Here is a 51,227-nt window from a genome sequence, read left to right as displayed (position 1 = left end):
TGTTGAGTAGAATTCCAAGCTTTCGAAGTATAGCGGACTAATTGCTCATTAGAGATTTCGTTGTTTTAAAATACCTCCTAAGCTTAATTCAAAAGCATCACATTCTATAATTTTGAAAGCATTAGGATTAGCTAGATTTAAACAAGGTAATTCTTTAGCTTTAATTTTTATTTTCCTTATAGCTTGAGTATGTTCCTTTGTCCACTTGGGAGGATTCCTTTTAAGCCGTTCATATAATGGTTTAGCATCTATAGCCAAATTTTCATAAAAGTCTACTATGTAATTTAAACATTCAAAAAATCTTTGTAATTCAGTTGTCTAAAATAATATCAGGAAATTTATCAGCAAATTGAATAGATCTTTCGATTTGTATAATTGTACCATAATGAATATGATGGCCTAAAAATCTTACTTTTGTTTGAAAAAGATTTATTTTTTTAGCAGATACTACTAAACCTGCATGTTTGATTGCTTGTACAAACGTATGAATATGTTTAAAATGTTGTTCGATAGTATCCGAGAAGACTAAAACATCATCAATGTATACTATCATAAATTTATAATATGGATTAAATACTTCATTCATTATTTTTTGAAATTCTGATAGAGCATTTTTAATCCGAATGGCATTACGTTCCATTCATATTGTCCAAATGGAACATTAAATGCAGTTTTATATTTATCTTCTTCTTTTATTTGTATTTGCCAATAACCAGATTTTAAATCAAATTTAAAAAAGATTGTAGCAGTAGCAAGTCTATCGAGTAAGTCTTTTTTATTAGGTATTGGATACCTAATCCATTGTAAAACTTTATTCAAGGGTTTATAATTTATTACTAATCTTGGTACGCCTCTTTCTTTTTCCGTATTTTTATTGACATAAAAAGCAACACAGCTCCAAGGAGATGCAATTATTTTTATTAGATTTTTTCTTTGTAATTCATCAATTTTTTTTTACAAAATTCTAATAAGGTTGTATTCATTTGTACTGGTCTAGCTTTGGTAGGATTTTTGTTTCATCAAATCCTTTTTCGTAAGGTAATCCTACGATATGTTTCTTTCTTGTCCAAAATGCATTGGGAAGGTCACTACAAATTTCTGTTTCTATTTGAGTCCGAAGATTATTAATTTTTGTTATTATCTCAGGGTTTTCTAAGTCTTCTTCTATTTGTTTATATTTTATTTCTATTTTAAGGGAACATAGAAACTTTTCTTTATTATCTATTTTGCCTTTGACTCTATTTATTTCTTTAAGTTTTGGTTTTTCTAAAAATTCAAACTTAATTGTTTGTCCTACTCTAGATGTTTCTATTCCTGTATTGTTAATTTTTATGGGATATAGTAAGGTTAGGAATGGAATTCCAAGTATGACTGCCTGACTTAAGTTTTTTACCATAATAAAAGGTGTTGGAAAACAATGTCCGTTATTGCATACCGTGGCATTTGATAATTTGTATTTAATAAATAATCTACTACCATCAGCAGTATTAAGTATTTGAGTAGTTTTATCAAAATATTTTGATGGAACTAAACCTTCATTAATACAATTTAAATTTGCACCTCAATCTACTAAAGCTAATGTTTGAAAATTATATTCTACTTCAATGACAATTTTTACTAATATAAACAATTTTTGGGAAATAATTTTATTTACTAAGTTTACAGATATATTTTCTTCAACTTCTTTGGTTCCGGAGGTTTCTGGTTCTATATAACTAGGATCTGCTAGTTGATCAAATTCGATTTCATCTGTATCAATTACAGTTCCTGATATGTCATTTTGTAATTCTAATATTTTGATTCTAGTTTTTAATTGTCCTACTTCTGTTTTTATTTCATTTACTTCTTTTTTTAATTCAGATATTGTGGGTTCTCTTTGAAGTATATCTTTTTTATTAATTCGTTTGAGTATTTCAACAAAATTGTAATCCTTTGGTGGTTTGAGTAATGAAACTGGTTTATTTTTTGCTTTTGTTAATGTGATAAATTGGGTAATAATTTCTTCGGGATCATTTATTTTTTCTATAAGGTCTAATATTAATGTATCTTCTTTGAATAGCATATTACAACATTCTTCTATGTTCTGTTCAGATTCAGATTGTTCTGTTGAGGACATGAAATAATCTTCATCTTCTATTTGTCCTACCATTGTAGTATCAGTGGAAGATTCAGAAGAATCATCATCATATATTTGTATTATATCATATAGTTTATTTCTAATGGATTCTTCTAATTGTTTCTTTAATTTCATGTCTGTACATAAAGCTGATCCTTCTGCACATATTTCTACAGATAATTCTCCTAATGTATAAACAGAATATGGTATTATTCCTCCATTTTTATTTTTTAATCGAGTTTTTACCTTTTCTGCAAATAAATATGGTAATCCAGCAAAAAAATTTCTTTCCAATGGTCCTGCTGGCTATCTTCTCGACTTAATAGTCTGGAAAAGAAAACATCTTTATACCATTTATAATGAGATAGGGTTGGACATCTTAAATTAGATAACAAATCTTCAGATCGGGCTTCAAGTAAGGTTGTACTCCCCACAAAATGAAGTGTGATGGTGTAAATGAGAGTGTTAACATTATCACTTTCGGAATATAGAACGTCATGATTATTTTCATTTTTAACAGTCCATTGGCGAGTATTATTCAAATTTTGTTGTTTTGTATTTTCAGGTAAGTGGAAATCCCACCAACCTCGAAGCCATCCTGTGAAACCACAAACAATGGCTTTGGTGACCTCTTGATCATAGTTGCCTACCATTTTGCATGCAGAGGCATACATGGTCATATGTTTCATAGTGTCTAATATTTGTTGTTCAGATAATCCATCTATATTCCAATTTACTATTGATCTTCCTGAATAGGAAATATTCTGGGCTACCAAATCTTCTTCGAATTGTATATCAACAGGGGTAGGTATATGATGATAGGGCCTAGCTGTTAAAGGTTTCCATGATTTTCCATATACTATTCTTTGAATATTATTACTATCTTGTTCAAGACTATTTTCCGTAAAGGCTTCTTCCATATTTTCTAATGTGTTAGCAATTATGGGTGTCTCTTCTTGTAAGGTTAATGTTGATGATTCAGGGATTTTTGTAGAAATTTTCTCTTTTTTTTTGTCCTGAATTTTTAAAGTTTTTTCTTTAATTTCTAATTTAGATAATTTTGATATTAATTGGTCCATTAGGGTCTTATTATCTTCTCCAAAATTAAATCTTTCTTTATCAAGTGATGGAGGTGGTTTAAATAAAACATTTTTTATTTCTTTTATAGGTACAAGTCTTAACATAGTTTCAATTCTGGATGCCTGCCTTCCTAAAGATTGCATATATAAATTTGTATAGTTATTTTGTTCTATTACATGTGGAATTAATTCAGCTTTATGTATTATTTCTCCTGTAGTAATTTTATATGGTGTAGCTTTTGTTTCTAATTTTAATTCTGATTTTGATCCTTTTATAACAATACTTTTTTCAGAAGGGTGAATACTTGTCATTGTATTTCCGTCAGTTGTTTCATATGAAGCATATTGACTTTATATTGTATTTATTTCAAAATTAGGAATATGTATTTTTCTTTCTCTACATATTTCTTTTAACCATACAAAAAATCTGTTGTTATATCGTTCTCTTTTTCGTACTTTATTGTACTTTATATGAAATAATTCTACTAATCTAGGTTGAAAATGTTTTTTATACCAAGTTCTTATTTCCCTATTTTTTTCAGATAAGTAATCTTGTTCTATAAATTGTTTGCCAAGTCTTTTTTCTTCTGTAAGAGTTAAGACTTGAAAATCCATTTCTGAGTCAGTTATTTCTGGTTCAGATTTTTGTATGGACCTATATTGTGGGATGACAATATTTTCTCTTGTCCTATATAGACTTTCTAATTTTGGATTTACAGAAGAAGTAGAACTTCTTGGTAATTCTATTATAGGTCTCGTAGATGATTTTATTTCAGAATCATCTTTACTGTTATTTCTTCTATTGTTGGTAAATTGAATTTCTATTTTACCATTAGGATTTTCTAGTATTCTTTCTGAACTATTGTTTATTATTGGGGCTTGGTTTTGATGATTTTCATTGTAGATTGACCATATTCAGGTAGAGTAATTTCTGACCATTTTATGATTTTTGGTATGATAGTATTAGAATTTTCAATATTGGTTTGGAAAAATATTGTTTTTCCTCTTGTATCATGTTGTAAAACATTGGGGCATAATGTGGTCATGACTTTGTAATATATTCTATATACTATGGCTAAATTCTGAGATTCTGGGACCATATCGAATCCTTGGGTTTTTAGGTTTAGGGTTAATACCTTAAGAATATTTGGATCTTTTAATGATATAGAATAATTTGGGAAGCAATTAAAGTATACTGGACCACTACATAGATTAGATTCTACCATGTCTAATAAGGAATCATTAAACTTATTATGTTTAGTATCTCTTAAAATATATATATATATAAAATTTTTGGTTGTATTTTGGTCAATTTATATTTAGTGAATTATTTATTTCATATTTTTATTAGGTGCATCTCACAAAGATGTACACATGCTCCAAATTTTAAATTATTCTAATTAATAAAAAACTAAAAATTGAAACATTATCGGAAAACTGTGACAGTGCGATGAAGTTTGAATGGTGATGAGAGTAGGCAAAATTATTGGGTGTGGTTTCTATAAGGTTGCAACCTTAAACAAGCTAATCAAGGTGCACCTTCAAATTTTATCATAACATGTAATTTTGATGTAAAACATTCTTAGGATTATCTCAAAATCTATATTTATATCTAACAATAAAATTTTAAATTCCAAAAATAGTTAAAATCAAGTTGATCCATAAACATATAAAAATCTTGAAAATGGGCGGTTTAGATAATGTGTGGCAAGATGCAATATTTTAGAGACTCAAAATCTTTTTTTTTTTTTCATATTCATACATCTCAATGTTGAGATGATCAATTAGAAAGTTTTTCAACATTAAAACAACATTTTTCAATGGATTTTTGAGGTGTGTATAAGCTTTTTCCATATATATAGGTGCGGTTTGTATAGAGCCTACCTTCAATAGTGTCGAGAAATATGATTTCAATACTGGAAACCTTTATGATAGCTCTGAAATATATTTTTATCTTTATTTATTAAGTGTATAGTTTCAAAATAGTATCGCTCAAGAGATCTATGTAAACTTGAAAATCTTGAAAATTGATGGTTCAAATATTCATTATAACATACACTATTTCCAAAACTGGAAATCCTTTTTTTTCTCATCTCAATGTATCTTGATGTTGAGATCATCAATTCGAGGAAATTTGGTCATGAAAACAACCTCTTCTAGTGAAAATTTTAAGATAGGTTCAAATTTAATTGTTTAGAGCCTCGGCTCTATATAAACTTTTTCATATATATATATATATATTCTCTTCTCCCTTTTAGCTTATCTAATGTTGTCTTTAGTCGCCCTAAATCCCCACCCTATAAATCTCTACTTAGATTTTTATTTTACTTTATTTATTTTTATTTTTTCAGATCACCAGTCCAATCCAGATCACCGATTTGGCCAATCCAGGTCAAAACTGAAGATAGACAAACCATCCCACTGAGTTGTTTTCTTTAAACACGTTCCCACCGATTATAATAAAAAAATGAAATGGCAACTCAATGTAGAAGAACTAACACCAAGGGAAAACCTTTTGTCACTTTTCTCGCTCTAGACAACAGAAAAGAGGATAGATTTATGGTTTCTAGTCCCTTTCTTGTACCAAAACCATGGACATCATTTTTTCCACTAAAAGGGTGAAATAGTGTGATTCAAAATTTTAAGTATTAAGACTTGTGAACCACGATTACTCCCAAAAGAACCTACCTAGTAAAACAACATCGAACCAAATAAAAATAGGGGTGAATCCATAATCACGATTATCAAGATAAAAAAGGAAAAGAATCCATAATCATTGACATCGAAAAGCCTTAGTAGCAAAAAAACAAAGAAAAGTGGCTTGTAAATTAAGTGATAAACTCACTTAGAAAATCAGACTCTAAATAAACAGTTGCCTATACTCCCATAAACACATGACCGTAACTGCAAATGCACGGCTGCTGAGAGAGAAGATGGTGCCTTACTTCACAAGAAAAATATAATATAACATACTCCATTTCATTTGATTTAAAATGTTCCCAAGGAAGGTTATTCCCCATTTTCTTTTCTGCCATTAAGAAAACAGCGCGGATGAACATTACTTCGTTTTTTTCCTTTTTGTGTTGGGCAAAATTACGTACAGATCATATTTTTTCCCCGTCTGACCTGTATTTTTGCTAAATTTATGCAGAAATCAAACACCCCCCACCCCACCCCCTCATCTGCAATTTCTAACATAGAACAGGCTTCTTCGACATCTCTAACCTATGACCGTTAGGAAATTCACGCTTTTCTATTTTATATTTATTATTAAGAATTCAATATTTATATTTTGAAATTTTTAAAATAATTATGCCAAAATATTTCAAAATAAATACTTTGGATTTTTAAAATTGAATTCAAAATAAATCATCTATTTATTTTTTAATATTTTGTCATCATTCTTCTAAAAATAAAATTTCAAAAGTCATAAATAAATAGATAATTTATTTTTAGAAAAATGATACAAAAATATTAGAAAATAAATAAAGATTTTTTTTTTTTATGAATTTATTTTAAAAATAAAAAATAAATAATCTATTTATTTTTTAATATTTGTAATAACACTTTTTAAAATACAAAAAAGAAGAATTTTTCAAAATATAATACAAGATAAATAGAAAATAAAATTTTTTAAACTCAATAAAAAAAAAGAGGAAACTGATGAATTTCCTACCAATCTAATGTTGAAAATTTATCCAACTATAGGGGAATGGCTGCCAAGGGTAGTCTCCGCGTAAATTTGGACAAAATATGGATCAGAACGTAATACTAGGGGAAATTCAACCCGTACATAAGTTTGCCTCGTTTTCTGTTTTTTTAGAGTTAACCATTAGTTTATATATATATATATATATATATATATATAGAGGGGGAGAGAGAGAGAGGACAGAGGAGGTAAAAGTTTATATAAGGTCGCAACCTTAAAATGTAGAATCACAAATGCATCTCAAAAATCTATCGGAAATATTGTTTTAATGTTGAAAAAACCCTCTAATCGATCATCTCGACATTGAGATGTACGAATAAGAAACACAAAAGTTTTTGAGTCTCAGAAATAGTGCATCTTGCAACACATTATGTAGACCGTCCATTTTTAAGATTTTCATATATTTATAGATCTACTTGATTTTAACCATTTTTGGAATTTAAATTTTTTTAAGGTATGAAAATAGATTTTAAGATAATGCTAAGAATTTTTAACAAAATTTTAATTGGATTGTTTAATTTTAAAATTAAACAATTTTCAAATTTTAAAGTACATTTTAGTTGGATTGTTTGAGGTTGCAACTTTATAGAAACCGCACCCTTCTATATATATATATATATATATATATATATATATATATATATATATATATATATATATATATATATATATATATAACACTACGCAACGTCTACAGCCGAAATTGAACAGTGATTTCGCCTATGCTCATCACTGTCCAAAGTTGTCCGGTACTATTTCAATTTGTATTTTTTTTTACAAGTCAGAATGATTTAAAATTTGGAGCGTGTGTTCATAAAACATAGGCAAATCTAATAAAAATATATAAATAAATATTCTCAAAATATAAATTGACCAAAATACCTTTGAAATGTTTCGAGGGTATTTTGGTCAATTTGTTTTTTACGAATTATGTTTTTATTAGATGCGCCAGACTAAGATGTACAGTGATTTCATCTATGCGAATTATTTTTATATTTTAGGAGTCTTCCCAACGTCTATAATCGAAAATTAACAGCGATTTCGTCTATGTTCATCACCGTCCAAAGTTCATCGCACGATCACGATTGTTTGGTAGTGTTTCAATTTTTATTTTATTTTTCTATAAATCATAATTATCTAAAATTTGGAACGTATGTATATCCTAATCTAACGCACTTAATAAAAATATAAAAAAAAAAATTCACAAAAACATTAACCAAAATACCTCCAAAACATTTTGGAGGTATTTTGGTCAATTATTTTCATATAAAATATTTTTTTTGATATTTTTCGTAGATTCACCTATTTGTTATGAATACACGCTCCAAATTTCAGGTCATTCTGATTTGTAAATAAAAAATAAAAAATAAAATCTATCGGACAATCGTGACCGTGTGATGAACTTTGGATGGTGATGAGGATAGACGAAATCATGTTCATTTTTACTTATAAGTGTTTTGTAGTATTTTATATATATATATATATATATATATATATATATATATATATATATATATATATATTATTGTATTGCCCTGCCTATATTTAGTAGAACATGGATGACATTGTTGGCGTCCCAAAAGAGCAATAATCATATCGATTTTGAGTAGTGTGCATGTACTTTATAATAAAACAAATTTCGGTTGTATTGTAATATAATGCAAGAATCTTTAAAAATCATGTTAAGGCTATTTATTTGTTTTAAATTTTAAAGTATACACTCTCTTCAATCTAATGAACAACCACAACAAAATGATAATAATAATTAATAATTGAAAACACAACTTCGAAAGTATTTTTTTAGCGTAATTAACATAGGCCGTCCATTTTGATAAAATGCTTAGATTTAAACTTTAGAAAGATTTTTTTCTTTTGCAATTTTTTAGATAGGTTTATTATCATTAGATAAACAATGTTAAAAATGAAAAAAGTAATTTTAAGTTTGTAAAAGCTAAGATCTTGAAATTCCCCAAATGAATGGTCTAAATTCGTTGTTAGAAGAGATCCATTCTGACCATATCTAGAATTCAAATTGAACTTTTCTTTTAGAGGGATTGATTATTGAAATAAAGAAAGTTTGTATACAAAATTTTGAGTCATACAAACACCACAAACATAATTTCTTAAAAATGTGGTTGTATCATACGACCGTTGCATTATATCATTGCCCTACACTTTTAGTAGAGACGTTATCGAAATAGTGTTATTCAATAAGTTTTGCGCGCTTAAATTCCGTTATTGAATTCGCTACAGCATGAGGCGCGTCGTGCCATCGAGCACATGATGAAAGAGGGAGAGACGAGGTGATTTCAATATGCGAAAGAAACAGTGAGAACAGCGTGCAAAACGAAAGTGATAGAGAGAAAGGGGCTGCAATAGTGGCTGCAGTTGATTTGGACATGCGTAAGAGAATACCGGGTTTACCGACATGCGTAAACAAGAATCATAATGAGCGAAGTAGAGAGAGGGACGACACGTACAGACAGAAAGAAATGAGTAATTGAGGAGAGAGAAAGAGGCCTAACTGATTCGGTCATGATTGCGTTAATCGAATATTGATTACTGCATGTACTACTTACACATACTACTTGTAGCATATTATCATCATCAATACTCATTTCGCAGCTCAACCGGCCGGGGGGGGACACTAATAATGAGAGAAAGACACAAAGGTACCGCAACCCCTGCTTTTTCTCTTCCCTTCAATGTTCCCTACCCAACTAATCACCAATCCCCGAAAAAATGGAAAAAAAAAAAAGAACGAGGATATAAAAAAAATAAGAAAACCCTACTTTACCCCCGCCTCCACGATGAATTATTGCCAACCCCAACAATATTATATATACACAAACTCGTCCCCCTCCCACATGCCAGCAAGCGCACTTCGCCCCAGCATACATATTAGACAAAAGTAGTATAAACAGGAAGAGAGAGAGTAATCAAGTTTAATTTTTGTGAGAGAGAGAGAGAGTAAACATCTTTGTAGGCTTTATGGTTTGATTAGGAGGAGGGGCGTGCGCCAAAAGTTTCATTGGGGGAGAGGGCGTGTCGGAAATGGCAGCGGTGGCCGTAGGGGCACTTGTCGCCGGTGAGAATCATGCGGCAGATCTCAGTCTTGTAGCGAGGATGGCGTATCACGGGGCGGAGCTCTTCAATGCCGTGAGCGAATTGGCAGCGGTCTCCATAGGGGCAGGCACCGGTCTCCTGCCACTTGTTGCAAAGCTCCGTCTTAAACATGCCCTGGTTGTACACCTCCACTTCGACCTCAACCCCTTCCTCCTCGCCTGTTGCTCCCTTCTCCTTAACGCATACCCTCTGTGGCACCATTAGCCATGAAAAGTTAATAATGTACACCAAGAGAGAGAGAGACAGGTTCTGCAATGGAGGAAGAGAGATACGAAACTCCTCTGGCTTTAAAATAGAGAGAGAGAGAGAGAGAGAGGGAGACTTTCTCCATTGGGAGAAGAGAGATGAGACTTACTTGCAAGTTTCAAAATCCAGACGAAAAATGGTTGGTTGTGCTATTGAGTAATTTCGAAATTCTTTGTACACAACATATTTAGAGGAAACTTTGTCAGTTTGGGATAAACCGAGGGCAGCCAGTCTTATCCTTGCTCAAGAATGACGAATGTGGATGATTGTGACGCGTGTGTCCTGTGCACTTATTGCAGTAACAGATGCAAGAAGCCTAGAGTGGAGCCTCCACGTGTTTTGCTAAAGAGGCTTTATATCGAAATTGCCCTCATAAAGCACCTCCACGTCAAAATGCCAGGTTTAGTTAGACAGAGAAAAAGATGCAGATGCCAAGTACACGGACCTTTAAAGAAGTTAGGCTTAATTTAGTTTGGGTCTAGACTCTAGACTTGACACCTGACCGAGTGTAAACTGTAAAGTATTCGAGTTTCTCTTTCTTATAATTATTGATTTAGGATAGCAACAAAATGACTCCAAATATCTTCATATATTGCGTTTAAAAGGGGTAAATTTTCGTAACAAAGGGTCTACGGCTTATTGAGACTAAATTTAATAACAAAAACAATCAAAACTTTAATTATTTGGACTGTGGTGTGAACGGCTAAGATAGGAGGTAAAGTTTGACGATTTAATCCTACACCGTTCATCCAAGACTACATTAACTAACTAAACTAACACTAGCCTGCCCTAACATCGAGACACCATGCCCTCGCCAATGCAGGAATCTCGCGTGGCTCGTGCCGCACACACGCCCTGCCAAAGAAATTCGAATCGTCGAGAAACGCGGAGAAAAAGACACGCAGCACATCGTACTAGGCGGCATCCACACTCGATCCCCTAACGAAGGGCCAAGGTGAAGCAATGTACGTCTCCACGTCCGTACAAAGCTCCATCTCCTCCATCTGTCCTGGTAACGGACGGTAGTCAAACAGAGGGAGAGAGAGAGGCTCAAATATAACCCATGTTCCTAAAAGGTTTAAGGAAAACAAACAGGGGCATGCCCAGAGAGAGAGGAGAGAGACGTATGCCCACATCCACACAAAAACAGAACGAAAAGAAAAATGGCGGCCGGGAGAGAGAGAGAGCTTACGGTTTCAGCAACAGGGGTGGCGACCCTGAATCGATTGGGCTTATTGGGGCTCCTCACTCCTCCATTGACCTGATTCACCTTCAAATACCCACTGGACCTAATTGATATACTCTTCGGCACCCCTCTCTTCTCAATCCCGCCATTTCCGTTGCCCTCAAAGCTCAGCACACTCGTGGGACTCGTCTCATCAGCCTCGTCGGTTGCCACGGGCACAGAACCAACGCGCGTTCCACCACCGTCACCCACTCCCAAACGTCTGAAGTCACCTACCATAGACAACGCCGAGAGACCACAAGAGAGGTGCTCTGACTCAGTCCTCGAGCCCAGAGCCAATAGGCTTAGCCTCCTGGCTAGGTCAGCATTAGCTGCTTTGAGCCTTGCGTTTTCAGCCCTAAGCCTCGCGTAATCAGACCTGAGATGATCCGTCGAGCCCACTTGTCTGGTGGGCTCGGTCGTGCGGCCAAGAGAGATGCCATAGCGCTCGGCTATGTCTCTTATGGTTCGAGCACGGCTCGACCCAGCTTGCTCATCGAGCCATGAAGTGGAGCTGGCCAGTGGGTGCGTGGGTGAAGTCGAGTGATGATTCATCAGGGCGAGTTCGTCATCAAGAGAGTAGGGGTCGAACATGGTTGGCTCGTTGTTATTAGTGTTGAAGTGGTGCGGTGTCGGGGAGGGTGTCCGCCTGTCGAGATGAAAGGGGTTGGACACGGAAAGGGAGGGTTCGAAGGTTGAGTTGCTTGCGTACATTGTGTATGGAGCCAGTTCAAAGCCCTGCAAGTTAACAGAGGAGCAGCGAGACGGTTACGCTAAAGCCCAGAGATGGATAGAGTGCTTTAGTTTCTGGATCATTAGGAGAGAGAATGTATATACCAAAAACAGAGGAGAGAGAATGTTCTTGTGCTATCAAGTGAGATAAATTGTGTTTGTTAGAAAAAGGAGGAGAGAGAATGTGTGCCATCATGTGCTTGTGCTCAGCATTGAGTAACTGCGTAAATCATAAAGAACCTAATGATTTGAAGTTCCTACGATTGAAATTTTGCTTTTTTAAATGAAAAGTTGGAGAGCTGGAATTTCAGGCGAACTAAGGAAAATATGGCCCACCTTCTTTGTAATTTAGTGTTCAATGTACTAGGAGCTTTTATTCATCAATGTACTCAGGAAATTTTATACTTGATAAAAAAGTAGAGAATTATCAGTAACCTGGTAATTTTGAAACTGATGTCTTGAAATCAACTTCAACTCCTAGGACATTTCCATTTTTGCATATTAATTGAGATTTTCCTTTCGACACCGAAAACTATAAACTGAAAATTATACCATGTAAACAACGACAGATAATTGGGAAGAAGACTAGTCTTGGTTTCTTGCAAAACAATTTAACGAAAATTTTAAAACAAGCAAGCTAAAGATCATCATATTCAAAAAAAAAAAAAAAAATGAACAAATAAAAGCAAGCCAAAGATCAAAATGTAAGAGTAGAAGCCTCGGCTTATCATGAATTTTCCCTGAAAATGGAAAAAATTCAGAAATGACAAAGCTGCCTTTACCAAATTACCTACTCCATCATAATACTGAAGCAAAGCTTGAACCAGAGAAACGTTCACAAAAAAAAAAAAAAGCTTGAACCAGCGAAGACTAACAAAGGAATGTCAATCTCAAGCTTTAACCTGAAAGAATATCAAATAAATGTTGATCCCATAAATGAAACGGATGAACGTATCCCACTTACAGTATTAAACCAAAAAATTACACAGATGAAGTGACGATCTTAAGCTCGAGAAGTTACTGAGATGAATCAGAAAGCAAGAATAGCTCTCATAGCCAGCAAAGGAAACGAAGCAAGCAAACTAGATGTTTTGATTAAATCAAATTTCAGAAGTCAAAGAGAAATGAAAAATGCCTCCTAAAAATCACATGCATTCAAGAAGTGGATGATCAATTCAATGTATCTGGAGATTCTGGATTCTTCCATTGTAAACAAGCACAATGTATGTTCAAGAGAAAAGCATTAGTTCTGAAGTTTCCACTGGAACATCTTTAAAGCCAGACTAAAGGAAACTCAGGGACAAAAAATTATCAATCTTCTACTATAAACCACAGCTGATGTGATAAAACTCTAATCAGGGGAGCGTGAAACTTCATTAACTCAAGCCAAGGTACAAAATTGAACCTCTCTCGGTTAATGCAGAGTCAAAGGTTCAATTGAAAGCTGCAACTGCTAAAGAAGCTCTACAAGATCCCAAAATAAAAATGTTGAAATCCGGTAAAATAAAAGAGATTCAGAACAGATAAGTAGAATTAAGCCTGGATCACAAAGCAAATCTAAAAAATGTTAAGTTTCAGTAGCAGATGAAGATGAACAAGCAGCATATGAATGTAGCAGAGTAAATCGGAAAAATCACAAAGCTGTAAACAATCGAATAAAGCAATGAGAAATGCAGCATAAAAAACACCTAAAAGCAAAGAGATCATCTGTATTAACCAGAAAAAAGTTGAAATCGCTCAGTAAACCTGCAAAATGCAGAGCTCGCTCCAAAAGGCTCTATCAGAGCTAAAAATTGTACTATGAAGCTCCAAATGAGCAGATAAAATGGATCAAATCACAAAGCTGTAAACACTGGAACAAAGTAGTAACAAATGCAGCAATAAAACACCTAAAATCAACGAGAAAATACAGAAATCCCATGAAGCGAAAAGATAATCGTTTCTATTAACCATAAAAAAGTTGAAATCGCTTAGTAAACCTGCAAAATGCAGAGCTCCAAAAGTCTTTATCTGAACTGAAAAATGTACTCTGAACTTCCAAGATAAAATCCCAAGAACAAAGTGAAATTACGAGAAATGCAGTCTTTGCAAGTGAAAACATGTGTGGATTGCAGAGCAAACCTGAGAAATATGCAGTACTTTCCGTTTCTGTGCTCTGATGAAATCAAGAGAGAAAAGTTAGAGAGAGAGAGAGAGAGAGAGAGAGAGAGAGAGAAAGGAGGCTCCAAGAGAAGGGGCGGGAAGATCGTATATATACGATGGAGGGACATGTTTGGCTTAAAGGGCACCGGACTCCAAACCGTTATCAAATGCAACAGAATGAGGTGCCTCCATAGGTTTAGTGTACAAAGGGCTATCCCACGTGGCAAACGGCCTCACTCTTCTATCGTAACCTATTGCCCTTCCGTACCGTTCCCATACCTGAATCGTCAGAGTCTACAATTTTCCCGTCGAGTTTCGCACGTGTAAAATGAGTTGGCAGTTAAGGCCATGTGCTAATTACACGTGGAATTTCGTGAAGATGAATGGGGACCACCGTATTCTTGGCGTATTTCTTTACGTATTTTCGTATAGAACTTTTCTGTATTTCTATTGTGTATTTGGTCTGTTATTTCTTAGGAAAAGGACGGGCCCACATGGTGGCTTAAGAGCTGATTCGATCTTCTATCTATCTGAGGAATCAACGGTCCATATTGAGAGATACGTGCCTCTTAAACTCCCTGAGCGTTCATTTCATTTCACAAGGGCAACAAGGAATTTAATTGCAATTTCAGTGTGATTCCATTTACAACTCATACTTCGATAGTAGTACGTTAACCCATTTGAGCCGTTCATTCCATTTCGCAAGGGCCAACAAGGCATTTAGTCGCAACTCTTTACCTATTCGATTTAGTTGAATTAGGCTGACATATGATGGTCTTGAAAATAACAAAATTTAAATATCCTTCTTCTTTTTTTAGAGATATTTCAAAAATATCTCTAAAAAATTTCTGATTTTTCCCCTTAATCTACATTTCTTGAAAATGCAATTTATTTGGTATTTCAAATACAAATTTATTTTGGGCTTAATTTTTCAACAAATTTCAGTACTATGCGTGCCAAAGATGTTTAATTTTGCAATATACACAATTTTTCGGTACTAAGAATAGTATGCATTGATGTTTAGTTTTGCAATAAATACAATTTCACCCCACAGTGCCGAGATGGCATGTATTGTAAAATTTCGGTAGTCATGTATCTAAGTTGTATGTATTGAAAAATTAAACACCTTCGGTACCCAAAGAGTACTTCAAAGATTAAAACCGCAAAATAAATTCGGTACTCCAAGTACAGAACAAAGGTGTATTTTGGAAAAAATAAAAAATAAGAAGAAAAACATCCTCCTAAAATAAATACTTCCGGTGTGATTTGTGTAAGGGTGAGGCTCTAACAATCAAAGTAAAGTGGACCTTCAAATAGTATAAAAGAATCTTGTGATGGTTTGAAAATTTATTTTCATATCTAATTATAAAATTAAAAACTTCTAAAGTAATGTAGATTGAGTAGATCTATGAACACTAAAAAATATTGAAAATCCACGGCCTGACAATGCATTATAAGATGCACTATTTATAAGACTTGAAGTCTATTTTTTTTCTCATGTACATACATCTTGAGGTCAAGATAATCTAGTTCAGGATTTTTGGGCTTCAAAACAACCTTACATAAACTTTTTCCTTTTAAATAGGGTGCAGTCGGCATACGGATGCATCCGTAGCTATAGAGGTAAGGTGCGTCTTTAAATTTCATCATGGTATATAATTTTGATGTAAAATGTTCTTAGGATTATCTCAAAATCTATTTCTATATCTAATTATCAATTCTGAATTTAAAAAATGGTTAAAATCAATTAGATCTATAAACAAATGAAAATCTTGAAAATGGACGGTATAGATAATATGTTGTAAAATGCACTATTTTTTAGACTTAAAATCTTTTTATTTTTCATAGTCCTACATCTCGATATCGAGATGATCAATCAAAGGATTTTCAACATTAAAACTACCTTTTCGATAGATTTTTTAGGTGCACCCATAGTTCTACATTATAAGATTACAACCTTAAATAAATTTTTTCCTTTTAAATATATCCAAAAAAAGAATATATTTACATTACCTACTCATATAATATTGTTGCTCAACCTAAGTGGACCTTTTGATTAAGGGGTGGGAAACTTGGGGTTTTTGAGAGGGAGGCTTGCAAGGAAAACGCCACCACGATGACCACATGAGATGGTGTGTGGTTTGGGTTTGAAGATGAATGATTGCTTTTGCTTTGCTTTGAAGAGTAGGGAGTCATGGGGCTGGTGGTGGTGGTTCCTCTCTCTCTCTTCCCTTTCTCTCTCCTCTCTCTCTATTATCTATCTCTCTTTTTTTTCTCTCTCTTCGCTCTCCTTTTTATCTCTCCTCTCTCTTACCTTTTTTTCCTTTTCTTTCTCTTCTCTTTCTCTCTCCTCTCTCTTCCCTTTATCTCTCTTCTCTTTCTCTCTCCTCTATCTCTCTCTAATCTTTCTCTCTCTCTAAGTTTCCATTATTAAACAGAACATCATTAGACGCCAAACGTTTCTAAGTTGTACCTAAAACTGTTATCATGCTTTCTTATCAAACCAACAATCTCTCAACCTCTCCCCTTCAATGTTGTACCCTTTACTATGTCCACATCCAAACTCCAACACAATAATGCAAAGAGAAAATGGACGGCCTAGATCTGTTGTTAGATGTTTTGACCCCAGTTTCTTTTGTCGTGAACGTTGGATTGATAGTTTTTCATGTGAAATAAACTCTCTAACGAACTGCTGCTTGACTTGGGACGTTGGAGCATAATGGTCACTTTCATGGGTGGTCCATTTATTTTATTTTATTTTTGCCTACTCTCGCTGCGCTATAGGTTGTTAGTAAATGGGGGAAATCGGCCCAACTGAAAAATATGGCCTGAATATATTTTTTATTTCAAAAGATTGTAAAAGTACGGACCACTAAAAATTGGATGCACTTAAAATCATGAACGATTCGGATCAAATAAACAAAGCGAAGAAATGGGACACGCAATGTTAGAAAAATTAGTGATCCATATCGGAATCGGTTGATCTCGGTCCAGATTGAGAATCAGTGAAGTCAATCCATATCCCATAAAATATCGAGATTCTGCTGGTTCCTCCCATGAAATGGCCATTCCGGTTGATACCCATCAAAATCACCCCACCTTTTTTTTAAATTTCTTTTTATTTTTTTAATGATCGCAACCGGCTGGTCTTGACTGATTCCATGCAAAACTGGCCCCACTTAGTTTTTTTTATTTTTTACTTTTAATTTAAATTTTGTGATACCAATCTGCATCTTCAATCCACCGAACCGTATAAGATATCCAGAGAGGCGATCCGAATCACCGATCCGTTTATTTTAAAACCTTTGATATATGTATAGATGATAAAATTATAATTCACTATCATGGCATGGATACAATAAAATTAATTGGTCAGTATTTTGTCTCAAAAGTACATGAAACGTACTGGACGCTGTTTAAAAGGTTTTCTTGAGAAAAGGTAAAATGGGCATTTATATCGTTTTCATAAGCGGTATAAAATTTTATGTTCTTTGAATGGCTAATTTTAATAAATTTCAGAAAATCAGAACTTTCTATAAAAATTTATGTTTTAATCATTCTTGCGCATGTCCTATTCTTTTGGACTTTAGGTTTATTTTCATTTGAATCTCCATGTCTTATCGTCTCAGTCCCTCCATTTGTTTGGCGTTGTTTCATTTTATGGTATGAGAAAAGCCTCGGAGAAATTTGTTGCATTATCAATACGAGAATATCGCTTTGCATTTTAAATCGAGTCCTTCATATTTTTCTTTAAAAACGAATCGAGTCCTTTATTTTACCGGTCACTTGAACACTCTTTTGTTTGTCCGAGTTCAGTTTAGTTACCGAACTTAGGCAACAAAAAATAAGTAGCCATTTATGTACGGACACAAAATAAATAAATAACATGCGTGATGGGTCAATTTTAGTAAAAAATTACGATAAAAGTCATTTACGGTAGTTTTAAATTTTTCCATAATGCCCCTCTATCCGGGAATGTTTTTCTTTTTTAGTTTTTTCTCAATTGTCTTGCCCTGCCATATGTTTTAGGGTAGTGGGCTACCGGTCTGAGGTCCTCATCCGCAGACCACCCAGATTGTGGAGATACACCACATTATAAGCGGTCTGAGGATGAAGATATTGGACCGCTTCAATCCAATTAGTGTTCTGAGGTCTCCATCTTCGGACTGCCCACACCATAGTGTTCAACCACATTATAGGCGGTTCGAAGATGGAGACCTCGAACCGCCTGTAATAGGGTGTAACACAACAATCTAGGCAGTCCGAGGACTCAAGACTACCTAGAATGTGTTGTAACAACACAATCTGGGTGGTCCGAGGATGGGAACCATCCCCGAATTAAGAGGCGCTATGGGATTAAAAAACTCTAAAGTAAACGATCTTTCTCATAATTTTTTACCGAAATTTACTTACTTTGTATTTTATTTATTTATTTATGTCGGTGCTAAAAAATTAATTTGGTCTTTCATTTTTGGCGGTGAGGAAACACCAAGGATTATAAGCTCCGGCCTAGTTCATGGGACATTGCTAAAGGAACGTAGTAGTTAGGCAGATTCATGGACCACAAACCAAAAAGGAAAGGGGGATGGGATCGAAGATTAAGGCTTAGCAAGATTTTTTAGCAAATCGAGAGAGTTAACGGTGATATTTGAGGCTTATCCCCAAATTATAAGTGGGTCCTCTCCATATTGGTCCAATAGGCTGGAAGCAAGGGAGGGATTTTGGACAGGATCTCTTGGAGGTGACCTTTACTCACGTACTGCCCTGTTGCATTGCACAGGACAACTTCATGTATGGGCTTCGACAAACTAGGGCTGATAACCGCGCCTGGGCCTGGGCCCGGCCCTGGTCTCTTGAGGGCCAACCCGCATGAGGAGGGCCCTAGCCCTATCAGGGCCAGGCTCATAAAATTTTAAAAAGAAATAAAAGGAAATAAGGGAGAAACTAACTGGCCCTATCTTGGCTTTGGCACCTGCTTGACCTTGGCCCAGCCCTCGGGCCAAATTTTGTAGCATATGCCCTAATTTTCCAAGGCTGGGCCAAACCACGTTGCGCATTGCCACGCTTATGACAAACCAATGTCTCCTATTGTTCTAGTAGCCCCACTAGCTGAGGCATCAAGGGTCGAGGTTCTGGACTGTATGGGGCCTCAATGATGTGGGAAAGAGGGAAAATAAAATGTAAAAGTGAAGGTGGAGAAAATATATACTCACACAAGGTTTGCAAAAGAGTTCACATCGAAAAAGATCTTTTCACTCGACCCAATATCCAATCTTCATCTTATCTCCTTCTTTTTCTTGTATAATAGTTATATAATTATAAAAAAAAAATTATAAAATCAAACTTTTTTCCTAATAAATAATAAAAAATATTATTCCTAACCCATCATTTTTTAAAAATTAAACTTCTACTTTTACCGCTCAATTATCTACGATTAAAAAAAGCATAAGTAAAATAAATAAAAAAATGGGTGGTTGTACATGGAGGTTACAATCATTCTACTAAGACATAATTTATCTTTTGTACATAGAGCTCAAAATCATTCTTGACCCTTAAATTTCAAAATGGGTGGTTGTGATAGTATCATTGAATATATACAAAGTTTCAAAAAAAATATTCTCAGACTTCGTGACTCATCTCAAGTCATCCAATTCGACATCTAATGAGTGAGAATGATTGTGACCTTCATATTCAAAATATAAATGAAATCTTTATAAACAATCCCTTATGATATTTATTTTAAATATTTAAACTAAATTTTATGTGTCTAGGTTAATTAAGGTGGTCAAAGGTTGATTAGGGGCTCAATCTAAGTTGGGCCTCCTAATCTAGTGTTTGGGACAAAATTACAAGGTTTAAGGGTAGTTTTAGTAGATTTTGGCATGCTCTAAGAAGATTTTGCCTAGTTAGGAAGGTTTTCCTACTTGGCGTATCTAATTAGGTAGTTTACTCCCTAAGCATGTTTAAGGTTCGCTAATTAGGATTTTCTTAATAGTGGGGGCTCTATGGGATTTTTTTATTGTTTTCATGGTGCATGGACTATGGTCTATGGGAGATGTGGCGCCCTATGGAGCGCTACACTAGTATGGTCCCTAGTGCAGTTTAGGGCTTTATGCAAGGGATGGTGTATCTGTGGGGACAAAGCCAGGTTTTAGATCCGGGATGGCTTATTAGTCTAGGCCTCATGGGTATCATGAAATTATGTTAAGCCAGAGCAGGGTGTCTGCACAATAAAACAAACTTTAGTTACTTTTAAAGTAAGGAAAAAGCCCGCATATTGTAGAAATGTGGGTTTGGTAATAAATATATTTTTAAAATATAATTTGATCCTAAGTTTTAGAGAATATATAATTTTTAATATGGTGATTATGAATATGAAAAAATATATATATATATGAAACTAAAAGTAATAATTATTTTAAAAAAACATTTGAGCCGTTATGATTGGTTTTAGATTGACCGCGTATTTGCATCCATCTTTAAGATGTATGCTTTATACCGTTAGACCGCGTATTATAGAAATGCGGTCCAACCTGTATAAAACAATTTTCCTTAAAATAATATGAGAAAGCTTTACAAAGCCTAAACTTAATTTTTTTTTGAAGAACACAATGTTATTTCAACCTAAATTGAACGTGTTTGGATGGGGATTTGTGCCACTGAAATGGTATATGCCAGACGTGCAAAACAAATACCAGACGTGTAAAACAAATACTACACAAAGAAAAAAAAGAATGAATACAAACTAAAGAAAATTGCAACTTAGCAATTAATTCCTGAGAAACAATAAAATATGACAATAAATAATAAATAGAGGAAAACTAATAAGGTGCAAAAAAACTATAATTTGAAAATCCATTCTAAATTAAATCAAAACAAAAAAAATACATTTTCCTTGGTTTTACTAAGGAAAAGTTTTTTTTTTTAAATAAACTTTGAAATCGAAGAAAAATATACCATTGAGTTGTTGATCTAGCTAAAATAATTCCTAATTCTTATCCAATTTACTACATTATTTTGAGAAAACCAAAAACATTTGTTGTGCGAAAATAAGAAACGAGCAATAAGAAAAACGAAATCTACCCGAATCAAACGAATGATGAGCAAATAACCATTATAAATCAACTCTAAGAGTGTCACAAAATCAAAGCCCCAAGAATTTATTTTCTTTAGACTGTAAATCAAATTGACCTAAGTTCAAACTTAACAAAATTTCCAATTTTATAAGTTTTTCTATATCGTATTACTATGGGTCTGATTTAAAAAACTTGTTCATCATCATCATCATTATCATAACTTTATTTTAATTAATTGGGGTTGGCTACACAAATCCTGATCCGTCATTCTGCTATATTAAAGAGTACTTACAAAAACTTGTTATGGATCTCTTAACAAAAAAAATTACTAATAGGCCCAAGTTTGTACATGTAATGGCCTCAAATGAGCCACATTTCAACGATATTGCTGCCAAACAAAGGAAAAAAAAGCCCCACAAGGGAGTCTCTCTTGGACTCAAGTAATTTCCTAAGAATTGCTATGACTCTGAATAATAGTTACTGGGCGTGGCACCCTAGTTTGGAGCTCACACTCTGGAACCTACCTTCAGTGCTATGTGGTCGGGATCTCGATCAGAACCGGTTTCAATTTTTTTGGAAGCTCGTTCCTATTTATAGGATTCTCATTCCTATTTATAACATAGCTCAATCTCATAATCGCATGGATTGCGATCCCACTTTCACACTGAACATATTCTTTTAAATTGTGAATCTTGTGCCCTCACTCACCAGTGTGTGTTAGAATATGTGTTAACACAATGCCAAAAGTGTTTGCTGCCGATGGAGTAAATTTTTTAGTGCCATAAAGGAGAAACCTAAGTTACTTTTCTATAATGAAATATAAAAACATATTTATTATTCATTACAGATTAAAACGAAAAGAATAAAATTATTGGAAATATTTGATTTATTTAACTTTTACATAATATGGTCATGCGGGTTCACAGAAATATATGTTTTTAAAAAATCGATAGACCAAATTTGCATTTATTAAATTTTTATTATTAAAATATTATCTCGTTTATTTTTTATTTTTAATGTGTAATTAAATGCGTATGTAATGATTAAAATTTGAACTAATAAAATATTAGATTCATGTAATGAAATTTTTATTATTAAAATATTTATCTCCTTTATTTTTTTATGTTTACGATGTGCATTAAATGATTAAATGCGCATGATCAAATTTTTAATTATTAAAATATTTGATGCCGTCACTCACGTGTGTGTTTTAAAATACGTGTTTTTACAACACAAAAAGTTTGTGCTATTGATGGAGTAAGTTATTGTTTAGTGCCATAAAGGACAAACCTGAATACCTTTATAATGAAAGTTAAAAGTAGATTTATTGTTCACACGAAAAAAATAAAATTATAGAAAATATTTGGTTTATTTAACTTTTATATAATATGGTCTTGCGGGTTCACAATGGTATGCGCATCATTTCCATTTCAAAAAGTATATTTGTTTATTGGGGAGAGTAAAAAGGGATATTCGAACTTTTTTTTTCTTGGGGAGAGTAAAAAGGGATATTCGAACTTTTTTTAGAAAGTAGCTTGAATAGAGCTCGATCCTTTTCAAATAGAATGCAGTCTTTCTTGGATGGGGGTGTGACTCAACCTTAAATGAGATCTTATTCCTATTGTCGATGGTAGCGCGATCTTAATGAACACGGAAACATAATCTCATTTTACATGGAATGTGTTTCCATTAAATAAGGATCTTGATCCCAATGTATCTAAAACTCGCCCCCTATTCAAACGGGATTTCGATCTGTAACTTCCAGCCTCACCGGAACGTAGTCCTCGAGCTCCGGAGCTTTGGGCAGTTATCGATCTGACACTCCCGCTCCTGATAACTACACTCTGAATTACATAAGCCTGTACAATGAATCGAGTGGTTCACTACAGTGAACCACTTAGTTCCTAACAAACTGAGGCAATTCCCTTGTTCATGAGCATTTGGAACTGAAGACAACCAACCACCACCCCCGCGCATTTGGCCAAGGTTACCCCATCAGGTTCCTAGTGGACTCAGGCGACCCCAAGTTGACTTGATTTTTTTTTTTTAATTGCCTCAAACAAGTATGTGCAAAAAGCAAAAACAAATACATATTCCAATACTCTGATAGGATTCACTTGAACTTATCATCTTGGGTGCAATTTGTATAGAATCGAGGCTCTAAACAATCAATATAGAGCCCACCTTCAAATAGTGTCGAGAAATGTGGTTTCAATATTAGAAATCTTTGACTAGCCTTAAAATATATTTTCATCTTTAATTATAAAATTTAATGCTTCAAAAATAGTGTAGATTGAGTAGATCTATAAAAACTTGATTAACTTAAAAATTGACGGTCCAAAAATGCATTACAAGATGTACCATTTCCAAAAATGCATTACAAGATGCACTATTTCTCAAGTCCATGCATCTTGATGTCAAGATGATCAATTTGAAGATATTTAGGCGTCAAAAAAACTTCTTCTAGTGAAATATTTGAGGTAAGCTCTAATTTGATTGTTTAGAGCCTAGGCTCTATATAAACTTTTCCTTATAATTTTTCACTCATGCCATAGACCATAATGTTATCTTGTCCATAACCCATGGTTTTATCTAGGTTGTCATGGTCATAAGATGTTATGGACCATAATGCTGATTAATTTAGCTAAGAGTTCGGTGGGTTGTACCCAACGCCTCCGAAAAATAAAGGAAATAAAATCTCTTTTAAAAACAATATTTTTCCATGGATTCTGGATTCAAAAACCTTCTTAAGCATTGCAACTCTATTTTTCACACTTAAAAAATATAAGAAAAGTATACAATGAAACTATTAACCTTTGATACAAGGTAGTCATAATTAATCTTTACCATTGGATATGAAATTGGGTGGTTCCATTTATTCCATTGACCAAGCTCAAAATTCAAAAGAAATTTTTTCTAATTTTGTAACAACACCTAAGCTAACAGATTTCACATGAGATTGTTATTAGTAATTGTGACCTCCTTTTACCAAAGGTAAATAGTCTCATTATATACAATCCCAGTATTCGGAGTTTGGAGCTCCTAAAATTGTCAAATTCTTAATAATCTACAACCAATTGGAATTTCATGTTCAGATAGCACTCAAGATAGAGGATTCTTAGGTCTCCAAACCCACTATTCTTATCTTTCTTAATCTTGATTGTGAGGTCAAGAAGATAAATCTGAAAAAATTTGTGTCCTCAATCCATCTTTTTGATAGGTTTTGAGGGCTAGTGCACAAGGTTTTGGTGCTGCTAGAGCCATGCCAAACACCAGGGGGGGAGAGCATATTCAGTCACACAATCACTCAATTAGTTAACAATCCACCCAACACTGGGTGATCAAATGAATCCCACCCATGATCTGGGTGCCAGGATCAAAAGTGGGTAAATAATCAGAGAAGCAAATGGCTTAACATGATCAAGTTTTTATAATTAATATAAGTAATTACGTACTCGCTATGGTGATTTAATAAAGCATGCCATATTTGAAAGGGAGGTATATGGGATTCAGCCACAAGTTTAACTGGTTACAGTGTTGTCCCATGTTCAAGAAACAAAAAAAAACCATACGATCATCGTTCTCTGAATAAATGGAACATAATGAGAGAGCGGTGCGGACTAGAATATGACATGACCTGAGTGTTAGATCCGAACTCTCTATAGTCCATTTATTTATTGATTGGATGGTCTTAAACAGTAGTTACCGTAGATATGTATGGTCATGTGGATTATGGACTAAACCTTAAGCATTACTTTTGAAGCCTTAATGAGAGAACCACAAGGTTGGCCAGAAAAGCCAAACACTAATATAAGAGTTTCGAGAAACTAGGCAATCAGATTCAGACAAACACAACTTAATTGTCTTGGGAAGTATACCGTGCACAGTATTTTGTGGTCCATGATACACACAAGGACATCAACCTTCGGCTCCTTTAAATGGATCAGTGTCATCGAATTCGCTTCGCTTCAACTAAAGAAGCTAAAGTTCATGATTCTTGTACTCAATCGAAGCGAAGAAAATCTGAAAACACTGTTGGGGTAAGTGTAGCCATTAAAGTTGGGGTAAGTGTAGCCATTAAAGGCTTTATGAGTGTTTGTAATAAAACATTTTTATATAATGAAACATGAACTTAGTGAGAGTGTGGTCAATTTATATGTTACAAAATATTTTTTTCATATTTTTATTAAGTGCACATCACTATGATGTACACACGCTCCAAATTTTAGATCATTCCGATTAATAGAAAAAAAAAGTGAAAAATGAAACGCTACTAGACAATCGTGACCGTGCGACGAACTTTGGACGGCGATGAGTATAGGCGAAATCACCGTTTATTTTTTCTTATAGGCATTTTGTAGTATCTTTCATATATATATATATATATGAAAAATTGAAACTTCATCGCATGATCATCACCAATCAAACTTCATTGCAAGGTCATAGTTGTCCGGTAATGTAATAATCCTAAAATTTCAAAAAAAAAAAAAAACAAAATCAAGAAACTTTTAATAAATGATAGTCCATATGAGCATGATGGTCCTTAAGGACCATCACTATATTCAAAAGCTTTTGGTTTAAGCTTTTTCCTTTCTCTTACCCGTCCTTAGTTGACGTGTTCCTTAATCGTCTCTAGCATAATATTAAAGTAACACCTCAGATATGAGGTGAAGCCTAATAAAATAATATAATAGTTTGTTATAAGAATTTAAATTCGAAGATATGAGGATTCTCACTCTAGAAAATTTTGAGATCTCTCTCTCTAGTCGAAACACAGTGAGCTCCTCTCTCTAGCCGAATTTTTATCGGAAGCTCCCTCTCAAATATTTTAGGTAAGTGAATTTATTATCTTGAAAAGTAATCCGTTCTTTTTAAAAATGAAATGAAATAATTATTTATGCTTATTATCATGACTTTTAAGGGCGATAAATTTTTTGTGCACGCGACCTCATTATTTTGAAAAATAATCCTTTTAATACAATTATGATATTAGAAATTTTAAATGCTGTAAATTCTTAGAAATAAATTTATTTATTTATTTTTCTTGTCTATTGTTAGAAAATTTTAGAAATAAATTTATTAGAAATAAATGTGATAGTTCTGCTTTTACTAAAATTATGAGATTTCTTTCTACTGTTTTTTTAATATTTAGACATTATAAAATTCATGTGCAAATGACTACCTTATTATCTGAAAATCGATATTTTTGCAATTGATTATAGCATTGTCTGTGAAATGTTTATTTACGAATTGGCATCACATAAATTGTGATAATTCCGTATTCTTGAATTTCTATAAGAGTTTTTCTATACATATCAGATTAGTAATTATGCTAGAATGTCTTTACGAACTGCTACTTTTCTAAATTTGAGCCCAAAATATTTGACTAGTTATTTTTTAAATATTATTGAAAGTGACTGTTATTAATGGTGTTAGTGAAATTCATATTAATAATTTCAGTGATATGTTGAGTATATGATATTGCTGCTTTCGAATGTTTAAAGAGATTTAGAAATACTTTAAGTATGCAAGTGGATTCATTCGGTTCGCCGGTGAGGTATAAGTGGACCTATCTGGGACGCCGGTAGAGATTAAGTGGACTCATCTGGTACGCCGGTGAGGTATAGATGGACCTGTAGGGATTAAGTGGACCTATCTTAGACGTCGATAAAGATTAAATAGACCCATCAGGATGCTGATGGGCTATATAGGTGACTTACTTGGGACGCCAGTAGGGTATTTTGTGAAATCCTTTGAATTATGCACTGCCGTTACAATGTTATATGCATTTCAATTATTCGGATTATAGTTAATTATGTATTTTTTAAAGTGAAGCTGTTAATGCATTTCTGTTAATAGATCTCTTTTTGAAAATATTGATATCTTTCAATCATGATTATTTTTAGGATTATGATGATCACTTACTGAGTAGCCAAACTCATCAAATTATGGTAAACATTTTTTCAGGATAACTACGGTTTCATTTTGAGTGCTCGTCAGGATCAACTTTGGAAGATACTGTAGTTGTGCTTAAACTTTCTTTTGTTACTTTGTAAGAATTCGCCTCTGTAAATTTGTCTTATCAAGAGATGTATATATATTTTGACTGTCACATCTCAGGAATACCAGTATTGTAAATTCTTGGGCGCGATAATTATGGTATCAGAGCAATAGGTTTAAGATTCTTAGGAAATTTAAAAAGAATGTACTTAAAATCTCATTTATTGCGTGTACAGACTGGGACGAAGTCAAGATCCAGAATAGCTGAAGCTAATATGAAAGGAATTCACAAAGCCTTGGAAAATATGGTTGCTTTAATGCAACATCAGATGGAAAAGAACAATCCACCCAAGCAGTCAATTACGTGAAATGGTGGGAGTAATATCGAATAATTTAATAAATTGAACCCACATTCTTTTAAGGGTGTTGTAAACCCATTGGAAGCCGAGGGATGGATTTTGCAATTGGAGAAAATATTTGAGATAATGGAATGTCCTGATGATAGGAAGGTGGCCTTGGCAGTTTTTTTGTTAGAAGGTGAAGCACAACATTGGTGGCGAATGGCAAAAGGAGTATTGGTCAAAGAAAATAAACCCTTGACTTGGGAAGTATTTTTAGAAGCATTTAATGAAAAGTATTTTCCAGATTTTATTCGAGATAAAAAAGAAATGGAATTTCTGGAATTAATCCAAGGAAACCGGATAGTAGTACAGTACGAGGCCAAGTTTACTGAATTGGCCAGGTTTGCACCACATATGATTAACAATGAGGCAAAAAAGGTGAAAAAATTTGAAAGGGGTCTCAGGCCAGCTATTAGAAGCACAATATCAGTCTTAAAATTGAGAACTTATGCTGAAATAGTGGATCGAGCCCAAATTGTTGAAAAAGATTTTGAAGATTACCAAAAGACGAAAAATCAAGTTAGACCCACACCATCCAATCGACATCAGTTTGAAAGGGCAAACAAGAAGCCAAAGCTCTTGCCACTTCAAAGCCCAATAGAACCATGTAAAAAATGTGGGAAAAACCATAGATCGAGCCCTTGTTATTGGAATACGGGAGCCTGTTTTAAATATAAAAAATTGGGGCACTAGATTAGAGAATGTCCTAACTTACAGATGCAACAGCTTCCAAAGCAGAGAAAAATAGCTCAAAAGCCTCAGATGAAGGGAAGAGTATTTGCCATCACCCAACAAGACGCTCAGGCCGCAAAATCAGTGATCCAAGATACTCTTATTATCTTTCAAAAAATAGCTCATGTTTTGATTGATCCTGGATCTACTCATTCATTTGTGTCACCACACTTTGCATGCCACTTAAAGGTAGAACCAGAACAATTAGAACACATTCTAGAGGTAGCCACACCGATGGGAAATTCAAGCGACACCAATATAGTGTACAAATCCTGTGTAATGAAGATAGAAGAAAATGACCAGTTGGTTGATTTAATACTCCTAGAAATTCAAGATTTTGATGTAATCTTAGACATGGATTGGCTTTCTGCATACCATGCAAGTACTGATTGTTGCAAGAAAATAGTTACCTTTAGTATTCCGAATCAACCAGTATTTTACTTCAATGATATCAAAGAAGACTCCCCATCATATTTAATCTCCTATATTCGAACTAATCGCCTCCTTTGAAACGGGTGTCAAGGCTTTCTTGCCTATATCACAGAACATAGGATACCACTCCGGTTATCCGATAATTTCCCGACGTTTTTTCTAAAGAATTACTAGGATTACTGCCTGACAAGGAAATTGAATTCTCTATTGAATTATTACATGTTACTCATGTTCTTTCTGATTCTTGGAATATCTTAAAATATCGTCGATGAATACCACAATAAATTTATCCAAAAAGGGCTTAAAGACCCGATTCATCAAATCCACAAATGCAACCGATGCATTGGTTAATCCAAAATGCATGACTAAAAATTCATAATGGTCATACCTTGCTGAGTGATATGTTGAGTACATGATATGAAGTATTAATAATTTCAGTGATATGTTGAGTACATGATATTACTGCTTTCGAATGTTTAAAGAGATTTAAAAATACTTTAAGTCTGCAAGTAGACTCATCCGGTTCGCAGGTGAGGTATAAGTGGACCTATCTGTGATGCCGGTAGGGATTAAGTGGATTCATCCGATACGCCGGTGAGGTATAAGTGGACCTGCAGGGATTAAGTGGACCTATTTGGGACGTCAATAGGGATTAAGTAGACCCATCAGGACGCTGATGGGGTATATAGGTGACCTACTTGGGACGCCAGTAGGGTATTTTGTGAAATCCTTCGAATTATGCACTACCGTTAAAATGTTATATGCATTTCAATTATTCAGATTATAGTTAATTATGCATGTTTTAAAGTGCAACTATTAATGCATTTTTGTTAATATATCTCTTTTTGAAAATATTGATATCTTTCAATCGTGATTATTTTTAGGATTATGATGATCACTTACTGAGTAGCCAAACTCATCAAATTATGGTAAACATTTTTTCAGGATAACTGCGGTTTCATTTTGAGTGCTCGTCAGGATCAACTTTGAAAGATACTGTAATTGTGCTTAAACTTTCTTTTGTTACTTTGTAACAATTCGCCATTGTAAATTTGTTTTATCAAGAGATGTATATATGTTTTAACTGTCACGTCTAAATTTTTGGGGCGTGATAGGTAATATTTCAATTTTTATTTTTGTTTTATTAATCGAAATGATCTGAAATTTGGAGCGTTTGTATATCTTAGTGAAGTACACTTAATAAAAATATGAAAAACATAATTCATGAAATATAAATTGACCAAAATAAACCTTGTAAATTTTCAAGGGTATTTTGGTTAATTTATATTTTTTGAATTATTTTTTCATATTTTTATTAGATACGCCTCACTAAGATGTACGCAAGCTCCAAATTTCAAGTAGTTTGGATTTGTAGAAAAAAAATTTAAAATTGAAACACTACCAGACAATTGTGATCGTACAATGAAATTTAGATAGTAATGAAAGTAGGCAAAATCACCCTTCATTTTCACCTATAGGCGTTAGGAAGGGTTTTCCCCTATATATATATATATATATATATATATATATATATATATATATATTCCCCGACAAAACCACATTGATCTTGCTTTCAAACACTTGCTTTGTTGAGTCCTGTGTTTTCATCATCTTCGGCTTGCTTCGCATGAAGAAAGTGTCTTCAGCCTCTTCGCCCAAGTCATGGTGGGGTATATTAAAAATTTTTTGCATGTGTTTTAATACTGGAAGTAAATGAAGCTCCAACTTACATATCATGCTTGTGCCAAAATTCTGTCTTTCTCTTAGTTTTTTATTTCTTGTTTAGATTTTTATAATTATATTAATTTAAAAAAATTAAATTGAAGCCTTCCCCCCCCTCCTCCCCCGAATAGACCAAAGTGCTTCCCCCTCCCAGCCAAAACCGAAGATGCCCAAGAAGCAAATCTGATAACATTGAAATGGTTCCCGGCCAAACAAAAAAAGCCTTAAAAGCAAATCAGATAGCATTAAAATGGGTGGTTGAGATGCAACTTCCAGTGGACGCCCATCATCGAGAACCGCAATTCCCTTCATTGTGATTCAAGGTATGGACAGAAGATGCCCCAGTGCGGTACCATGGATAACAATAACACCATTGGTACATGATCATATATCACCATCCTTATGACCACAGAAAATGTATGTTCTTATTCCATTTCAAAAGATAAATAACGAAACGTATCCTCCATTTCATGAAATTATGAAATGCACAAAGAGGGTAACTTCATAATGTTTTTCCTTCTCATACAAAACATGAGTGCTTTTGTTATCTCACCGGCTTTCTATAAACAACCTACCAGCTTCACAGTTACATAGAAAGAGCATTCATTTGGGAACCACCATACATAAAGGAAACTCACTTGAAAGAGTGTTGTTGGAAAGAGAAAGCATAGGATGATCTTCTCTTAATAAATCTATGTATACGTCGGCGATAACGGCATGTCCTACTCGCTCTCCATCATGACCATCTCCGATAGGAGGTCGTGACACTTATGATCATGAAGTTTCTGCAGTCACATGAATCATAGTATAAATCCCCTTTTCTAAATGTAAAAGCAAAATGCATAAATATCATCTCATATAATACACCAACAGTAAGTATACACATGAAATAATGGTAGAACTCAAGTTACAGATACAACATACATTGTACACTTCGAAATCAAAATTTAGCCGCCAAGTATGCTCAAGCATAAAAGGTTACATAACTTAGAGAGACATGGTTCTTCATATCAATACTGCAGATCAAGGACCTAAATTGGTGCATCAAGGCAAAAATGGGTCCAGATGCGGCACTTTTTAGCAGGAAAACAGCAGAAGACAGAATTGCATATAGAGAGTTTTAGAAGAATATGATGAGAAGAGGAAGGAAAAAGGAGATCATTTTTAACAGCTTCTTGTCTCGCTCTGTGGATCGTAGTCGTATGCTTCTCCTGCCTTGATAAAACGGCCCTTAACGCGCTTTCGGACATCGGCTCTGGCCTTTCTAGAGGCGTAACGGATCTGCTTCTCATACCTGAAAATCAATGAAAAATGTTGTACAAAAAAATGATTACCAAGTGAATGATGAATGGTTAGATTAGCAGTGAGAGAATTCATGTGTTTAGACGTAATAGCGTTGCATCAAACAAAGAAACAAAAAGAGAGTATCATTCTATTCACAAGAAGATTGCTTTTTAAGAACAGTTTGCACATGGCATGCCTGTAGCATAAATTGCAACAGTAGAATCAAAATATGGTAATCTAGAAAGTTATAATAAATAAATAAAAATCGAACATGGAAAGAAAAGAAAAATCAAACTTGCCTTTTACCTGCCATAAATGACTATCACTAGATTTCTTGATCCTGATATGAACCGGACATGGTTAAGCTCATATAAGAGCAGTAGAAACACATTGGTTTTTGGAAAACAAGTGACTGAATGATGCAGACATGTAATCCCAAATATGTTCTTTCTATCGACTACCAAATAGGACTACTTTTCTTTTTCTTTTTCTTTTTCTAAATGTTGACTGTGTACTTATTTAATTTGATACAGTCTAAAGATATAATATTATTATTATTATAAAATAAACAGTTATAAACTCGACTTGGGCCTGCCCCAGGTCTTCCAGGCCTGCCCTGGGTAGGGGGGTTTGGACCTGGCTGTGTCCAGGTTATCCAATTTGCATTCAGGTTGGGTCCCGCTTGGGGTTGAGCCAACCAGGACCCAACCCTTATGGACCCCCAGTACCATATGTGAGAGAGAGAGAGAGAGAGAGAGAGAGAGATTCGAAAAATACTGTTAGTAACCAAAAGGATAGTTCCCTAATAAATAAAAGAATAGCATAAACAGTTTAATGAGTTACTGAATGCAGCCCTCTCCATGAGCCAACCAGGACCCGACCCTTTTGCACCCCTAGTACCATAAGAGAGAGAGAGAGAGAGAGAGAGATTCAAAAAATACTGTTAGTAACAAAAAGGATAGTTCCCTAAGAAATAAAAGAATAGCAAAAACAGTTCAATGAGTTAATGAATGCGGCCCTCTCCATCTCACTTAATGAGCCACCACAGCTATAAGGAAGGATTCAAGAATCAAATACCAGAACCTATCTAGTCTATCCCCACAAAATTATGACAAAAGTCGCAAGGGCTTAGAAAATTATGGATGAAAAGTGTCATGTAAAATTTACCCAACAAATTATTCATTGAGATAGATACTTACATGCGAATTTTCTTCTTCTCTTTGTACCTCATCATGGCATTACCTCTAGCTTCTGAGCTTAAAACAACTTCATCGGTTGAGTTCCATAAAGGCTCTCCACTGAAGGAATTGGGGGACATCCCACTATCGACATAATCAGTTTCAGTACTCAGTCTCGAGAGAGAAAATGATAAACTGGTGAAAGCTGGCTGAGTATGGTGTGAAGAATCAGCACTATGAGAAGGCTTGTGAGCTCTTTCAGATGCTCCAACTACTCCCTCTTCATGAGAAGACAAAGTCATGTGAACAGGAAAAGCTGCTGGAGAACCCTGGCAGGAGAAGAGCAGGGATCAGATTCTGTTGGTAGGATCATTAAATTGGGAAAATGGGTTAAAGGACCATAGAAACTCCTAGGATTTAAGGTCACATGTCCATTGAAATGATGGACAATTCATCATTTGGACAATTTCATCATTAGAGTCATGCCTTGTTCTAGAAGGGGCTAATGAAGCCTATGGGTGAAGGAATAGAGAGAGAGAGAGAGAAAGAAAGAGAGAGAGAGAGAGAGAGAGAGAGTCCTCTGAAAGGTCAGGCCATTGGCGAAACGGATTTCGTTATGGATAACAGGATTTAAAAAAAAAACCAAAAAAAAAAAAAACTAAAAGAAACTACTTCAATGAACCCATACTAAGTCCAAATCAGTGTTCAAAATAAAAATCCATGGCTTACTCGGTGATCACCAAAACCAAGTCAACTCCCTGAGTTAACACAAAGTGCCTATAATGGCATTCAAACCCAGCATGTTACCATACCACATGTGAAAACAGCCTTTGAGTGTCAAAGTAAAATAGAAAAATTATACTTGAGCAAAAGCTCAGATATATCAGAGTTTATCAGTTACAAAACTTGCCTACTGAACAAGTTGACTTAACCTGGTGAATTTTCCCAACTTGGTACAAGGTTTTTTCACTTAACAGAATTATCCTTTTTCTACAAATGACATATTTTGCAAGAGAAAAGATAAAAGAATATGCAACACAAGTATAGACAACCTGTTGTCTAAGGTAGTTCAGTATGTACAACTATAAATGTATGGACTAGTCAATAGGCAACATAGCCCCCATGATATATTTCTTTGTTATGTATGCGAAAGGCAAATACTCCCCATTGAACTTGAGAAGAAAACAATCCAGAATGACGTACCAAGAGGAGAAAAATTTCTGCCTATTGACAAGTAGAAATCTCTAGTGGATACAATCTTGTCAAGAGTGAGAAAAAGTTTTATAACCGGAAGCCTGGACAAAGTGATTGTATTCAACTTATTATATCAAGTACTCATTATAAAAAGTAGTGCAATTGACAGGCAATATCCATTCATTCGAAAACCAACATCATGAGGAAATGAGGAACTAGAGCTGACTGAATGTCCCCAATCAGGTTTGGAGCTCAATCTCAACATGGCAGGAACCAATTCCATGCATATCAATCAAGAAAGGAGGGGAAAGAAAGAACTTGGTAACAACCAACAAATAATATACCCTCAAGAGAGTGGCATCATAGAAGAGATCATTCTTGAATGCATAGCAAACTGAATACTGGAAATGGCAGAAAAATCTCCCTAAGTTTGAAGCGAAAAGAAAAGTCAAAATATTGAAAAGATTTGGTATCTCACAGATATGCAACACTAATGGCAAAACGGACCTTCATAAAAGGGACTCTTACAAAGAACTAGTATGCGCTTCTGAGAAGATCAAGAAAAATTGATGTCAATAGTCAGATGCAGAAAACTCCAGTGGGCGGGAAGCCCAGGAAAAATCAACATATTGGCCACATGCTATTTCTCTGATACCATTACCGAACAACAACATTATTTCAGATGAATACAGCTGCCAACAGGTTTCTTGAATGAATGAGCTATGTCCATACAACGTGTAAAGGGTAAATCCATGAATAACCATGAATATAAAAGGGAAACATAACCACAAATATGACCTCAATCTCCTCACAATAAAGTTATTACAATGCAATACCATCCCACAATCTGCAAGGACCAATTAGTTACCAGCGAAAAGAAAATATTGACCTACAAGTAGAACACCAAGTTACTCAATATCACATATGGTCATTTGATCGCTATGAGATGAATTTTGTGAAAAAGTAAAACAAATGTTAAGCAAGAAATGAGGAACATATCAAGATGCCTTCCACACCCCAGTCTGAGATTAAGTTCCACATTTATTTCCAAGAAATATATATAAAATCTCTACAATTTTAAATTGATATCACAAGCCACTGATATAGATGATAGCTAAAGTAAATTCAAACTGAACGAGATGTAGTCTTCAAATCAGACAAGTTATTAAAAGGAGTTGATTTATAAAATGTGTGGTAGAGTGGACGATTATTAAAACATTCACTAGCACAGAAATGGATGGAGTAGGTCAGCATTTTCAAATAGGCATTCATCCAATGCCTGATTGCTCTAGTGCCCAGCACATCTGCCGTCCAAGATGACTCATCTATCTATGCTATATTGACATTACACTAAGTAACAAGCTTTCTATTTTTTTTTTGTATTTGTAACTGCAGGACTAGTCGTGTCGCATTTCTTTCAGTTGGTGCAACAAATGAAGAAAAAACATCTCTTTCGGAGAGAAAAAAGAGAATAATATCCTTTGACTCCCATCCGTTTACAACCAACGTAATTGTCTTTGTGTTTGGGAGTGCGCAAAGGACAATAAAACATAGTTTCACTTTTACAATTACAACAGTATGGTGAAGTGGTACCATAATTTTAGTCAATAATCACATCCCTTCCCTATAAGCTTATGTGTATAACAGCAAATATTTAAAATTTCAAATAACCTGTGACGTGAAATCAGACTAACCTGAATAACACTGAAAAGAGAGAGAGCAAAACCAGATAAAGAATAATGAGCAAATGCCATAGCCATAATCATGTTAAAATAAAATAAAAGTGAAACCGGAATTGGGTTAGTAGTAGGAGAGGAAACAGGAAACATCAAATAATAAATACCAAGAGAAACTATTAGAAAAGGATGAAAACATATATTCATTCAAAGATCACATCAATATTGAATAACAAAAAGATATGCAAAAAATAAGCAAGCGTTAGTCAAAGATCATGGTCAAATGAAAGCGATGTTGAACAATTTGACATCATTATGAAGATGGACAATAACAAATAAATCATGTAAAAGTCAAGATGTATTTATTTAACCTTGAAGGATCTTTGACAGACTCTATCTGATTTGCCAATGGATACATCCCTTCCCATGTAGGAGCAACCCGCATCTGTATCATCAAATATTGATGCAGCTTGATCAGGACCACCCCCAATAAGATCTTCAATGTTCTGGAATGTGGGATCAACATCCGGCATGTTGAAACCATCACAACACTCTATTTCTTTGCAAATCCCAAGATCTTGCATGCTTTGAGACCACAACTGAAAGAATAAATGACAGACTTTAGATTATACAACGAATTAAGCAGAAAGAAACTAACAAATGACAGGGGATTTGAAAAACAGCTAACAAGGGAGCATGGTCCTACATACAGTCAGGACCTGCAAACAGCCCAACACAGAGAAATAGTATGTAGTTTTCTTGGGACCAAAGCAATATCACATGAAATTCATTGGGTCCCGAGACCAGATGAAGAGAGAAAGAATTTTTATCTTTGTAATCTCATCAACTATTCAACAGTTTCGAAAAAGAAACTAACCAACTATTCAAAAGGTAAAAGTGGCAAGGGTGCAATAGAAATGGTTCATGAAAAAACTTTTCATTAGAATGTCCATGTGATGCGATCAATTTGCATCATCATGATAAGTTAAAATTTCTTAGTTATGACCACATACGTTGTACTGAAACAAATAAGAATAGATTAGTTTTATAAGGACTAGTTTACCTGATTACTTTGAACTGGACTTTTACACTGCCAAAATGAATCGCCTTGCAAAGAGACTCCAGCATTAGAAGAAGAACTCAGTGGCTGCGGTTGAGATGTAATCAATGAAAAAGGCTGCATTTGTTGCTGCAGATGAAGATTAAGATTATCCACTTGCTGCTTATCAATATGCTCTCCTTGGGAGTGTTGCTGATTCATATCATTGTCTTGGCTTAGCTGCCTGCAAGTTTGAGTTTCAGGTCTAAAAACTTCATTTTGCACTCGCAATGAAGAAGGTCGGCTGATGCTTTCTGAAAGTTGCAATTTTTCCAAATCAAAGAGCTGTTGTAGAATGGGGTAGTTTGCTTGGTGCCATTGATTATTGTGAACCACCTACAATATGTGTAAACCACAATGATGATTACAATCAGTATATAGTGATCATGAAGAAACAGCCACTTTCATTTGAGGGAGCAGTCTCTTCCCAGTCCTAAATGTAAGAATCTATAAATGTAGGAAGGACAACTGCAAGTGTTTTTTTCTTCTTTCTGTTTTTTTTTTTTTTTTAGTAGTGCAGTGGGGGGATGGGGTCCCCTAATTGTAGTAGGAATGGAACTCAAGACCTCATGTTGTGGCGCTCCACCACCCTAAACAACTAGCCTTGAGCCCATTTCTAACTACAAGGTTTAGAATAAATGTTTATGAAGGCCATAAGCTAGGAACTTCCTTGATGAGTTAGTGTTGATTTCAAATCCAATTTACACTAGACAGTCACAATGGTATATACCATATGCAAGTGTTTGGGAATATGATCATGCCAATCCACTTCACCAATATAGTGGCAACATTTAACATTCATTTGTTTTAAACAAGTAGTTAAGTCAAAAGGCAAACCATATTAGAAGGTTCCCAGGTGCCATATCAGCTTCAGCAGCTTTCACACAGGTGTATTCTGCTAGAATGAAAACATGATTGGGAAATTGCATAGAAATATGTCATAAACTGAATTTTTTTTTAAAAAAAAAAAAAAACAACTGCACAGAAATATCACATAACTTAAATTTTTTTAAAAAAAAGAAAAATCAACTGTAATAGTGAACCCTAATAATTTATCAGAACTACATTTCTGCCTCGAAATAATTGGTCAGATAAAAAATGTGATACGGATACATACCCATGTATGCACTGATATTTGATAGTCTCTTGGTATATAGATATAAGACTAACCATGTCACATTATTTTCTCTTACAGCTGAAAGGTACTTAAAAACTTTTAAACAGTTTCAACAATAAGAATTGTATGTATTCTCCTACATTTGATTCCTCTCTCCATTACATGGTTTAACTGATTGGTATCAATGACCAGCAGCTATTCTCATTTCCATCTTGCTCACATGTCATACAAGTATTCCTCAACATTATGTTTATATTTCTTCTCTCTCCACTTCATTGCTGATAAATAATCTTCCAGAACAAATTACTTGCTAGCCCTTCCCTTAATTCTTTATAAAAGTACTTATCAAGTTACATGCGAAGTGATTACAACCCAAGACAATCCTTGAGATCCCAATTTTGACTTATTGATAATAAGGTGCTGCAAGCTTGTGGTGAGTTCACAAAACTCAGTTCAAAGATTACCCAACATGAAGCTGTAAGCATACCTTCATCAATTCGATCCATTTACTCTAAGAGAGAAGAGGAAAACAGAAGACAAAAATCATATGGAAATTCCATGTTGTTTACACTCTCGAACCTGCCTTTTTATTGATAAATTTCAACCATGCCCGTGTTAATATTGGAGGTCTGAAGGCTATCAAAGATATTTTCATTAGTCAAGAAGCAAACAATCAAATGAACTTCTTATCAGAAAACAAAAACCATCAAATGAAATAGTGCTGATACAATCATGACCAACAAATTTACCCAAAAAAAAAAAATCATGACCAACAAACAAATCAACAACTATAAATAACATTATTAATGATTGTATCTCTATACAACACATTGCCTTACATGTTTATGTGGCTATTATTTTACAAAAAGCCATCCTTATACAATTAAAGACAATGTAATAAATTGACAAAATCCATGAATTTGGTCCCATACCTTGTTTTGACTTGATGAACTCATTGAACAATCTGCAACAGATGCCCCCAAAATCATTTCATTTAATTCAGCCATTGAAGCACCAGATCCATCCAACAATGAACTCATCGAAGAACCTGCAATCCGCCCCTTGCTCACATCCACTCTAAAACCTTCTTCATCTTTAAGAAAATGAGCAAACCCCATTTCCCTGCACAAATTCAAATCAATCCCCCATAAAGCTGCAAAATCCTTAGCAGGTGGACACCCAATGTAACCATTCACAAGCCTCTTACTATGTTGGACCACATTATGGTGAGAATCGCAATCACAAGTTCGACAAAAGAAGAGTTTGTGGTCCATACACTTGAGCACGGCTTGTTCTGTGGAGCATGATCCACAAAGTAGCCCACGCACATGCCTATGAGACAGGGCATTTGCAGAGTGGACACGAGCATCGCAGGCCAAGCAAAGAAAAGCAGCATCAGCCTTACAGTAGATGAGCGATCTTGATTTGCCACAAAACTCACAGTTTTTTTCCATTTTCTGATTTTGAAAACCGTAATTCTGAGACTTCGCTTCGGGATCCAGCATTCCCAGTAAATTCCAAGTATAGTTGATAACATGGAATAGAAGCGGCTTTTATGAAATTCTAAAATCAGATGTAGTTGGGAATTTCCTATCCTTCAAATCTATCACTCGCATTGAAACTTTACCCAAGTTAAGTTGAGGGAAGACATCCAAATGGCTTTTTTCGTTGGCCTAAATCGCCATATTGTAGATTGCAGTTCCATGCTCAAAAAGGTAAAAAATTAGAAGGGAATCTGCAGTTTCTGTCCATTACTCTTAGTCCATTTATGCCAAACGTGCAATACAGTTCGATAACGTCTGCTAACACGTCAAATCCAAAGTAGATGAGAATGAATCCATCTTTATTAAACCCTGAATCCAACCTGGAATGAAAATTGTGGAATCAAATGGATAATAAATATGAAGTTTTTAATTATAAGCATGAAAATCATCTCAGTGAGGGTGAAGCCTCTGAACTGGTATTATAAAGTAAAATTTTCAAGTTCTCCACCTTCTAGTTTTCTGATTAGTATAGTTTCTCACTTGTATATCCAAATATCAAGGGACACCTAGAAATTGAGCATGTATAATAACTCAGAAATTGAAAATAACTTTCCAATAAATAGAAAAAATCTTTCGCAGAACAGTCTTAATTTCCAGCTAGACAGAACATCCATGGTTTCAAATAGAAAATACTGCTCTCTGTCATTACCAAACACCTAGAACTGATATCTCATATACTTCGAAATATGTAACTAACCAGAAAAACAAAATCAGCTTTAGCTTCAAAAAAACCCTATTTTCTGCCTGACATCAAAATCCATGGTTCAAATGCATAATACGGGCCTGTATCTTTAAAATCCTCCATAAACTTCAAGACTTCTCCACAAAACCCTAATGCAGATGTAGAACTCCATGGGCTCAAATAGAAAGAGGCTCAAAAGAAACCACTTCTATCCATAAGAAGCGGCTCCTAAACACGAGGCCATAAACCCTAACTACCAAAGAGAACGTGGAGCTTTCAAGTGATTCAATAACCAAAGCACAAGGAAAACGCCATGTTAAAGAAGACCAAACCTCTCTCTCTAGAGATTAGAGACATCTCTCTCCATCTTTCTCTCTCTACAAGTCTAAACTTTTCTCTTAATTCGCTCTCTCTACTGTTATGAACTTTTGGTCCTTTGCGTTTTACCTCGTCATCGCCACGTAACTACGTGTAAATGACGTTTAACACGTTGTATGATGACATGTCCCAATTATAACACGCGGCGCAATTTCATTTGGCATCGTATTATCCGTGTGGAAATAATTGCTTTTTGCGATCCCAAAGTTCAGGTATCCAGCTAATGGGAAGCCAACACGTATGTTAAACACAAGTGGACGGCTTCGGTTCTCACTGCGCTTTTTTATGAAATAACCCTTGATTATGCATTTAATTGCGTGAGGTGCCCTTCTTGTGAGCCTTTTTCTCTGTTGTTCTCACGGCTATGAAACAAAATTGCCGAAATCTCGGGGTCGCGGACTGTTTCGGCAAAAGGTGAAATTTCGGATTTCACGGGTTGAATCTCACGTGGAGCCGAAATTTTGAATTTCAGGGGTGGAATTTTATTTTTTAGTTGTTACTAATATTATATGTAACAGAATACGGGAAAATATTGATTGGGAAGAAAATGTTCGATACCTGAATTTGTAGTTCTTTTCTATGTTATTACCGAGCCCCTTTTTTTCGTTACTTTTTTATATCACACAAATAATCTCAAAATAATTTATTAAAATTTTAAATTTTTAACCTAAAATACCCTCACTTTAACTTATGTTTCTAAATTATGATGCCCAATATCTACCGGTCGAGTGTTGGACCAGCTTACCACCAACCGGCTTCTAATAAAAAGTGCCAATTTGACACGAAATGTGCCAGACCAACTTTTAATATTCAAATTTTGTTGGTCCGACACAAAATGTATTGGATCAGTTTACCACCGACCTGCTTCTAATAAAAAGTGCCAATTTGACACGAAATGTATTCTTCTAATATTCAAATTATGATGGTCCACCACAAAATGTGTCGGACCTTTGTTTCGCACATTTTGTAATATTTGCACTTTAGGTCTATAATTTTGCGGATAGCGTGCAAATCCGATGATCCTTGAAGAACTAAATGGATGGATGAACAGTCCAAAGTTATAATAATATATTTGTAAAGGACCCGGTTTCTATGAGTCCATGTAGAAACGAGGCACCTCTTAAAAAGCTATTTTTGAGATCGATTTTTGGACTTAATTTTTAAAGATATGCAATCTTTAACATGGAGATCATGAATATAAAAATATAAATAAATTTTCAAACTTAAAAATAATAATTCTATTAAGGAAGCATTTGGATCGTTAGTTTCAATTGTTTTTAAATGAACTACCTATTTGCATCCATCTTAAAAATGAATGTTTTATACCTCTGGACCACATATGTACAACCTACATGAAACAATTTTCCATTTGCAAAATATGAAATTTTGTTTTTTTTTTTTTTTTAATTCATAACAATGATGGTTAAGATTATCGACTCTTGCTCTCTCTCTCTCTCTCTCTCAACATAAAAGTACAAAAAATATAAGCTTGTGGAGCATACTATCCATTTACATTCCATATGTTCCCAATCTAAGCATATGTTCAGGACCCTTTTGGGAATGTAACATGTTCAACCTAGCAACCAAACCTCAAAAAACAAAAGAAAAAATTCAAACTGCACTCTTCATGTGCCTGAAAAACAAATATCCAAGGTTGAAATAGAGACTGTATCCAAACATTTTGGGGATGAAACTCAAAACCAAATTTCATTTTGAAAATAATCCTACGGTTTGGATTTTTTTTTTTTTTTTTTTTTGACAATAGCCAATTGAATGAAGCATACAACAACTTGCCTTTCTTAGCCAACGAATCAGCCAACTCATTCCCTTCCCTCAAACTATGTTGAAAAGACACTCCCAGAGAAGTAGCAAAATCAATAATCTGCAACCATATATCTGATGAAGTTGCCACGACACCCTTTGTTCACGCTTACACCACAAGATAGTATTCAATGAGTCTCCCTCAACCAAGCAAGGTTCACCCCTCGATCTATCATTGATAAGCCTTAAAGCTTTCCATAAATGCTGCCATCTCAGCCATATTAGCCATAACGACTCCACCATATGATGATTCTTAGTTGGATCTCAAAATTTTAGATCGAAAAGATCTTCCCGAGCAACCTTTTTTGCCTGAAGAAATAAATATACAGTATGCTCCAGCAGGAAGATAATATTCATACTGGAAAACAAATTCTAGGGCACAACACATCTGAACAAGAAAGGGAGCCATGTGATTTTGTTGAAAATCGTACCTCGTGTGTTCATATATTCCATTATTGGGAGAACACTTTGCTTTCTCGTGTGTTATTGTAAGCACTGCACACGTGTCGCATGGCATAAATAAGCGAAACTCATCGCGAGTCTCTTTTTTATTGTCCTCATAAATGAGCATCTTCACTTTGCAGTTTCCTCAAAATGCCCAAGCTGCTCACATAGATTCCTTTGTTTATCATGCATCTTCTTTAACCCCTTGTAATTATTTCCTATGAACTGCTGTCTAACTTCACCAAGTTGAATTTCTTAATTTTTCCATTTGATTTTCAATGTTGATTTTGATAAAAGATATAAGGACCGATGACCTCACTGAGGATACGGGTATTTGAGCAGACTAGCGGATAAGGATTCGTGTAGCCAATCTCAATTAATTGAAAAAAAGCTATGATGATGATCTTTGGTATTGATTTCTCCAGATATTATAATCTCGCCCTATGCTTGAGTATATCCAACTCTACACATCAAGTTTTTTTCAGTTCAAATTCATAAAGATGAAAATAGAAACCTCCCAAGATATTAGGCTGGGCTTGGTCTCAATCGGTTAAGGTGCCGGTGATTATAGTACTAAGTACCAAGTTTGAATCTTAACTGTGTCGATGATTATAGTCTAAGTACCAAGTTTGAATCCTACCTCTGAACTCTCCAAAAAAATAAAAGGAAAACAATGGAAATAAGAACCGTATAATTCATATGGTCTTCATAACGCCATGATCATGAGGTTATCATTCTACTATCCATGTGTTGGAGAGTGATAGAGAGGAGCGGCTAACAATGCATTGCTTCCATTGCTGCTCTACTTTCCCATCACTGTCCGACCCATTCATTTTGACAGCGATAAGCCACATTGTCTTTATTGTTACTATGACCATATGGATCATGTAATGCTTTGCCATGAAATACATGATGGATTTCATCGAAACAAAACTCACCTTGCTGTCTAAGCTGCGTTCAGGAGAGACTCTCTACGACGAAGTGCAAAGCGTTATCGATCATGTTGCAGTTAGGGAAGTAGGATCTGCAACGCCACACAATTGAGCAGAGATTTAAAGGTCTAATGTGTTTACACCCCTTGGATTTGGATTGAAGCCCCCACCTCTTCCAATTTCTGCTATCGCACAGGCGCGGATCTATCGAGCAATATTAATGACTGGACCCCCTAACCCAGGCCAATCCTTCACATAGTTCAGGGTGCATTCTCACTGTTGAGTGTGCCAGGCCACAGGACCCATTATTTCAAATAGCCACCCTTGCTTGTGCCACCAAAATAAGAACTTAGGAGACTGAAAATATTCAATTTTCTTGGAACAAGTTAATTCCAAATTTCTTCATCCTAAGTAAAGGTAGCTTTGGTCATCTAGGTCGTTTTCATCGTTTTCCATTTCAAATGCTAGTGAGGAAGGGAAAACTCTTGTCCTCATTGCAGTTGAAAGTCATGTGATGGCTAAAGAATTTTAAAGAGAGAAAAGAATTTTTCAAAAACATAATTGTGTCCCGCACTTTTTTTGTGCGGTGGTTCTTTTATTTTATATATAATAGCAATACAATAGTACAAGGGAAAGGTTTCTATGCTTCCCCTACAACATAGAAGTTCTATCCTTTTTATACAAATTGTATGAATATGAAATTTGGTACGTGCCATCCTTTCATTGGGGCACACCAATAAAAAAATATTAAAAATAATTTTTTGATAAAATATAATGACAAAAATACCCCTTGATCGTTTCAAGGGTATTTTGGTCATTTTATTTTATTGAAATATGTTTTTTATATTTTCGCTAGTGCGAGTTAGAGGAATGGACGTCCAAAATTTGGTGTCAAAATAGTTTATAGAAAAAAATTAAAAGTAGAATAGTGTAGAGACGTGATATTGTGATTGGGGCAATATTAACCCTCCATTCAGAATGGACTGTTGGATAAGGGAAATGATAGAACTTCTATGATGTAGGGGAAGCATAGAAAGCTTACCCATAATATAATAGATACTTTTTTATCTTGTTACAAGCAATATATATTTCTCTGTCTTGTTACATTCTCTAAAAAAGATAGCAATATTTCTATTGTTGTCTTTTCAAAACTAGGATTCTTGAATTTTGTTTTTATCGGCCCTTCAAACTCGGCTAGGGAGGCATCTGAAGTCCAAATCTAAAGCAAAGGTCCTGAAAAACATCTCAGGACATTGCGATGGTACTTTCTCAGCCACCAACAATGTTTTTGTTACACACAAAAGTACCCCATCCTCAACGCGTTGAACCTCCTTTTCAAACTAGGATTCTTGAAATTTGTTTGTTTTAGAAAATTCCAGTCCATATCATTCCTCTGCTCATTTTCCATAGAGAAAGTATCTTTACCCTTTTCAAAATGAAAATGATGATGATCTTAAGTGTCTTTTTAAGGCCTATCATCTTCAAAGGGTACATTACGCAATTTGCCTTTCTTGGGGTAGTGGGTAGGACATATGGTGGCCATAGAACTACAACACAAGGTTCAAATTCCAACTTACCATGCATAGTGGTGGCAACGGGCGGGGCCACCCGTGACCCTAGTAGCGTAGGGCCGGCCAGGCCCCACAACCCTTGCCCAAGCCCAGCCTTAGCTCTATCAGGAACGAGCCAGCCAAATAAAATGAAAAACAAGAGAAAAAAGCAAAGAAAAAAAGGGCCGGGCAGGGCCAGACCAAGTTAGCCTTGGCCAAGAACCTACATGACCCTTCCCTCGGGCCACACTTTTCAGCTTAGGCCCTAATTTTTTTAAGGCCAGGATGACAAGTCGAGCCACCCGGCCCGTGCCACCTTTACCCATGAAGAAACAAAACATCTCAACCCATAAAGCAAGAGGGGCAATCTCGATTGCTGAAGAAAGCTAAGATGGGGTGCGGTGCTTTTTTAGCGTCGCCCTTTTCATAGATGCCATCCTTACCCATGAAGAAACAAAACATCTCAATCTATAAAGCAAGAGGTGCAATCTCCATTGCCTTTTCAATGAAGAAAGCTAAGATGAGGTGCTTTTTAGCGTTGTCCTTTTCATAGATGTCGAAGACCTCTCCAACTCCAAAACCTCTATGAATAGGAATGGCTCGCATTAAGGCTAAAAAGTGGGATCTTGTTTTAACATTGGGGAGAAAGAATATTTGGTTGGCAAATAATGATCACTTGGAATTTCAACAATAAGAAAATGATGGCTTCACAGATCCATCATTAAACGAACAAGACCAAAAGATAATTATGAATGGCAATTTTCTTTAAAGAGCTCAAATTAGTGTGATGAAACTTGCCTATGCCATGGGACTCGCCCCCCCTGGCCGAGGTGAGTTATTTGGCTGGGTCTAGAGCCTTTTGGACATAAAAAACTAGAAAAAAAAAAAATCAAAACATTTAGTAAAAGTAATTGAAATCTAAAACCGCTTTAAAAAGTTAAACAAGCTTAAAAATATAGTGAAAATTGATTTACAGTTTGAGAAATTTTGAAATTTCCAAAAAAAAGAAAGAAAAAATAGTGTTTATGGAAAAAAAAAAAGAGACTTGTATTAATCTTTGCCAAATACAACCAAATCATATACAATAATATTATAAAACGATTCACTATATATATATATATATATATATAATAATACTTCCACTTCTGAACAAAGGGAAAAAGCCCCTATGGAAATTCTGTTTAAGAGATACTAGACATAATAGGTTTAATGATTCCTTATTAGATATGGTAGAATCTAGTCTATGTAGTGGTCCAGTATACTTTAATTGCTTCCCAAATTATTCTATATCATTATAGCAAGTCTATCGAGTAAGTCTTTTTTATTAGGTATTGGATACCTAATCCATTGTAAAACTTTATTCAATGGTTTATAATTTATTACTAATCTTGGTACGCCTCTTTCGTTTTCCGCATTTTTATTGACATAAAAAGCAACACAGTTCCAAGGAGATGCACTTATTCTTATCAGATTTTTTTGTTGTAATTCATCAATTTCTTTTTTACAAAATTCTAATAAGGTTGTATTCATTTGTACTGGTCTAGTTTTGGTAGGAATTTTTGTTTCATCAAATCCTCAGACCCTTCCAAAGCCAAAAGATTATATTCCCCAGATTTTCCAAATAAATATTACAGACATGCTGATTACATTGATGCTTGGCATAAGATACTGACACTTCAAAACCCATATAATTCTCACACTTGGTTCTTACAGCTTAAAATGCCTGTAAACACTCCATTTCCAAATTGGTTTCGTAAATAGTTTGCAACATGGGGATCTTTAAGCCAAATACTTCCTAAACCTCTACAACTCTCTCAAAACCGTTTTATTGAATTCAATGGGAATGATCCCAATATAGATTACCACTTATATTTTATTGCTATGTATCAAGTACCATGGATCGTTAAATGGAACTTTGTGATATCCCCAAATAATACAAATAAGTTTGAATACATGCCATGTTTAGGCAAACAAATTGCCATAAAATGGTGGGACGTCTTTGTCTGCCATAATATTGAACCAGACAATATACAACTTAAACGAATCCCATTAGCATATGACTCTCATTCATACTCCAACCCAAATAGTCTGGCAAAATATATTACCATAATGAAAAAGCAAAATCCTAGAGCCAACCAAAGATGAGCTAGAAAAAAAACTAATGAAAATATTTGAAGAAGAGGGAGAAACTGCCCAAATTCATGATGAATCCAGCACACCAAGTACTCCCGAAATAGAAATGCCACCTGATACACCAGACCCATCAGGACATGGAATGTCCCAGAAACATACCATGTATTAACCAATCAAACCAAGATGTACATACCTTCAATAGTATTTGTGATATGACAACAAGCAAGCAGATGTGATATAAAGCAAGAAAAGCAATATAGATATGACTAAAGCAAGGCAGACAAAGGAAGATGTGACAAAAGCAACTTAAAGCAAAAATAGACGGGACAGCCATTATCTGATACGACAACCAGTACCTGATAAGACAGCCACCTCTTGTACTAAAACGACAAATGATGTGACAACCACTACCTGATAAGATAGCCACCACTTGTACTAAACGACAAATGCCACCTGCAAAACACCACCGACAAAGTCCAAAAGCCATCTCATCAAGTTTATACGGAAAGATTCCCAAATAAAGGCCAACTACGTGGCATCCATCCAGCCTCTAGCATCCCATCAAGTCATCTTTTCTCAATAAAGGAAGATTCCTTCATCATGAACCAGGTGGCATCCACTAAGGCTTTTCCCTTCTATAAATAGAGGGAACCATTCCAAAAGAAGGGGGAGGAAAGCGCGCATTCCCCGGATCCTCAGAGCATTCCTTGGAGAACTCCAAGCAACCTCTTACCTCTTTCCTCTTTCCTTTTTTCCCCTTTGAAAAAACTACTATCTATGTGTGATTGTAACCACTCTGTATTACCAAGTTACTATACACCAGAGTGGAAGGATTTCTGCAGTTATGGTTTGTGTGTACTGTGAATATTCTCTATTTCCATACAGTTAGTTAGTATATAACAGTTTGTTAGTCTGTAACAGTTTGTTAGTTTTTTTCAAGTTTGTTTCAGTTTGCTACAGTCAGTAACAGTTTATTATTTTCAAGTTTGCTTCAGTTTGCTTCAGTCTGTAACAGTTTATAAAAATTGTTTAAGTCTTCATAACAGTTAACAGTTTACAGTTGTTATGATAATACGTGTTGCATGTAGCATAAAAATATATCAAACTACTTATAATACATGGATTACTATTGATATTACTATTGTATCTCTTATAATTATCATAGTATTAAGTCTTTATGTCGGTTATCTAAGATTGATAGTATAATTAGAAGATTGATAGTATAATTAGAATCTTTATTAGATCTTGGTTAGAATTGGTATCAGAGCCACACCATAGTCTTCTTTAAATAGTATCCAAAGAATATTGCTACTAAGAGTAATACTTTAGGAGAGATAAACGTAATTAAAATTCCTTCATTAGAGAAAGTTGGTCCGAGAGTTGAGGCTAGAAAGCATCCAATCAAAAGACCGTTAAGGCCAGGAGAGCCGCTGAGGTCAAAAAGACGTAAGAGATAGCTAAGAGCACTCATCCGCAACCTAATAATGCAGAATTTCATTAGGAATCTATCAAATAAAGCATTACCCCAAACTAGTAATACTCTACGGATAAAAAATAAAGAAGAGATAGTGATAGATAATATCAAAAAACAAATACAGAACTGAAATATACCTAAAGTCCCTATAAGTGATATATATAAGAAAGGATCTTTCAACTTCAAAGTAGGTTATGCTATAAAAACTGTAAAACAAACTTTATCAATAACAAGTACCCAGGAAAACTTTCAGTTATTAACTAATAAAATAATATAATCTCATAATGATAAAAGTTACAATTATCTTCATATAGGTTTACTACAAGTAGCTATTAAACCATTAACCAGGCTAGGACTTAATAATTCAATATGTAGTATCAGTGGAAGATTCAGAAGAATCATCATCATATATTTGTATTATATCATATAGTTTATTTCTAATGGATTCTTCTATTCTTGTATTATTAATTGTTATGGGATATAGTAAGGTTAGGAATGGAATTTCAAGTATGACTGCCTGACTTAAGTTTTTTACAATAATAAAAGGTGTTGGAAAACAGTGTTCATTATTACATACCATGGCATTTGATAATTTGTATTTAATAGATAATCTACTACCATTAGCAGTATTAAGTATTTGAGTAGTTTTATCAAAATATTTTGATGGAACTAAACCTTCATTAATACAATTTAAATCTGCACCTGAATCTACTAAAGCTAATGTTTGAAAATTATATTCTTCTTCAATGACAATTTTTACTGATATAAACCATTTTTAGGAAATAATTTTATTTACTAAGTTTACTGATATATTTTCTTCCACTTCTTTGGTTCCGGAGGTTTCTGGTTCTTTATCACTAGGATCTGCAATTGATCGAATTCGATTTCATCTGTATCAGTTACAGTTCTTGATATGTCATTTTGTAATTCTAATATTTTGATTCTAGTTTTTAATTGTCCTACTTCTGTTTTTATTTCATTTACTTCTTTTTTTAATTCAGATATTGTGGGTTCTCTTTGAAGTATATCTTTTTTATTAATTCGTTTGAGTATTTCAGCAAAATTGTAATCCTCTGGTGGTTTGAGTAATAGAACTGGTTTATTTTTGGCTTTTGTTAATGTGATAAATTGGGTAATAATTTCTCGCTTTTCTTCTGGATCATTTATTTTTTCTATAAGATCTAATATTAATGTATCTTCTTTGGATAGCATATTACAGGAACATTCTTCTATATTCTGTTCAGATCCAGATTGTTATGTTGAGGACATGACATAATCTTCATCTTCTATTCGCCCTACCATTATAGTATCAGTGGAAGATTCAGAAGAATCATCATCATATATTTGCATTATATCATATAGTTTATTTCTAATGGATTCTTCTAATATTATAATATCTATTTTCTTTTTTATTTTACATTAGCTTTTATAATGGTCAACTTTTCCACATTTATAACATACAGGTAATTTCCTTTTTCCTTTATGGTACTTGTATTTTGGAGAGAATCTTTTTATGAATTTTTATTTTTTATGTTTTTTATAAGATTTTTTTTCTTTTCTCTCTGTCTGATATCTTTTCTTTTTATGAAATTTATCTCTAGATTTCTCTATATGATATCCGAATTGTTCACAGAAATCTCCTAATTCTTTTTTACCAGTCATTTTTTGTTTATCTAATTGTTTCTTTAATTCCATGTCTGTACATAGGGCTAATCCTTCTGCACATATTTCTGCAAATAATTCTCCTAATGTATAAACAGAATATGATATTATTCCTCCATTTTTATTTTTTAATCGAGTTTTTACTTTTTCTGTAAATAAATATGGTAATCCAGCAATAAATTTTTCTTTCCAATGATCCTGCTGGCTATCTTCTCTACTTAATAGTCAGGAAAAGAAAACATCTTTGTACCATTTATAATGAGATAGGGTTGAACATCTTAAATTAGATAACAAATCTTCAGATCGGGCATCCAGTAAGGC

General features: G+C 34.4%; 1 protein-coding gene across 1 annotated transcript; it reads right to left on the bottom strand.

Annotated features, from left to right (window-relative positions):
• Positions 1-9,497: 9,497 nt before the first annotated feature.
• LOC18432501 (uncharacterized) lies at positions 9,498-40,888 on the bottom strand. Its single transcript, XM_088855359.1, has 11 exons — positions 40,528-40,888; positions 39,219-40,150; positions 37,134-37,505; positions 36,442-36,669; positions 33,222-33,529; positions 31,908-32,032; positions 14,144-14,212; positions 13,830-13,921; positions 11,469-12,239; positions 11,046-11,285; positions 9,498-10,381 (listed from the first exon to the last, which is right to left on the bottom strand). Exons 2-11 carry the CDS (start codon positions 39,789-39,791, stop codon positions 9,905-9,907), a joined length of 3,255 nt encoding a protein of 1,084 aa, XP_088711485.1. The 5' UTR covers positions 39,792-40,150; positions 40,528-40,888; the 3' UTR covers positions 9,498-9,904.
• Between the last annotated feature and the right edge of the window lie 10,339 nt (positions 40,889-51,227).

Source organism: Amborella trichopoda, chromosome 13, assembly GCF_054954075.1.
Source record: "Amborella trichopoda isolate Santa Cruz 75 chromosome 13, AtrichopodaSantaCruz75HAP2 v2.0, whole genome shotgun sequence".
NCBI classification, from domain to species: domain Eukaryota; kingdom Viridiplantae; phylum Streptophyta; class Magnoliopsida; order Amborellales; family Amborellaceae; genus Amborella; species Amborella trichopoda.
Note: the sequence above shows the minus strand (reverse complement) of the source record. Positions and strands in the feature narration are given on the sequence as shown.

Bases quoted from the DNA above. Each gene is read 5' to 3' on its own strand.
- LOC18432501 (XM_088855359.1), bottom strand. From the start codon at position 39,791: ATGCTGGATCCCGAAGCGAAGTCTCAGAATTACGGTTTTCAAAATCAG. The intron at 13,922-14,143 runs GTATTTTCTCGT...CTTTGCTTTTAG, and splicing joins TTTCGCTTCATGGGATTTCT to GTGTTTTTTATGCTGCATTT. The intron at 12,240-13,829 runs GTTCATCTTCAT...GTTAACTTGCAG, and splicing joins GCTACATTCATATGCTGCTT to GGCTTTGAACTGGCTCCATA.